At 35.5% G+C, this 72,089-nt stretch overlaps 1 protein-coding gene across 1 annotated transcript; it reads right to left on the minus strand.

Annotated features, from left to right (window-relative positions):
• Nucleotides 1-706: 706 nt before the first annotated feature.
• Nucleotides 707-59,851, minus strand: Dcdc1 (doublecortin domain containing 1). The gene is made up of 14 exons (XM_076844297.2): nt 59,746-59,851; nt 55,437-55,592; nt 54,154-54,354; nt 48,281-48,374; nt 45,473-45,643; nt 40,004-40,189; nt 38,350-38,553; nt 36,799-36,991; nt 24,153-24,305; nt 23,340-23,441; nt 12,548-12,684; nt 11,106-11,285; nt 3,038-3,188; nt 707-834 (listed from the first exon to the last, which is right to left on the minus strand). The coding sequence occupies exons 1-14, from the start codon at nt 59,790-59,792 to the stop codon at nt 707-709; spliced, it is 2,103 nt and encodes a 700-aa protein (XP_076700412.2). The 5' UTR covers nt 59,793-59,851.
• Nucleotides 59,852-72,089: the final 12,238 nt, after the last annotated feature.

Below are 72,089 nucleotides of genomic sequence, written 5' to 3' on the forward strand. Positions count from 1 at the left end.
GTGTGTGGGTGTATTCCTTTCTCTACATTTCTATAATGAAGACATAGTATATGACTTTTGATTATTGGCTATACATCAGGAAATAACCAATTTCATTCTCATGAACAACATCTAACTGAGGCCCATAAAGGAACTGTACTGTTACTACAGGCAAAACTAAAGATAAATTGGAGGAGGAATGATCCATTTATGCCACATTTGGTAGCCACCAGCCATTTCAATTTTATTTAATACATGTAAGACTTTAACATGGAAGTTTTGAAAATAGAGTGACTGAGCAAGAAATTGTCAGTTGGGATTGAATTTGGGGTTAAATGGTCAGAGTCTATTTGATTATCAAATATTATAAATATACACATATATACCCATACATCTATGAATATTATGTATAAGTTACCAGATTCTGCTAAATTGTTTTAAAATATCAACTAGTAGTTTCCTGTTTTTTTTCCTCCTGGAGGAAGGTACACCTAAAATAGTTGTTTTACCAGCATTATTCTGTCTAATTTTGTTGCCTTTCCAGGAACAGTTTTGAGGCATGGGCATCAAATGCCAGTTTATGTAAAATGTTGTAGATAATAACTTTTAAAAGAGACTATTTGAAATTAAAAGAGATAAATAACAATCATGTTTAACAAGCATATGAGTATCTATACACAGATATACCAGCAAAATACAACAGAAAATATGATGGCTCTGATAGGAATTAATTATGCAGATGTACCAGTGACAGCAGCTCTGTAGATGGTAACACCACCAGGTCTGTAGCTTGAGGGCCCAGCTGTCTTCGAATTCTGGCATAATTTGCTCTGACCTCCACCACTTGCTTTAACTCTGTTAAAAAATTATTTTGAGAGACAAGTCAATGTATTTGTACAAAATAATTAAAAGTCCAGAATGGTGAAAACCTTGACGATCCCTCAGAAATCCTCGGCTCCTACCTTGGACTCTCTCATTACACACTTGACCTGCTTATCACATCAGATATGTGCTAACATTCTTTGGATTTCTATAGAATGGAAGTTGTTATAGAGGGCTTCCTTCCAAGCTCTTAGTAAAGGCTGAATTGGAAGCTAACATAGGAATGCTCTAAAAATTGAACCCACTGAAAAGATGAAAGCCAAACCAGCGAGAATGATGTTCAGATTGTATAGCAAATGGCATAAAAGCACTCTTTTAATTTCACTGGGGGCTTGTGTGAAAGAAACCATTTTAATAGCATCTGGTTTGTTTTGTCAAATCAAATTCATTTTTCAAAAATCCATTGTGATTTTTTTTGATGACTGACTTCTGAATTCTAAATGTTTTTTGACATTATAGTATATGACATAAGTTATTATACTGTATTTATTTTTGAAACTCCCTGGCTGCTTTATTTTCTTATTACCTAGTACAGCCAGCAGGTCACAGAAAAATCATGTATACGATGATTAATTTTTTAAATATCTCTTACTAAGTATATACATGTAAGAGCATTTCTCTTTTTAAAAACATTCTGAATATTTAGTTTTCTACTGGATGATTATTTCTAACTTTATTTCAGCAAAAACAACAAAGTAAATTCCTAAAGAACAACTGAATTGGAATCTTTGTAATCAATCAAATTTCCTAGAACATATGTGACTCATTGGGAAAAATTCAGACAATTGGGGAAAACCACCAATCCTTTCACTATCAATCAACTATTTTCATAGAAAAGGAATCAACTTTCACATCATAGCATTGCATGTGTTTACTAAATTGAAGATGCAAAAATAAATGTTTGCCTACATAGACTTGTCAAAGGTCCAGAGAATTAACATGGAGTAAAATGATAAGGAGAGTAATATTTGCATTTCCAATTTTCTCAATGCCCTTTATATTTTTTATTGGAGACAGGCTTGTTTCTGGGAAGGCAGCCTAGATCTTTCTTTGTGGTTTAGATACACTTTTGGTTAGCTTGCCTGAAGCATATTTAGCCTTATTTATTCAGGTCCAATGAACACAGTGTGGCAAGAAGGGTAGGGTAGCCCATCCCAAGTATATGAATGCAAAGCATAAGTAATAAAGGGATTGGGAAGTACTGCATTTGCTTACTATTCAATTGGCTGTCATCATTTCATGTCTGTTTATATTCTCAAATAGATTGAAAAATTTTCCAGGAAAGGAAGCCTGATTTATTTTTCTTTTTAGACTATGTTCTTTGGGAATACAAAAACTGTCAAATAATACTTACTAATGATAAGAACCCTGCCATAGGTGTGTTCTCCAAAGTAACCACACAGTGTTGGTCACCAAGGGGTAGGGTGATGGGTAAGATGGGTTACGGGAACAGCAGAACACAAAGAATACAAAGGAGCCTGCTCTGTGAGATAGGCTGGTTCTCAAGGAATATTTGTGACATTCCTCAAAGCAGTCTTAGGCATCCCAATAAATCTTTGTCTCCCTACATTTTGGTCTTCATGTCATGTTTTTGATTCTTCTAGGATAAATGTAAAGGCATTATTCCACTGTTAGAAAAGTTTTTGGCTTACCTACCTTATATAGAACACAGTAATGCTTTTATGGTGCATAAAAAGAAGAAATGCAATATTTTAATTTTAGAGATGTTGAGTAATTCACTTCCTAATTTTAAGTTTCTTTTAAAGTAAAAACAGTATTCCTTGGAATTTCCTGAAAATTATATATTTTCTAATGTATACCTACCTACAGAAAGGGATTTGAAATTCCTCAGGGTAAAAAGGATAAAACAAGAGTTGATTCCAAATAACTATATGTTCTTTCAATTTCTGTCATTTATCAAAGAAAATTATCAAGGAATAGATAATAAACTTAGCATATATTTACTTATTACTAAAGAAAGAAAATCTGCAAACTGTTTAATTCCTAGTTAAAAAACTTAACTCTCATAACATGAAGTAGAACAATGTGGGGAGCATAATTATTAAAAAAAATCATCACAATGGAATGCAAAATTCAAGAAGGAGGGTCTTAGAAGCAAAGATTGGATGCTTTAGTTCTTTAAAATCTTGACAGAAATGAAAAGTGTCTGCCATACCTTTCTGGGTTATAAAGTCATGTCCCATAGACACACAGATGACCATGTCTCGTTCTATGTCATCCCATGACTGAATCAATTCTCCATCCCGGGTGTACAGGGTTCTGGCTGGATGGGCCATTTTGAGACGAGAGGAACAGTTATCTAGCAGCTGAAAGACAAAGGGACACCGTATTTGAATACAGGATGTCACAATATGATCAAGTATTAAAGATTCTGAATATTCACTATATAACCTAAAATTATTAGAAAGAGGAACATAAGGGAGGGGAAGAAGGTTATACAAATGCTCTCTAAAGTGCCTACAAAACAAGGAACTTCAGTACTTGTGAGGATTTCCTTGTAGGTCCATGGAAGGAAAGTATTTTACTATCTAAGAAATCCCCAAATATAACAAACCCTGAATTAAGAATATGGACATCTCAGGCAGGCACAGTGGCATACACCTGTAATCTCAGCAGCTTGGGAGGCTGAGGCAGGTGGAATGCAAGTTCAAAGCCAGCTTCAGCAAAAGTGAGGTGCTAAGCAACTCAACGAGACCCTGTCTCTAAAATAAATACAAAATAAGGCTGGGGATATGGCTCAGTGTTGGAGTGCCTCTGAGTTCAATTCCTGGTACCACTGCCCTGCCAAAAAGGAATATAGACATCTCAAGATGGCTAAAAAGAGAAAAGTATTTTTAATAATCAAGTAACTAAAGTTACAAAAAATGAGGAGACCCAGGCTCTGACCTCTGTGTGACCCTCAACAGGTCAGGTAACTACTACAAAAGAGTCTTCTCCATTATAAAATGAAACATTATAATGTAAAACTTTTCTAGCTCTATGATACTATGATCAGAAAATGTCCTTTAGTTGATAAAGTTTAAAACTAGCTACAATGACCTCACTGAACTTCTCTGTTTTCCTTGGAATACTCATAAAAACTTACATACAGATGCAAAGTGTCAACAGTACTAGAAAGGTTAGCAGAAGCTAATATGTATATGTATATAGTAGTGCATCATACGGTTGCTACCCCATTTCAGTGGCAGGTGGAGATGGGGGAGATCAGTTAGTAAATAGAGTTGAGAGAATAACTGAAAGTCAACAAATAAAGCGGAGGCAGTATTTTCACTTAAATTTAGCACCAGAAAAAAAATTCTCATATGGCTTTTAAAGTAATAGAGAAAAGCACAATTTTTAAAAATTAGAAGAAGAATCGGTGAGTCTTTATATGAACTCAGGATGGTAAAGGGCTATCTGAATATTAAAAACAATGAACAAAGTAAAATTTATCACTTTCTGTACATTAAAATAATTCCACAGATGCAATGGAAAATTGGAAATTTGATACAATGGATTTGATAATGTTATGTTTAATAATTTTACTACTTTAAAAGAAAGTTAGGTTATCAATATGAAGAAAAAAGCATCTGGGAGAAAATAACAAAGGATTTAATAGGGAACTCAGAGAACTTAGAAATATTATAATGTTTTATTGTTTTCCATAATAATAAATGATAACACAAAGCAAATCAAAATCACTTCTACAAGTAATTTAAGACATGTAAGTTAAAACATAACAATAACATTTTTCTCCTGTCCAGACTGCCAACACATGTTTCCAAATCAGTGCACCTAGAATTGTTGACATCTTCATGTATGCCATGGGAGGGAGATGGAAACTGGGAACACAGAACACTGAATCCTCCCTAGAAAATACTCTAGCAATTGGTGTCAAAATTCTCAAGTATTTTTTGTATTATTTGATTTAGCAATCTTTCTAGGAACATATTTGAGGGAAGTAATCAGAAAGGAGATATAGATTTGTATATTAATGTGTATATTGCAGTATACTTCATAATAATGAAAATTTAAAAACAACTAGCAAACAACAGAAAACTGGATGAATAAATGCATCCATTGGATAGACCATTATGATGCCATTGAAAATAATGTTTTTTTTTTAAGAATGTTATATTATATGGAGAAAAAGTCACAATAGTTTGAATACACCAACTTTCAAAACTGATTTACCACATGATTTACTATGATCATAATGGAAAAATTTACATATAAATATATACAAAACATAGAAATATATATACATATATTATATACATACATACATATTAAAATTATAAGAACTGGTTTTTGTGGTGATGAAATATTTAGTTTCTTATTGGCATTTCCATTTTTTTTTCTAATTTTAAGATAATGACTGTCATTTTATAATTATAAAACAGAATAGACGCTATTCAAATAATCATGAAATTCATAGTAATCATTTTCAAAAATAAGATTATAGTAAATTCATAGTTTTCATTTGTGATTTTTCAAAATTCTCCATAACAATATTTACCACTTAGTCTGCTCAGACTGTCAAAAACAAACACCACAGGATGAGTGGCTTAAATAACAAAAGTATTGTATGGCTCTGGAGACTGGGAAGTCCAAGATTATAATGCTGGTTGAATGAGTTTCTGGCTAGCCTTGCTTCCTGACTTGCAGGTGGCCACCTTCTTGCTGTGTCCTCACATGGCATAGAGAAAGAGATGGCATTCCCTCTTCTTCTTCTTATAAGGTCACCAATCCTATTTGATTTGGGACCCACCCTTATAATCACCTTCAACTTAAATTACCTCTTAAAAACCCTATCTCCAAATACAGTCACATTGGGGTATAGAGCTTCAACATATGGATTGGGATTGGTTGGGACATAATTCAGTCCTTAACAGTCACTATCTATCTATCTATCTATCTATCTATCTATCTATCTATCTATCTATCTTCCTTCCTTCCTTTCTTCCTCCTTCCCTATTTCCCTCCCTCCCTTACCCACCCACTCACTCACTCCCTCTTTCTTTCTCTCTTTCTCTCTCTTCAAGGCAACCAAAGGGTGTTATAGCTGGTTTTCATTTGGGCTGGGAGTAGTGGGAAGCTGTCTTAGAAATATGTATAGATAGGTATCTGGAAGAAACTTATGAGGTTGGAAAAGAGCCAATGAAAAATAAATGTAAGAATTATTGGACTGGAGATTATAGCTCATTAGTAGGGCACTTGCCTGGTGTGCATGAAGCCCTGTGTTCAATCTCCAGCACCAAATAAAAAGAAATAGCACCAATGTACCATAAATGCAGTGAAACCTATTAATTTGTACAATTAATACATGGTAAAAGAAAAAGAGTACTTTGCCACTTAAATGTCACTACTCTACAAGATCATGTTGTCTACAGAAATCATGTAAATCAGAAAAATGAGTAAAGTTTAATAAAAAAATGTATAGTATAGGAAAGAGATGAGTTAAATCTAAGTTTATTCCACTTGCTTTTTACTAATGCCCATTTGCATGAGACAAAGCCAGTGAGTTTACAAAAATCTTTTAAAATCAAATTTGAAAATAAGGCATTTTCAGTGTAATTAGGTTCTAAATATCTCATCAGTTAATGACTGTTAGAGACTTTCTTAAATCTCAGTTTTTCAAATTATCTACATGTGTTCAAGTGCTTTTCTTAAGTGGGTGTGTAAATAAAATGTTTGTAAATTTTGCAATAACAAAAGTTCACAGTAAAGGAACAGTGTGCTATGAATAATTTCTCACTCACAATCTATTTTGTGAGTTTAATCTTCATAGAACAGGTCTCCACAGGGTAGGTACAGGGGCCTGTGGAGCCACTGCATGCTCCCTATGGGCGTGATGTACTTGCTGATCTGAATCAAAAGAACCCATTTCTCATTCTTTCAGAACTGTTCCTCAACTGAGAGAAAACACACTGATTTTGAGATTCTGTAGAATCAAAGAGATTTCTCAAGGACAGGAGAAGTCCAGAGGAGCAGGGCCTATATGAGCCTAAATCAGAGAAAGGCGGTCCTGGAGAGAGAGCCACTAACCCTAGATAGAGAGCTGTCTTGGAGCTTCAATGACTGATGAGCCAACACCAGATGGAGATAAGAGTTGCTCTAGTAATGTTCCAAAAGTGTGTGGGCAGAATGCAGTTAAGCCATCCAGAACACCAGTGCAGTGAGAGTAATTGAGAGAAAGTCCACATTGGATGGAATTTGAATATCATCTGGAGCTTTCACTATAGAAGGTAGAGTAAAGCATCAATTTCTCATTCTTCCAGTAAAGAACTAATAATTGAAACTCTGAGCATCTTAGAAATCAGTACTATTGGCCAGGAAAATTCAAACTCTACTCTTCATGCTGCCCACACACACAGTTCATTTTCCAGATGCATTCTTAACAGTGTGATAGCCTGATCTAACTGATCAGCAAGAATCTCATGCAGGCCCCTAAGCAGAAATATACTGCATAGATACAGGAAAGGAAGAAACTAGAAACTATTTTTTAATAAAGCAAAGAATCTGTAACTATCTTTCTACATACCAAGGCTACATAATCTCCCCCAGATTGCTTTCTCCATGAGATTTCTTTATTCAGAGACAAGCAATAATTCGAACACTTCAGTCTGAGACAGTGTTAGGGATTGATTTCGGTTCCCTCAAAATTCATGTAGAAGCATTAATTCCAACTGTGACTGTCTTTGAAGACAGAGACTTTCAAGAGGCAATTAAGGTTAAACAAGGGCATGAGGGTGGACCATTGGTTTCCTCACAAGGACAGCAAAAGACACCAGAGCTCTTTCTCTGTCCCTTCTTTCCCCCACCCACACATAACATGCAAAGGAGAACTCAGCAAGAAAGTGACTCTCAGCAGTCCAGAAAGGAAAACCTCATCAGAAATCAACACTGCTGGCACCTTGATCTTGGCCATCCAGCTTTCAGAACAATGAAAAAATAAATTTCCATTGTTTAAGCTACATGGTCTGTGGTATTTCGTTATGGCAGCCCAAGCAGATACCAATACATATAACATGTAGGTCCACCATATATTTTTAAGCAATCTACTCAATACATCTGTTCCTATTTCTCAGTCTAAGTACCATCTATTTAATATACATCATGAGCTGGGCACAGTGGCCCAGTCTTTACTCCCAGCTGAGGTAGGAGAGTTACAAGTTTGAAACCATCCAGATTACCCTAGGGACACCCTGCCTAAAAATAGTAAGTATATCTCAGTGCCTCTGGGTTCAATAATAATAATAATAATAATAATAATAATAATAAAAATCATGAATTCTAACACCCTATCTTTGTGAATTGTACCTCTCATCCTTATTAATGCAGTTCTGCCTAAGATGCTGAGTCTTACCCACTTCTCAAGTTCTATCAGAAGTCCTAGCAGATTTCTCTGTAGAGCCTTCCTTGTCCTCCCCTCCCTTCCTCTGAATTCCTACCTGCCTCAGACCTCCTTCTCCTGCACTACTAATTTGACTTTCATCACATTCTTTTAGTACCTCTCAGAAAGGACTATCGGCTTTATTATCACATAAGTTTTTCTTACAAAGACAATCTGCATTCATCATTTAAAAAAATAGGGCACATAAAAAAGCATCCAAGAAACAAAAACAAAAGGTCATGATAATATTACTGTCCCCCAAATAAACATTTACAACAACAAAATCTTTCCAGGTTATTTTCAGTTCATGGGCACGTATGAGCATAGAATCTAATTCCACACACTTTACGTCATGCTCCTTTCACTTAGTATATCTGGACTATCTTTATTGTCATTTGTTCTAAAAGGTGATTTTAATTGTTATATTTTAATCATTATATTTTGCTTATGTAAAATATAATATTATATTATTTATATTATATTATAATATTATATTAAATACTATTTATATTATATTATTTAAATTATTAATTATGTAAATACTTCATTTAACCAATTTCCTATTGTTGAGTTTTTAAATTATTTCTACTGCATCTCTCTTGTAAATACTTGTGTGATATACATTCTGAACAAGCCAACCTTATATAAGTTTGTGAAAATGTCCTTTGAGATAAAGTTCCAGAAATGCATTTTCTAATGAGATATGCAAATAAAAGTCATACTTTCATCAAGATGAGAGTGCCCATTTCTTTACACATTCAAACCCTAGATATGTCTTTGAAAGCTTTGTTAATTGAAATAATAGTTTAATGAGCATATAGACGGTATGTTAATTCCATCTACTGTATTAGTACTATTGAGGTCAACCTATCAATTAGACAATACTATTAAGTTTATAAAAACCCTTCTCAAAAATATAAATGAGAAAATCTGGGCATGATGGCACATGCCTATAATTCCAGCATCTTGGGAGTCTGAGGCAGGAGGATAGCAAGTTTGAGGCCAGCCTCAGCAATTTAGTGAGGCTCTAAGCAACTTAGCAAGACCCTGTCTCAAAATAAAAAATGAAAAAGTCTGGGGATACAACTCAGTGGTAACATGCTCCTGGGTGCAAAACCCTAGAAACAACAATAAAAAAATTATATATAATACATATAAACTTTATATAAAGTAAATCTTTCTTGGTCCTGGGGTCTTTAATATATATCAATATTATATACATATTATATAATATTATAATATGTATATGATATATATATATGAACAATATTTCATAGACTCTAGTAGTATAGTGCCATAATATTATAAAGTTCATAAAAATCATATGATTATGAAATAATAGTTATGGAGTACCTATTATATGATACACTAAACAATCACAGAAATAAAAGTAATCCTTGACTGGATAGAAATGTACATAATCTTTGTAAATGTTACTGTAAATTTTTGCTATCAAGAGTCTGATAGGCTGAAGATTTTAGTAAATAGCTATTAAGTTCATTAGCCTCTCCTGTCAGGGGCTCTGGTAAATTCCTTTTGCTTCAATGAACACTAAAGCCATTAAAAATCATTAGAGTAATAATGATCACTCCATGATCCCTACTCCATTCTTTAACTATTCATTAATCATTGCATATTCTCTTACTAATTTATCACTTCTAGTTGCAATGGTTAAATGCATTCTAAGATGTAGAAGCTACAACATTAACTTTGTGATTTCTGCAGAACTAGCAAGGAGGAAAAATTTCAACTTTGTTATAATGCCTTTTCTAGGAAGTTCTCTTCTGAATAAGTTTTAACTTTTAAAAATCATCACTTTCCTTTTATTTCCGCTCCAGGTGTATGAAGTTCCTTTACTTGTATTCCTCATTTTGAGTATTCATTTTCTGCATTTTTATCTCTGATTTCTCTCAAGTGCAGCAAATTGGTTGTCCGCTTCTGAGATAAGACTGCTTTCATGGCTCTTATTCAAGTCCTTATCAAAGAGGAGTGGTCTCCCTTACACTTTGAAAATGGACCAGCCTTCAGAGGCAAAGCTCATCTGATGGGCTTCTGCTACTCTAGGGCCCTCACCCCTCTGAAGTTCTTCTCAAGGTCACCCTAGTGCACCATCTTGCTTTTCTAGCCCCCACCCCACCTAACCTACATCTCATTTTTATGTGAGTTTCTTTTCCCAGAAAGATTTATGAAAATGCTTCACAAAATAAAGACAAACTATTATTTGAAATATCATAGCAAAAGATAAGACTTTTGAAAAATCCATTTATTATGTGCCTAAAGTTTTCACTTAGAGATGATAACAAAAATATCAAACTTTATCATTATCCCCCAAGTTGTAAACAATAAATGAACTGCTACTCATCTTTTCCTATGTCATTGTTCTGGGAAGTAGAAATTCAGCCAGTCTAGGTAGGACTCTGGGTGATAAAAATATGATATGCTTTCTCTAACAAGTACTGATGTTTTCCTTACAACATATTTAGTGAATAATTCATAAAGTATCATTCTTTTGTGAACTGGGTTTACTATGGATGAAAAATATAATTTTAAATTATCTTAAAGTTTGGATTTTACTCAGCTGGAGTATGTTCATTTGGCACTGTTCTCTTCTGGCTATGAGTTGTACTCGGATTAATACCTATGCCAGACAGCATTCGACTTGACATTTTCACATATATAAGTTCATTTAATCATCGGATCACCTCTGCAAGGGAAGTATTGTTCCCATTTTACATATGAGAAAATGAGGTTCAGAGAAGTAAAGTCATTTGCCTGACCAAACATCTAGAAAGGTTAGACTGGAATTTGAATCCAGGCCTATGAAAACACTCTTTCACACTTGATTTACCTCTGTAACAGTCCTACCCCAGGCATAAGTGCCATCTTCAGGTCTTCCTCCATTTAGATAAGCCCAGACTCGTTTTGTGTTGGGTTGCTGGTACAGGCTACTCTGCTGGACTGCTTTATGTTTAATTGCAACTGGGGAATTTTGTTTGGATTGCAGTTCTTGAACTTCCGAAAGTTGTGCCTGTCAAGAGAAGCCCAGAGAATCCCATGTTTGGAGAATCGGTTAGTGTGTGTAATGATTGTGCTGAAAGTCAGAAATACCATGTAATCATAAATTACACCCAAGATTTTAGTAAGTAACTATTAATTCTATATTGCACTTTTAAATGCATTGACCTCTCTTGTCATGGATTCTAGTAAATTCCCTTTGCTTCAATGAAACACTAAATCCATTAACAATCATTAGAGTAATCATAATAAGGTACTCATTTTGGCCAAGTATTTACCTTTCATTTATAATTTGAAGAAATAAAAGGATTCATGTCTCTGGACTTCTGCATAGTGTTTTTCCTACTGAGAGATTTCTTTGCATCTAACAAATGAGTTTTTTATTAGAAAAACACCACTTCCTTTAACCAAGAAATGCTTAAGGGAGTGTAGATGAGTGTTGTTTAAGTCCTTACTTGCTGTCTTTTTAAAAAAAAACAGCAGCTACCCTTCTACTTGCCAGATCCCTGCCAGGCAGCTTTTCATCCTACTTCAAGCATGTCCTAGTTCAGTACTTTGCATTTACTCCCTCATCAATGATTTATCCTTCTTAGCTTGGCAAGAAGTCATATTTCTAGCAATGTCAATTTCTTTTTTCTAGTAACCTTGACTTAGGCACCCACCTAAGATTTAGTTTGAACACATTTCACACATTTGAGAGACCCTATTAAATAGGAACAGCTCATTTTGATGAAAAACTTCACAAAGCAAAAAAGTTTTCCCCAGTCTCTATCCCCAGTCCTCTCTCTCCAAAGCTGACCTTTCTCTTTTCAACTTTTTAATGTGTGGTGATCCTGACTGATTAACCAATTGTACTGAAACCACTTTTTCAATTCCTCATTTTGAATGTCTCCATTGCAATTAGTATTTTGCTCCTTGCTCTTTTTACATATTGAGACATACCCTCAGGAGTGATGAGCAATGAAGCCATAAGGCTCAACTTGACTACACCTATTATAATTACCTTTGGACATATCCACTGGGCCTTTTTCTCTTCTTTGCTAAGGTCATAATTTCTGGTCTTCATTCAAACAAAACAGACTTTCAGATGAGCTGGCTGTCTCTTAGATAGCTACTCTCCAAATGCCAATTCAATGCTTGGCATATACTTATGTGGTCATAAGTGACCAGATGCTAAGAATATATTAATAGTGTAATTTAAAAATTCAATATTGTACTTTTAAATGCTTATAAAAGAGGCAGAGTCTTAAATGTCTGGAATCCTAAATAACATACCTCTGTGTGTCTTATAAGTTCCATGAGTTTAATTTCCTCTTGAGTCTGCTCAGTCCAGCCTCCTTCAACCACCACTGGCTGCACAGGGCTTTTGGTAGGAACCATGGTAGCTGGCTGACATGTTGTTACTCGCCGCCCTGGGGAAAGAAGTCTCTGGAAATGTATCTGATGATGGGCTTTTAGATTTCAAATAAATTGGTTTGGCTTTCTGTGCATAAATTATTCCACTCAGGAGAATAGGCTAAAATACTAACCATATCATAAAAGCAAATATGCCTAAGGTAATAATACCTAACAATACCTCTTCATACAGGAGGCTTGAGGCTTTAAATGGCCAGAATGTGCATGCTCGCTCTACAGATGGAAAAGAAAGATAACATGCTGATTTCCACCCTGGCCCCAGCCTGGCATCCACGATATGATTCAGCAGTAATTTAGTTAAATAGAATTCATGACCTTATATAGTCCCCATCATCTCTTCCAGTCTTGGAACATATGTTTTGTTCTCTTCACTAATAATAAGCCTTTCCCCCACAATTAGCTTAGCAGCCTGGAGATTAAGTATTTCTAAAATAATATTAACCAAAGAGACAGGAGCCTTTTTTTTTTTCTATTTAATAACACCCCATAAGCACGATTAGTTTCTGACACCTCTGCTGTGCCCTTTATGCTGTTAAGAAGCTGTGGTAAGAGAAAATATTTATCAGAATATGTGTTCTGAAGAATCACAGACATAATTTGATAAGTGTGGGAATTCAAATTTGTGCATTCTTTCAACTAGACCACTTAAAATCATTACAAAAGAGATTTAAAAAGTCACACTTACAAAAATTTTTTTCTTTTTTTGTATTGAAGATGCAGCATCACTGAATCTCCACTGATTTCTAAACTTCTTAAATAAGCATAATGTGTTTTTAATTAATTTTTTATTTACATATGACAGCAGAATGCATTACAATTCTTATTACACATATAGAGCACAAATTTTCATATCTCTGATTGTACACCAAGTATATTCACACTAATTAATGTCTTCATACATGTACTATGGATAATAATGTCCATCATATTCCACCATCACTTCTAACCCTATGCCCCCTCCCTCCACTTCCCACCCCTCTGCTCTATCTAGAGTTTGTCTATTCCTCCCATGCTCTCCCTCCCTACCCCTTTATGAATCAGCCTCCTTATATCAGAGAAAACAATTCAGTATTTGTTTTTTGGGGATTGGCTAACTTCATTTAGCATTATCTTCTCCAACTCCATCCATTTACCTGCAAATGCCTTGATTTTATTCTCTTTTATTGCTGAGTAAATATTCCATTGTGTATATATGCCACATTTTTTTTATCCATTTATCTATTCAAGGGCATCTAGGTTAGTTCCACAGTTGAGCTATTGTGAAGTGTGCTGCTATAAACATTGATGTGGCTGTGTCCCTGTAGTATACTGTTTTTAAGTCCTTTGGGAATAGACCAAGGAGAGGAATAGCTGGGTCAAATGGTGGTTCCATTCCCAGATTTCCAAGGAATCTCCATACTGCTTTCCATATTGGCGGCACCAATTTGCAGACCCACCAGCAATGTATAAGTGTACCTTTTTCCCCACATCCTCACCAACACTTATTGTTGTTTGTCTTCATAATAGCTGCCATTCTGACTGGAGTGAGATGAAAGAGTAGTTTTGATTTGCATTTCTCTAATTGCTAGCGATGATGCACATTTTTTTCATATATTATTGTATATAATCTTCTGAGAAATGTCTGTTCAGGTCCTTGGCCCATTTATGGATTGGGTTATTTATTTTTTATTTTTATTTTTATTTTTTGTGCTTAGCTTTTTGAGTTCTTTGTATACCCTAGAGATTAATGCTTTATCTGATGTCTGAGGGGTAAAGATTTGCTCCCAAGACGTAGGCTCTCTATTCACCTCACAGACTGTTTCTTTTGATGAGAAGAAACTTTTTAGCTTAAGACCATCCCATTTATTGATTCTTGATTTTAATTCTTGTGCCACAGGAGTCTTATTATAGCAAGTTGGAGCCTAATCCCACATGATGGAGATTAAGGTCTGTTTTCTTCAATTAGATGCAGGGTCTCTGGTTTTATTCCTAGGTCTTTGATCCATTTTGAGTTAAGTTTTGTGCATGGTAAGAGATAGGAGTTTAATTTCATTTTGTTGCATATGGATTTCCAGTTTTCCCAGCACCATTTATTAAAGAGGCTGTCTTTTCTCCAATGTATGTTTTTGGTGCCTTGTCTAATATATGATAAGTGTAATTTTGTGGGTTACTCTCTGTGTCCTCTATTCTGTACCATTGGTCTACCAGTCTGTTTTGGTGCCAATACCATGATGTTTTTGTTACTATTCCTCTGTAGTATATATAGTTTAAGGTCTGGTATAGTGATGCCACCTGCTTCACTCTTCCTGCTAAGGATTGCTTTAGCTATTATGGGTCTCTTATTTTTTCATGATGAATTTCATGACTGCTTTTTCTATTTATATGAGGAATGTTATTGGGATTTTTATTGGAATTGCATTAAATCTGTATAGTACTTTGGTAGTATGTTCATTTTGATAATATTAATTCTGCCTATCCAAGAGCAAGGTAGATCTTTCCATCTTCTAAGATCTTCTTTGACTTCTTTCTTTAGGGTTCTGTAACTTTCATTATATAGATCCTTCACCTCTTTGGTTGATTCCCAAGGTTTTTTTTTTTTTTTTTTTTTTTTAGGCTATTGTTAATATGATAGTTTTCCTTGTTTCCCTTTTAGAGGATTTGTCACTGATATACAGAAATGCCTTTTATATATGGGTGTTGATTTTATATCCTGCTACTTTTCTGAATTCATTTACTAGTTCTAGAAGTTTTCTGGTGGAACTTTTAAGGTCTTCTAGGTATAGAATCATGTCAGCAGCAAATAGTGCCAATTTGAGTTCTTCTTTTCCTATGTGTATCCCTTTAATTTCTTTTGTCTGTCTGATTGCTCTGGCCAGTGTTTCAAGAACTATGTTAAATAGTAATGGTGAAAGAGGCATCCTGTCTTGTCCCAGTTTTTAGAGGAAATACTTTCAATTTTTCTCCATTTAGAATGATGTTGGCCTGGGGCTTAGCATAGATAGCCTTTATGATGTTGAGACATGTTCCTATTATCCCTATTTTTTCTAGGGTTTTGAACATTAAGGGGTGCTGTCAAAAGCATTTTGTCAAATGATTTTTCTGTGTCTATTGAGATGTTCATATGATTCTTATCATTAAGTTTATCCATATGGTGAATTACATTTATTGATTTCCATATGTTGAACCAACCTTGCATCCCTGGGATGAATCCCACTTGATTGTGATGCACAATTTTTTTGATATGTTTTTGTATTTGATTTGCCAGAATTTTATAGAGAATTTTGCATCTATATTTATTAGAGATATTGGTCTGAAGTTTTCTTTCTTTGATGTGTCTTTGCCTGGTTTTGGAATCAGGGTGATATTAGCCTCATAGAATGAATTTGGAAGTGCTGCCTCTTTTTCTATTTCCTGAAATAAATTGAAGAGTATTGGTATTAGTTCTCCCTTAAAGGTCTTATAGAATTTGACTGTGTATCCATCTGGTCTTGGCTTTTCTTGGTTAGTAGACTTTTGATGGTGTATTCTATTTCATTGCTTGAAATTGATCTGTTTAAATTTTGTATATCATCCTGATTCAATTTGGGCAAATTATATGACTTTAGAAATTTATGGATGCCTTCAATATTTTCTATTTTATTGGAGTACAAGTTTTCAAAATAATTTTTAATTATCTTCTGTATTCCTGTAGTGTCTGTCATGATATTTCCTTTTTCATCATGTATGTTAGTAATTTGAGTTTTCTGTCTCCTTTTTGTTAGCATGGCTAAGGGTTTGTCAATTTTATTTATTTTTTCAAAGAACCAACTTTTTGTTCTGTCAATTTTTTTCAATTGTTTCTTTTGCTTCAATTTCATTGCTTTCAGCTGTGATTTTAATTATTTCCTGTCTTCTACTGCTTTTGGTGTAAATTTGTTCTTTTTCTAGGGCTTTGCAATGTAATGTTAAGTCATTAATTTGTTGACTTTTTCTTCTTTTAAGGAATGAACTTTCCTCTTAGAACTGCTTTCATGGTGTCCCAGAGATTTTGATATGTTGTATCTGGGTTCTCATTCACCTCCCAAATTTTTTAATCTCCTCCTGGTGTCTTCTGCAACCTATTGTTCATTCAGTAGCATATTATTTAGTCTCCAGGTGATGGAGTAGCTTTTATTTTTTTATTTTATCATTGATTTTAATTTCATTCCATTATGATCTGATAAAATGCAGGGTAGCATCTGCATTTGTATTTGCTAAGAGTTGCTTTGTGGCATAATGTATGATCTATTTAAGAGAAGTTTCTTCTGTCAGCTTTTGTTTGAAAGATCTATCTAGTGATAAAAGAGGTTTGTTAAAGTCACCCAAAATTATTGTGGTATGGCCTATTTGACTCTTTAACTTGAGAAGAGTTTGTTTGATGAACATAGATGCTCCATTGTTTGGGGCATATATATATTTATAATTGTTAAGTCTTGGTGTATGGTTTCCTTGAGCAGTATGTAGTGTCCTTCTTTATCCTTTTTGATTGACTTTATCTTGAAGTCAACTTGATTTGATATGAGGATGGGAACCTGTTTGCTTCTGCAGTCCATGTGAGTGGTAAGATTTTTCCCAACCCTTCACTTTCAATCTGAAGATGCCTTTGCCTTTGAGATGAGTCTCCTGGAGGCAGCATATTGTTGGATCTTTTTTTTTATCCAATATATCAGTCTATGTCTTTTTATTGGTGAATTTAGGTCATTAACATTCATGGTTATTATTGAGACAGGATTTTTATTCCCAGCCAGTTTTGTTTACTTTTAGTATTTAATGTAACTTGGTTTTTCCTCTGAATAGATTTTCCTTTAGTGTAATACCTCCCTCTGCTGATTTTCATCATTGTTTTTCATTTCATCTTCAGGGAATATTTTGCTGAGGATGTTCTCTAGTGTAGGCTTTCTAGTTGTAAATTCTTTTAACTTTTGTTTATCATAGAAGGTTTTTATTTCATCATCAAATCTAAAACTTAGTTTTGCTGGATATAAGATTCTTTATTGGCATCCATTTTCTTTCAGAGCTTGGTATATGTTGTTCCATGATTTCCTGGCTTTGAGGGTCTGGGTTGAAAAATCTGCTGAGATATGAACTGGTCTCTCTCTATATGTGATCTGATTCCTCTCTTTTGCAGCCTTTAAGATTTATCCTTATTGTGTATGCTAGGCATTTTCATTATAATGTCCCTTTGTGTAGATCTGTTGTAATTTTGTACATTTGGTGTCCTGTTCTGTTCATGGTTTCTTACTATCTTCACTGTGTAATCAACTTAATTTCCAGATTGTATACTTTGTCTTTGTTATCTGACATTCTTTCTTCCAAGTGATCTAGTCTGTTGGTTATGTTTTCTATTGAGTTTTTTATTTGGTTTATTGTATCCTTTATTTCAAGGACTTCTGTTTTTTGTTTTTTTTTTTTTTTCAGAATCTCTCTCTTGAAGTAATCTTCTGCTGCCTGTATTTGCTCTCTTCTTTGTGGAGTGATCAATTTTTGCTCATTTAGATCATTCTTTAATTCACAGATCATTTTAATTATGAACCTTCTGAACTCCTTCTCTGACATTGCATCAACTTCACTGTCCATGGGTTCTGTTATTATAGTATCCTGATTTGTTTGGGGGCACTTTCCTCTCTTGTCTTTTCATGTATTATGTGTTTTCCTTTCTTGCAGCGTGGATCTGATATATTACAGTTTCTTCCCTATATTCTTATGGTACCTGTGCAGATTGTCTGTACTTCACCTTGATGCTAGGCTTCCAGATCCTGCTCATGTCCCTCAATGTATGCTACTGCAACTAAAGGTGAAATTGGCAATAACTGAGGTAACTTGAGATAATAGTTAAGGTGCCCCAAGATGGAAGCAATGTCTTACAGAGATGGGGCTGAAAGGGTGGGCCTTACACTCTCTTTGGGATGCCTGCTCTGAGATGCAGCTGCTTCTAGGTCCTGTCTACTGTCAAAAGTTATGGGCTACTGCTTGGAGAAGGCTATGGCAATGACTGCAGTGTCCCAAGATAGAAGTGGGTTAGGCTTAGGCTCCCAGGTGTGAGGGGGCAAACTCGGACCTACCCTGGACCTGGGTCCTGCACAAGTTGGTGTGGGTGGATCTGGGCCAGGTCTGGGTTCCCATGATAGTCTGTTGGTCAGAAGAGGCGGTCATGTGCCAGAGGCTGGGCTCTGGTGGGTCTCTGCCCCGCCGGTAAAGGGGTGGACCTGGGTCTTCTGTGAGCCTGGGTCCCACTCAGGCTGGTGTGGGCGGATCTGGGTTAATGTTTTGTTTTGTACACTCCTTCCAGAAGTCTACATTGAGCCATTGAGCGTCAGCTAGGGGTCAGCCATTGTGCAATATGATGCAAATGCAGACAGGTCTGAGAGTGAGCCCATGCCTCAAGTTTGGTAGGGAAGGCAGATCCAAGGAAATGATTAAACCAAAAATCCATTACAATAGCGCTGTACCAGGGATTAAAGAGAGCATGTAACAGCAGCTGCTGACCTAGTCTGAGATATCAGAGAAGGCTTCTTTGAGAAAGCAACAATTACGTTGATAATAAGATGAAGCTGCATCTCAATTTTTTTTGCCAAATTATTTTTTCGGGAGGAGGGTATCAAGGATTGAATTTAGAGGCATTCAACCACAGAGCCACATCCCCAGCCTTATTTTGTATTTTATTTAGAGACGAGGTCTCACTGAGTTGCTTAGCACATTGCTGTTGCTGAGGCTGGCTTTGAACTTGTGATCCTCCTGCCTCAGCCTCTCCAGCTGCTGGGATCACAGGCATATGCCATTGCATCATGCCTAAGTTACTCTTAATGGGCAGATTTTTAGACTATGACAAAATCCTTTGAAAATCATTTGCATTTGCAGAGGATAAAGGATCTGTACGTACAGCTTAAGTTTATGGTACTATATTCAAAAATAAAAATAACTAGCAGCAATGATTTTTCAAATAAACCAGAATCCTATGTGTCTAATATACATTCATATGTAATTTATGAATGTGAAGAAAGCACGATTGAAACAATTAGCCAATGAGTTACAGTGACAATGCACTAAGTAATGTGTTTTGAAAAGAACCAGAGTAGTTCCTCAATACAAATTTATACTAACTTTAGTTTTTACTCAACTTTATTTATACAACAGAGATAACATTAATTTATGACATTTAATTTTTATGGATAATATTCCAACAAATATATTATTTAAAATGTATTTAAAACGTTGCAATTTTTTAAACCAGGAGTTCAACAATAGCTCATCATTACACTGTTGGGAATCAGGGACAGAACATAGGAAACAGAAAAAAATATTATGCATTATTTATTATTTGTCAACTTGCTTCTAATGGTCTTAAGAAAATGCATGCATTTTAACTACAATTTTCATAAAGAGATATAATGTCACCACAAAAGGTTTTAACTGGGGGAAAGGTTTTTATAATAAACTATTATTTATGTAGGTAAGAATAACATATATCAAAGAAAGGCAAAAATATATTGAATAAATTATTTTTATTTTCTTCTTAAATTTTCCAAACACCCTATTTATTTCACATGAGATCAGGGGTCAGTTATGATAATAGCTAATTATTAGCCCTCTTCCCTACTTCTAAAAGTTTCATTTAAAGTGGATGGAACACCATTGATAATGCAGATGATTTCTCTGGTTGGAAATTGGTAAAAATAAGTTGACAATTCTTGACCATTTTTCCCCTCTTTTCTCTTGGAAACTTGAAAACGTAAGTGCTTTGATGTTCTGTCATACTCTAAGCCTAACTGCTTAAGCCAGTTCCCTCATCCCCTCCTTTACTGGAAGGTCCACCCCTGGTTCAGTATCATTTTTTGCCTGGAAAAGACAAGTCTACCCGATTTGGGGTTTCAGTTCACAAAGAGGGGAACTCATTCAAAAGAAATGCTCCTACACTGTCTGTATGTATAACAAAGGTGATACTTTGGCCTGATTTGTATTTCTGAGTTTCATTTACTAGTTTTAAAACCTCAAGTGGAAAAATAGGCTATCTTCTCAGGAATCTTATCCCAATATTGATTATTTGCTGTAACCATATAGAAAATATTTGACATTTTCTAATCATAAAAGCCCTATAAAATAATTACTCATATTATAAATGATAATGTCAATGATCATGCTTACAAATGCAATGTAAAATCAGCTTAGCACAGTTTTTTGTACATGGTATTTGTTGCATTTACCAACAGCTGTAATAATAATAGGAAGTAGTCAATTCAGCAACTATTCATACTTCTTATACTTCCCCTTTAATTCAACCCTCAAGAGGCACACCATCTAATAGGAATGCAGTTACCAGAGATAAGACTTATGGTTTTTTGTTTTTTGTTTTTTTGTTTTTTTAATCCTCATAATTTTAACAGTTAGAAAGGGGCCTTCTTCAGAGTATTTTATAACATGTTTGGAGTTTATATTTAATAGCGGAAAATATACAAGTTTGTAAGTAGATGCAAGATTTATCTTAGCATTAAATTCGAAGAGAAAGTACATCTATGGATCACTCCATAATGGAAATCAACTGACCAAATAAAGACTGTTTTCAACAGTAATATTGTAGATGACTCTAAATTTACTTTAAATGCCTTTTTGATATTTAATTGTAATAAAAGCTAAAGACGTGGCATAAAATCAGAATTCAGTCAGGCAGCTCTGCAAGGGGCACTTTTCAGTATTCTGCTTTTTATTGATTTAACTTGATTTAAGAATAAAGTTTGAATCACTCCCTAGAGCCTAGAATAAATGGTTGAAATTACTTTTATTTATTCATTCATTTATTTATTTTTGGTACTGGATTTTGAACCCAGGGCTGCTTTCCACTGAGCTACATCCCCAGTCCTTTTTATTTTTATTATTTTTTTATTTTGAGATAAGGACATGTAAGTTGTTGGGGGGTCAAATATTTGTTGAGGCTAGTCTCAAACTTGCAACCTTGTCTCAGCCTTCTGAATCCCTGCAATTATGGTAGCAAGTCACCACGGTTAAGCCAATCATTCCACAGTTATTCAAATAACAAATTAGATGGGTCTAGAATTCATGATTTGATAGAAGGAAGATAGTCAAATGAATAGGTTATTAAAATAATTCGATGAGAACTATCAGAGGAGAAATTCAGAGTGTTATCAACACATTATCCCAGGCTTGGAATGTTGGAGGAGGATTCCAGGAAGAAGTAACGAGTTATCTAAAATATATAGAGAATGAGTAGGAGCAATACAAGAGGACAGAAGAAAGAAAATACCAAGGCAGAGGGAACTGAGGGTGTCAAACCTCAGGAAGACAGCATGTGTTATCTGGGGCACTAAAATAAATTTGAGATGTTTGGAGTGTGGTGAGCAGAGAGAGGGGGAACTCACAGAAAATGAGATCAGGAAGACCCATATAAGGAGCTTCAACTACATCCTAAAGATAATAGAACCCTTAAAAGTTTTTATACCTAGAGTATCATGACTCCTTTGCATTTATGAATGATCTCTTTATCTCTAGAATATCATCACTATTCATATAAAGGTAACTGCTGTCATCAGAAGGAGGAAGACCAGTTTGAAAACTGTTTCCGTAATCTAAGGACTGGATATCACATGCTTGATCTTGGATAATAATTGTAGAAGGGTTAAAATCATTTGAGATCAACTTAACAGATTCAGAGTAAGAAGACTTGCTAAATATTTTCTTGGGAAAGATGAGGGAGAAGGAGATGCCAAGAATAACTTCCCGGCTTCTGTGACATAATAGCTGGGTAGATGGTGGTAAAATGTGTTGCTAGAGGAAACAAAGATGCACTGATATAGGAGGGATGTAATAGATTTCGTTTTGGACATGTCCATAGAACTTTAAAATGTCTATAAGTAGGAGCAGAAGAGGCTATGAGTAATAATGGAAATTTTTCACTTATAGCCAACCAATATGGCTTTGGTAAGAAATGGACAGTAGCCATTTCAAATCAGAGATCTGTCTTGTGCTGTAATTTGTGCTACTTATTGAAGCAAGATACTTGAGTTAAAATTCTGCTATTATGAAGCTTGAAATAAATTCTACCTTCCTCATCTAAAGTCTCCAGAACATTGTTTCTTCCAAAAAACCACTTCTATCTCAAGTACTAGAAATAGAATAAGTCTAGGATCCCAAGATTCTATGAAAAAAAAAGAATGGAAGATGACAAATTATGCCAACTGATCACTTTGACCATAAATAGCATGTCTTATGTTGTATAAAAAGGAGTCCTTGTGATATTGACAATGACCATTGAAGATTTTAGTACTTCCTTATTCTGGTTATTAAAAACAACAAAAATAAAACAATACCCAAGGAATCACTGAAAGGTTTTGTTTAAACAAAGACTAATTCCAAAGCCCATAAAATGTTAATTTAGGAATCATTTCAAAAGCAAAAGGGTGATTATCTGGCACAGATATACTCTTCTAATTTTTTAAATGTATGTATACGTTATATGGTATTCCTGTTAATATAAAATTTACAAATATAAAAATATATTATTAGGTTTTGGATTCTGCTCAAATGACTGTGTAACACAATATTTATGTTAAATTCTTGGTATTTAATAGTAGAAAATAACTATCAGCAAATTGAGGTTACATTTAGAATTAAACACAATCATGTTGGTTTAGTTCATACTGACCTTTTAACTGCCTCATTTTGTGTTTCATGGTACCTAGATCAGCCAAAATTTTGTCCTTTTTTAGCCAGTTCTGTTTCTCTAATTTTTCTGCTTTCTGCAATGCTAGAATAATAAAAATACATGATATTTTACCTTACATTCTTTTATCAACAGTAATTTATCATGAACACTAATAATTTATAAAGAACTTTCTGCTTCAAGAAATAGATTCAATTAGAAACAAGTAATTAAAAGGTAAGGGTCATTAAAAGAAACCTCACTTGAAAGATGACAGGGCTTACGGCATTTCTTTATGGAAAAAAAGAAGAACAGTGCTGTTTTATTATACAGATTTACCATATGCAATAGCCATATTTCATTTTCCACTTCCACAAACTATTTGGAGGTGATGAAAGCCTGGCTTGGAACCATTCATTTTTTAAACATTCACCTACTGCCTAAAGGGTGCAATTCTTAAAAATGAAAATGTGCAGACAGGTCGTCCTCAGTGCGAATTAAACTCATTTGTTATTTTCTAATGTATACCATTATTCTCCATCTTATAGACCAAGAATCTCTTTATCAACTAAATTAGACATTTTTTCCATACAGAATACTCCCTTCCAGTAAGAAAAAGCTGGTAATTGTGCAAATATCTAAGTATAGCTATCCTTGTGCACATATTAATTGATGGACCTCCTGTTCTTTGCATAAATGTGATGTTATTATGTTGACATTATACACATTTAATTCGTTTTCTTGTTATGACATAAGATTTACTTCTCTACACCTTCATATAGTTAATTGAAAGAAAGTGAAAATTAAAACACTTACCATTTGGAGGTATAAATGGTTCACCACAAGATACCCAGACAGCAATAGGATTTCTGAGGATGAGGGTGAGCAAAGATTTATCTATACCATCCAAATTATCAGATTTCACAGATCCAGAAAATAATTTGGTTCTCAATTTCATTATAGAGTTTTCTGGAAACAAATAGAACATTTATCATTGTTTGATGAATAATGAACAAATACACTTTCTGAATTCATTTGTCTTTCAAAATATTTTCTCACTATGAGTCAGCATCCTTATATCAAAGAAAACATTCCACATTTGGTTTTGTGGGGATAGGCTAAATTGACTTAGCATTAAGAATTTGAAAGATGTGTGTTTGAAATTATAATCTTATACAACCTGAAGATCAGATGTTCCATATGCCAAATAAAGGCAGAATTATATGTTTTAATAATTAGTTAGGGACTAAATGTTCACATAATTATTTCTTGAACATTAGAGAACAAAACAAATGAGTGTTTGCCCTGCCTTCAGAGTGCACAGTACAAAAAGCTACAGATTGCCTGGATGACTTTGCATTTGACCTTGGCATATTTCAGAATGCAAAGAAATAGAGGAATTCTAACTAGTGTCAGCCAGAGATCACACCTGCCTATAACCTGGTAAGCAACACAATGGAAAGAACTGGGGTTAGAAAAACCCACTCAGTACATGGGGTGCACAGCCTAAGAAGACAGTAAAGTTTTGATTGGCATAGGTTGTGATCATCCACTCTCCTCCCTTTGTTTGAGCATCTTAGAGGGGAAGAAATTTTGGACCTTTAAAAAATTTTATTCTACTCTTTCTAATTTTTTTATCTTCCCTTTTCACTTTATTATCTTCTTTTTTAATTTTATGTTTTAAGAATCTTTTTTATCATACTCTATATTTTCCTCTTTCTTTTCTGTTATGGTGATTGCTGCTATTGTTGTTATCTTATTTTTGTATGGTTTATATAGTTATGTATTTACTTGTTTAGTGGAGATGGGGATCAAGCCTGGGAATTCATATACATAGGGTGATCTGCCACTTAGCTATACACTGAAGTCTACCTGAGTGGAATTGTACCTTGTTCCAGACACAACCAAGTCCTGCTTAAACCTTGGTGGATGCTTCAACTTAAAAGAATGGGGACAAAAGTCTCCAGGTGGTGACTAGTCCCCAAGGGGCACAGCTAGGGGCTTATGACATCCCACTCCTTGATAGTCATCACAGAAATAACCAAGAGAAATAAAACAACTCCTGTGGATACTGCATCTATGAGGGTCCTCAGCATTGGCTGTCATCATACCTGTCATATCACACATTGCTAACAAGATTGGATATGAGTGCCACAGTGGGGGAGCTGTGATCCCAGTCCCTACCTCTGCATATGAAACATCAGAAACTGCACCATTGTCTGAACAGGTAATCTTCAGGCCCTTCACCTCAGTTGGAACATCCTGTATCAGAGATACTTTTCAAATAACAGAGCCATAATCGACAGTGCACATGGCAACACCCTCCACCTGATAGGGCATCCACTTCCATTGCAGGAGTAACCACAGAAAGTGAATTCCACATCATCTGCCATCTACATAAACCACACCTATCTAAATTACCAAAGGGACCCCACTCTTGGAAGACCATTAGAGAAAGTAGGTCCCTTAGGCTCTGATACATTATGTCAAAACCCACTAATCACAGCAAAGAAGCTTCAGGGAGATTAAACTATGAGGTCTAATGGAATTAAATTCAACATTACAAAATAGATACCCTAATATGTATCATCAGAAGGCCTCATATAAAAGTGAAAGAAGTTTCCATTTCAACAGATGTGCAAATCTCAACACAGAAACACAAGAAATATGAAAGCTACAAAGCAAGTATTATCAAATAAAAAAAAAAATTCTAACACCTTATCTATCATAATGGAATGAAACCAGAAATCAACAGCAAGAGAAATTGCAGAAGTTAGACAGAAACATGGAGATTGACCAACATACTATTAGGTGAACTGGGTCACTGAAGAAATCAGAGGGAAATTTTTAAAATCTTGAATCAAATAAAAATTGCAACCGCATATACTGAAATTTATGGAATATAACAAAAGCAGCACTGAAAGGGAAGTTTATAGCAAGGAGTGCTGTCATGAAAATAATAAAGAGATCTCAGATAAATAACCTAATGATGCATCTAAAGGTCTTAGAGAAACAAGAACAAACAAGGCCCCAAACCGGTAGAAGGAAAGAAATAATAAGATTAGAGCATAAATCAATGCAATAAAGATTAAAAACAATACAAAGGATTGAATAAACAAAGTTGGTTCTTAAAAAGATAAGTAAAATTGACAAACCCTAAGCTAAACTAATTAAAAGAGAAGGCCCAAATTAAGTTAGACATTAATAAGGAGACATTAAAATAGGCACCACTGAAATTAAAAAGGATCATTAGGGAATATTTTGAAAAACTACTTGCCAACAAATTGGTAAATCTAGAAGAAATTGACAAATTTCTAGACACATAAGATTTACCAAAATCAAACCAAGGGGACATAAGAAACCTAAATAAATCAATATACAGTAATGAGATTGGAGCAGTAATAAAAAGGCTCCTAACAAAGAAAATCCCTGTCCCAGATGGATTCACTGCTGAATTTCATCAGACTTTTGAAGAAGAACTATGCTCCTCAAGAGATTTCATAAACTATAAAGTGAGTGGGCTCTTCTACACTCATTCAATGAAGTCAATATTATCCTACTACCAAAACCTAAGGACACATAAAATAAAGAAAATTATACACCAATATCCCTGATGGATATACATGCAAAAAGTCTAAATAAAATACTTGCAAGCCAAATTTTACAGCGCATTTCAAAATGTCATACACCATGATCAAGTTGATTTCATTCCAGAGATGCAAGGATAGTTCAACATATACAAATCAATAAATGTAATACAGCACAAAAATAGAATCAAGGATAAAAATACATGATAATTTCAGAAAAAGTCTTTGACCAAATTCAATATCCCTTTGTGATGAAAGTCCTGAATAAACAGGGGATAGAAGAATCATACCTTAACAAAATAAAGACTCTTTATGACAAAACCATAGCCAATAGCATACTGAATGGACAAAACTGACAGTATTTCCTCCAAGATCAGGATCAAGTGTCCACTCTCACTACTCTTATTCAATATAACACTCAAAATTTCAATCAGAGCACACATAGGTAAGAGAAATAAAATAAAAGCCATACTAATAGGAAAGGAGGATGTCAGATTATCTCTGTTGATGATATGATTCTATACAGAGAAAGTTCTAAAGACTCTACCAAAAGACCTTTAGAATTGACAAATTCAGTAAAGTAGCAGGATACAAAAGCAATATACTAAAATCAGTAGCTCTTCTGTTTACCAATGATAAAGTTGCTGAGAAAGAAATCAAGAAATTCACAATATCCACAAAAATATACACAAAATACCTAGGAATAAAACTAAAAGATGGAAGTTATCTACAGTGAAAATTACCAAACACTAAAAAAAAAAAAAAAAAAAAAAAAAAAACTGAGAAAAACAGTAGAAGGTGGAAAGACTTACCATGTTCATGGATTGAAAGGAATAATTGTTTAAATTGCCACACTACCCAAAGCAATCTACAGATTCAATGTAATTCTCATCAAAATACCAATGATATTCTTTCTCAAAACAAGAGAAAAAATCCTAAAATTTATATGGAAGCACAAAAACCCTAAACAGCTAAAGAGATCTTGATCAAAAAGAACAATTTGGAGGCATCACAATACCTAATTTTAAGACATACTACAGAGCCATAATAACAAAACAGCATATTGCCATAAAAGTAGACATGTAAACAAACTAGGACAAAAATGAGGACACAAAAATGAATCTACACATCTTCAGTCAACCAATTCTTGGCAAAGCTATCAAAAACACACATTGTGAAAGGACCATCTCTTCAACAAATGGTGCTGGGAAAGCTGGATATTCACACATAGAAGATTAGAACTAACCCTCATCTCTCAAAATCAACTAAAAATAGATCAAAGAGCTTAATGTTAGAACTATAACTCTGAAACTACTAGAAGAAACCAGGAGAAACATTTCAAGCCATTGGCACAAGCAATGGTTTCCTGGATGGAACTCCAGTAGCTCAGAAAATAAAAACAAGAATTAACACATGGGATTACATCAAGTAAAAAGCTTCTGACAGCAAATGAAACATTCAACAGAGTTAAGACACAATTTCCAAAATGGGAAAAAATTATTTGTCAGCATTTGATGGAGTATTAAAATCGAGAATACATGAAAAACTCAAATAAACAAAAAGTAATACAAACAAAAATGACCTGAATATACATGTCTCAAAAGATATACAAATGGTCAATAAATATATGAAAACTATGCTCAATAACTTTAGACATCAGAGCAATTCAAATCAAAACTGTAGTGAGATCCCATTTCACCATAGTTACCATGGTTATTATCAAAAACGAAACAAGGAGATCTAAGATAGCATACTAGAGGGAGGATGCATTCCTTGTTGCTCTGTGACATGGGATTCAGGCAGAGGAAATACTGGTTCTCTGCAAGAGCTCTCACTGCCCACTCCCCTGCTCTTTGACCTCTGTTTGTCCACTGTGATCACTAGCCCTTTGCCAGTATATCACCGGCCTTTTGCATGCAGATGTCTTGCTGACACTGCCAACTGCCCACTGGCTACATGTTTGCCTGCCTTTAGCCTGCCCATCACCCTCTGCCTGACGTCCATCCACTGAGCACCCGCTGTTTGCCTTCAGACTGCCCACAGACTGCCTGAGGAGTGCCTGCTGCCTGTTGCTGCCTGGAAATCCATTTTCAGGGTACCCACGGGTTTGGTCACATGCAGCTGCTGCCATCGTGGGACACTGGCCAGGGCCTGGGAATCCAGGGCTAAGAGGTCTAAAGGTTTGTTGTTGCCACTGTTGCCATCTCTGGGTGTGGCTACCTTAGCCTGGGGGCACCAACCAGGGCCTAGAGATGTATTGTCAGGGTATGTGCAGGTCTGGTTGCATCTGGGGTCTTCCTGCTGGGTGTGCTAATGGCCTCCATCTGGCTGCCTCTTTATAGGGTCACTCCTTTGAGTGAGTGCATCCATGGTGGTCTCTGTGCAAGTTGGAACAGCATTGATATCTTGGGACTACAGCAAGACAGAGCCTGAGGAATCTGAAGTCCAGGTCCATCAGATTGCAGCTGGGTCTGTGTGGGTCAGTCTTGGCCTGAAAAGCCTGGAAAGTTGGAGACCAGGGACAGTTCCCTGGACAGGGCATGGGGGTGGCAAGTATAGGTTGGAGACCCTGGAGAAAACAGGACTCTCTCTAGCTCAGTGAGTCCTGAAGTGCATGAGGACAGGAGGGACCAGCTATAACAAGTGGGAAAACTGGAAGAGGATGTGAGGACATCTTGCTATCAACTAGCCCAACCATCGAGCAAATACACTTTCTTCTCAGCACCACATGGATTCTCCTCTAAAACAGACTGGATGTTATACCACAAAGCAATACGTAGAAATATAATAATAATAATAATAATAATAATAATAATAATAATAATAATAGAAATACTACCCTGCATTCCATCAGATCATAACAGAATGAAACTAAAATCAATGATAAAATAAAAAATAGAAGCTACTCCAAAACCTGAAGACTAAATAACATGCTATTGAATGACAAATGGATAACAAAAGAAATCATGGAGGAAATGAATAAAACACTTAGAGGTAAGTGAGTACACCAATACAGCATATCAAAATCCCTGGGACATTATGAAGGCAGTGCTAAGAGGAAAGTTCATTGCATTGAGCTCATTCAATAAAAGAGTAAAAAGTCAACAAATAAATGACCAAATATTATATCTCAAAGCCCTAGTAAAAGAACAAATCAACAACAAAAACAGTAGAAGACAGGAAATAATTAAAATCAGAGCTGATATCAATGAAATTGAAACAAAAGAAACAATTCAAAAAATTGACAAAATTAAAAGTTGTTTCTTTGAATAAATAAATAAAATTGATAAACCCTTAGCTACACTAATGAAGACAAAACTCAAATTATTAAAATTCATGATTAAAAAGGTAAATATCACAACATACACTACTGAAATACAGAAGATAAATAGAAACTATTTTGAAAATTTATACTCCAATAACATAGAAAATCTTGAAGACATCAACAAATTTCTAGAGACACATGAACTATCCAAACAGAATCAAGATGACATACATAATTTAAACAGATCAATTTTAAGCAATGAAATAGAAGATGCCATCAAAAGTCTACCAACCAAGAAAAGCCCAGGACCAGACATATTCTCAGCCAAGTTCTACACAATCTTCACAAAGAATTAGCACCAATATTCCTCAAATTATTGCATGAAATAGAAAAGGAGGGAACCCTTTCAAACTCATTCTATGAGGCTAGTAACACCCTGATACCAAAACCAGACAAAGACACATCAAGGGAAGAAAACTTTAGACCAATGTCCCTAATGCAAAAATTCTCAATAGCATTCTGACAAATCGCATACAAAATATATTTTAAAAATAGTGCACTACCATCAAGTGGGGCTCATTCTAGGGATGCAAGGTTGGTTCAACATATGGAAATTTATAAATATAAATATAAATAACAAAAATAGCATGGTATTGGTACCAAAGTAGACATATAGACCATTGATACAGAATAGAAGACGCATCAAGTGACTTAAAGACAAGAACCATATAATCATTTATTTCAATATATGCAGAAAAAGCATTTGACAAAATATAGCACCTCTTCATTTTCAAAACACTAGAAAAACTAGGGATAGTAAGAACATATCTCAACATTGTAAAAGCTATCTATGCTAATCTTAAGGCCAACATCATTCTAAATAGAGAAAAACTGAAAGCATTCCTTCTAAAAACTGAAACAAGACAGGGATGCCTTCTTCCACCACTTCTATTCAACAAAGTCCTGGAAACTCTAGCCAGAGAAATTAGACAAATAAAAGAAATTAAAAGGATACAAATAAGAAATGAAGAACTCAAACTATCATTATATTGAAGCCAGATTTAAAATTAGGTAGTCAGTGTAGTTAGGTAAATCGGGTCTAATATCGAGTGAAATCTAAAATGAAGGCCATGCTGGGAATGACTCAGGGAAAACACAGGACAACTCATGGAATGTTAATGAAGTCCCTTAAAGGCCCTAGGCCAAAGTCCACCTCAAAGAAATGTTAATGGAGCCCAGGAAACAGCCCCAACAGATTTGGAGATAGCCCATCCCAGAGAAGTGATAATCCCATCCCAAAAGGTGATAATTAGGTCCACCTGTGTTCTAACCCTTCCCCCTTGCATTCCATCACCAAACCTATAAAAAGGGAAACACATTTGCCCGCCAACTGGATTCCACCTTTTGGATCCCCTTCTTCCTCTGGGAGAAGTCTTTTCTGCTGTCCTTTAATAAACTTCAATCTCTACTCTGACCTTGCCTCGGCGTGTGCTTTTCTGGTGTTATTCTTCAACATCGGGAAAGCAAAAGGTAACAATATGATGACTACATGATTCTATATTTAGAAGATTCAAAAAATCCCACCAGAAAACACCTAGAGCTAATAAATGAATTCAGCAAAGTGGCAGGATATAAAATCAATACTCATAAATCAAAGGCATTTATATACATCAGGATGAATACTCTGAAACAGAGAAATTAGAAAAACTACCCCATTCCCAGTAGCCAACACACACACACACACACACACACACACACACACACACATACTTGGAGATCAATCTAACAAGAGAGGTGAAAGACCTCTACAATGAAAACTACAGAACACTAAAAAAAGAAATTGAAGACCTTAGAAGATGGAAATATATCCCACGTTCTGGGCAATTACAATTAAAATCCCAATGACATTCTTCATAGAACTAGAAAAAGCAATCGTGAGATTCATTTGGAAAAATAAGAGACCCAGAATAGCCAAAGCAATCCTTAGCAAGAAAAGTGAAGCAGGGGCATCACAATATCAGACCTTAAAGTATACTACAGAGCAATAGTAACAAAAATAGCATGGTATTAGTACCAAAGTAGACATATAGACCAATGGTACAGAATAGAAGACACAGAGACAAACTCACATAAGTAGAGTTATCTCATATTAGACAAAGGCTCCAAAAACATACACTGGAGAAAAGATAACCTCTTCAACAAATGGCGCTGGGAAAACTGGAAATCTATATGGAGAAAAATAAAATTAAACCTCTATCTCTCATCCTGCACAAAAATCAACTCAAAGTGGTTCAAAGTCTTAGGAACTAGAACAGAGAACCTGTGGCTAATAGAAGAAAAAATAGGACCAAATCTTTACCATGTCAGCTTAGGAACTGACTTCCTTAACTAGGACCCTAAAGTATAATAAGTAAAATAAAGAATCAATAAACAGGATGAATTCAAACTAAAAAACTTCTCAGCAAAGGAAAAAATCAATAACATGAAGAGAGAGCCCACAGAATGGGGGAAAATCTTTACTACATGCACCTCAGATAGAGAACTAATCTCCAGGATATATAAAGAAGTTAAAAAACTCAGCACCAACAAACAAATGCCCAATCAGTAGATGGGTTAAGGAGCGGAACAGATACTTTACAGAAAAAGAAATACAGTTGATCAACAAGTATATGGGAAAATGTTCGTCATCTCTAGCAATTAGAGAAATGCGAATCAAAACTACTCTAAAATTTCATCTCATTCCAGTCAGAATGGCAATTATCAAGAATACAAGCAATAATAAGCGTTGACAAGGAAGTGGGGAAAAGGGACACAATATATTGCTGGTGGCACTGCAAATCAGTGCAACCACTATGGAAAGCAGTATGGAAATTCCTTAGAAAACTTAGAATGGAACCACCATTTGACCCAGCTATCTCACTCCTCAGTTATACCCCAAATACTTAAAATCAGCATACTATAGTGATGTAGCCATCTCAGTGTTTATAGCAGCTCAATTCACAATAGTTAAATGATGAAACCAACCTCAATGCCCTTCAACAGATGAATGGATAAAGAAACTATGGTATATATACACTACGGAATATTAGTCAGTCTTGAAGAAGAATGAAATCATGGCATTTGCAGGTAAATGGATGGAGTTGGAGAATATCATGTTAAGTGAAATAAGCCAACCTCCCCCAAAACAAAGGCCGATTATTTTCTCTGATAAGCAGATGTTGATCCATAATGGGGTGGGGCAAAGAATGAAGAAACTTTGGATTGTGCAAAGGGAATGAGGGGAGGGGAGGAGGTGTGGGGACTGGGTGGATGGTGGAATGGACATTATATACATGTATGATTATACTACTGGTGTGACTCTGCACCATGTTCAGCCAGAGGAAGAAGTTGTGCTCTATTTGTGCAGAGTGTCAAAATGTATTCTGCTGTCATGTATAACTAATTAGAACAAATTATGAAATGAAAAAAATGCATTCCAAATGTATCAATGATGTAAGAATAAAAATAAAATAAATAAAATTATTTCTACAAAAAACAAAAGAGAACAACTGCTGGCAAAGATATAAGGAAAAAAGCCTTATATACTGTTTGGGGGATGTAAATTAGTATAGACACTATAAAAAAAAAAAAAACAGTATGGAGGTCTCTTTTTCAAAAAACTAAAAGTAGAACCACCATATGACCAGATTATACCACTCCTGGGTATAAATCTGAGGGAAATAAGGTCAGTATACAAAAGAGACACCTGCATACCCATGTTTATTGTGGCACTATTCACATTAGCCAAAATATAAAATCAGCCTCGGTGCTCCTCAACATCTAACAGATGAATGGATAAAGAAATGATGAGATATATACACAATGAACTCTTATTCATCTATAATGAAGAATAAAATCTGTCATTTGCATGAAAATGGATGGAACTGGAGGACATCATGTCAAGTGAAATTATTCAGACAATATCACATACTTTCTCTTTTATGTGGAAACAATAAAATAAAAATAAAATATAACCTGAAAATAGAGATGAACTTTTAGAGGCTAGTAAAGGGGGAAAGAGGGATGTTGACAGATGTAGAGGGAAGGTGGAAATATCAATGCACAATATATGCCCATATGGAAATATTACAAGAAACTCATTAATTTGTACAATTAACATGTATGAATAAAAAGAAAAATATATAATATTCTATACAAACACAACTGCTGCAAATCTAATTACATATTACATATCAGCAGCAACCACAGCAACAAAAATAAGTAATATTCTATACAGAATAATAATAACTAATATTCATTGAATGCTTGGATAAACATCAACCAGGCATTGTTCTAAGTGAAAAAAATACATACACATATATATGTATCTACATGTGTGTATATGTGTATGTACACTTTTATTAATATATTTATTAATAATTTTATTAATATATTTATGAAGGCCAAATAAATATATTTAATATAGATATTAAATATATATATTCAAGCGAATATGTGTAAGTGTGTATTTCTGTGGTATGGGTGTGTGAATGCTGTGGTATGAACGTGTCCCCTCCAGAAAAATTCTGATATACACGTGCAAGGTGGGTGCTCTATCCCTGAGCCACAAGCCCAGCCCTCATTTCTCCTTTCAAATCGCAGCACCTTACGGGCAGGAGCCTTGTTTTCTGTTCTGTTCTATTTCTATTTGAGTCATTAATAAAGTGCTGCACACAAATAGTATAATCGAGAAATATCAATTTAAAATTCATTTCTTTTGGTTCCATCCTCAGCACCAAGTAAAAATAAATAAGTAAGGGTATTGTGTCCATCTACAACTAAAAAATTAAAAAGTTGAGTAAAAGGAGAAAAGACCTCACGCCCCTTTATTTTAAATGTATATCAAAAAGAATTTCATGATGGCTTTTGCAAACTTAGTAATTTTCATTTGGGGAAGTTGTTGGCCATTTCATCTTTATTCCCAACTCCTTCATTCTTCTGAATCATCCAGTGTCATATCTTCAAATGAAAAAAAATCCACTTTATTTCCAAAATTACTCAGAACCAGGTTCGTCAGCCCAAGACTAAGCAGGATGTGTCGCCATGACTGGGCTCAGAGCCCCTGTCCCAGGTGCTAAGGGAACTGCAGGAGGGTCACAAGTGGAGCTTGGCATCGCTCACACTGCAGGCACCCCACCCCCCTGCAGCCTGCTCACACACGTGTCCTGCCCGAAACTTAACCAGGAGTCCAGCCTTGCAGATGCGAAGGTGGCGAAGGTGGCGATTCACTCCCGGTGAATCTGAATTCTTCAGTGTAGTGGCTAAAGGTCAAGGAACTGGGTCCATCAAGACATGGCCTGGGGGGCAGTGGGACAGGCAGTGCAGAAAACCAAAGGCAGAGGCCTTCTCTGCTCCCCTGCTGGTGAGAAGCCCCGTGCTCCTGTGTTACCTGGCATGTCAGGCCTCAGGCCACACAGCTCTGTGCTCCACTCGGGCGGGCACGTAATCAACTCCTGAGTACCTCACCTAGCTCCTCTGACGGCTACTGGCTTCTAGCACCATCCTTTAACTGTCTTTCTGTAATTGGCACCTCTACAGCTGAAGAAAATGGAAGGAGAAGGAAACTTCCCTCAAGGTGGCCCAACCTCCCCTCTTGGCTGTAGGTTCAGCAGAACAGATTTTTCAAGGAGAAAAGACTAAAAGAATAGAATCCTCACTTTGGGCGAGTTCGGTTTATAAACATGCAGACCGGCAAAACAGCTAGGCAAGATTGCTTCAAAATCGTCTTTGCTTTATTAAGTATTCCACTAAGAAATATGTGTGACAGACAAAAAGTCCTCAGGTTTAAAACATTCTTTAACTTGCCAAAAAGTAATCACGTGTGATGTTTCAAGAATGTACAAATAAAAGCTCATCTAAGTTAAAAAAAAAAAAAAGAAAGAAAAATTCTGATATTGAAACTTAATGGTCAATGTGATGGTCTCTGAGGTGGGACTTTCAAAGGTGGTCATAAGAGTCCCTCTCCTTGTGAATGGGATGACGTCCTTACTAAAGAGGCTTCACACAGTGTTTGGCTCTCCTGCCCGCTATCTTTAGCCTCCTGAGAACATAGAACTTCTCCCCTCTGGAGAATGCAACCCTCATCAGAAAACCAAACCTGCCAGGGCCTTGATTTTAGACTTCCAGCTTCCGAAGCTGTGAGAATACTCATTCTTTATAAATCAACCAGTTACTGGATCTATAGTACTCAGTTATAGTACCATAAAATGAACTAAGATAACATTCAAGAGAAAATTTTATATATGGTTTTTATTTCAAGTCAGTCCTTAAAAACACTCCATGAAGTGACTAGTAGTACCCTTATTTTACAAATGAGAAAACTGAGGTACATAGTGTTAAAAACTTTCCCAAAAGTCACTGAGCAAGTGACAGAGCTAGAACTTGAACCTTAGTATTCTGGCTCCAAAACCCAAGTTCATAACCCAAGTTATGCCTTGGAGAATCTCATTGAGACTCTTAAATCAGTTACAATAATAGCTGGTTGTGATTTTAAAATTCTAGAAGAGGTGATTGAAAGAATCTCATTTAACTTTTTCATGATTGAACATAAGCAGAAGCATTGTCCACGTACTTTTAGCAGTCATCTCTTCTGTTCCAACAGGAGTGGAGCCTGTCCTTTGTTCTTCAGAGTCTCTCTGCATAAAGGATTCATTTAGAGCCCATAAAACCAAATCACGCAAGGTAAAGATTGTGGTTCCATCTCTGGTGTATACTTTGGAAGCTGCTCTGGAAAGCCCAAGCTGTCCTGTGCATTCTGTAAGAAGCTAAACAACACAGTCTGTGAAGGACTGACACGAACTAGTGATAGAATTGGGAATAAAGAAGAGATCACCTTTCAGAAATCTTGAGAAAATACAGATCTGAGTAACTACTAATCTTGATTGTGTGTGTGTGTATGTGTGTGTGTGTGTGATAGCAGTAGTAGGGATTAAAACATGCTAAGCAAGCATTATACTCCTGAGCTACATCACCTTCCCAGATCTTGATTTTTGATTAGTAATGATTTCTAATATTAGATTGTTCTGTACCATTTTATATTAGTCTAATCCCACTGTGAAAATTCCTAGCTCTAAAAATGTAACATAGCAGCTGATGTATGTTAATGCATTTTAGCCTCAGAGTGCTTTTTAAGAAATGTCCAATCGAGAAATCTACTTTCAATTTTGTTGCTTGATAAGGTATAAAATTATTGTAATATTTCATATTGATGAACTGCTCTAAAATAAATGAGTAGTTAACTTTTAAACCAAGACATGACATGTATTATTACCTCCATTTGGTAGATGGGAAAACAGAATGAAAAGGCTAATATTTTTTCCCAAGACCCTAAAAGACAGTATGGATCCCTGAGTGAATCTTCAAGTCACTAATTTCTGTACTTTGTTTAGTTTACTGAACAACAATATTTTAATTAAAAATCCATTTATTTTTCAACCAAAGAGGTGAGTGGATAAATAAGTAGTGTTTGTAAAGAAGTTCTAATGAGAACTTCATATCATATTAAACATCACCTGTAAAATATGTCACTAAAGTATTTGCCTGAATTCACAGACAGGGTAATAGATCATCAAACCTGGAAAAACAAATCTGGGCTTGGGCCTTCTGGACTCTCCTTCATTCCTGTGTCTATGTGTTCTTTAAGACAGACCACACAGTTCCTCTTAACACAATCCCTTCTTCTCCAATTTAAAAACGAAGCACCCTATCAACAAATAAGCATTCTAATGCTCCAGATGATAAACAAGGTGGCATCTCTTAGATCACTCAGATGACATAAAATTGGAAGTTGGCTTTGGAAGGAGGGAAGAAAATGACATTGTTTTTGATAAGAATGAAGAAAATTGGGTAGTTTTATTTTTTCTCCTTTTATATCTTTGCTTTGGAGCCAATCTAAGAAAACACATTCTGATTTTTTAAAAATTTTTCTAAGTCTATCCAAAGAAATACAATAAAAAATAATGCCTTTAAGGAAACACGGATCTCAATCTCATCAGCTTAAATTGGTAAACCTGGCCAGGGACATTTATCACTCAATCTCATTTTTTTTTTTTTTCTTATCAGGAGAATCACCATTATCATTACCTCTGAGAATGTAAGCAGCATTTAAGTGACAGCCACCTACCATGGGGAATGTTCCAGCCACAATTAACTTCCCATTACGATATCCATCCCCGTTTTTGTACGCGATTATTTTCACTGCCTTCTGGTGTGTTGCTGCTATACCACTGTGACACACAGCTTGCATGCAGGTCTTCGTCCGTAAAGATAATAGGAGTTCTTCATAATAACTTAGAGTTTTGTCAGCCTCGTAAGATGATAAGTCAGCCTGATTCATTTAAAAAAAATGTACATTATACAAACCTTTAAATTTTAGTTTTTTATTTGGGCATCATTCAGTCTCAGTTCAATGAGTGTGTGTGTGTGTGTGTGTGTGTGTGTGTGTGTGTGAGAGAGAGAGAGAGAGAGAGAGAGAGAGAGAGAGAGAGACATTTAAATTTTGCTATGGTCACTTCATGTACTATAGATACCAGATGCTATAATGGGAAGGACACTGGACAGAAATCTTAAGTTCTTTTTCCATCCCTGACACTGAGTTACTAGGTGACTTCTGAGCATCTGGTCTGTTTGGGGCCTTCTCTATTTATTTTATTTGAGGGTAATGTTACAGTTTTTGTTTCTTTTGCTTTCACCTGTGACAGGAGATGGCAGCAGGGCCAAAGACAGCCTGGGATCAAAGTAAGAGGACACAATACCACCACCGACATTCCCTCAATTTTTGACTTTAGAATGGTGCCATCCTATGGTGGAAGATGTTGATGAGAGGAGGGGAATGAGAACAGTGTCAAGCACATGGTAATGAAGGAATGAAAGCCACCTCATCTCTAACTAGGATGCTGCCCTGAGGGAAAAGCTGTTTGAGATGCTGTAACTCTGAGGATCTTGGTAATCAGCTCCTCCAAACCAAATGCTCTCCGGCTTCCCAGAGGACTGATTCCTTTTTCCTTTAGATATTGTTTCAGTGGATGTTTAGTGCCACCTGTTACCATCCACAATGTGGCTGGGAATTAGGAGATGAGCGAGATCTGGAGATGGGGCAGGCCAGCCTTGAGAGGACAGGCTGGAGGGTGCCCACCTTTTTGGACTTGCTCCTTTATATTCAGGTGTGCAATTTCCCTCCGCTTTTTTTACTTCTAAACTTGAAGGGAGGATCTCTTAAATAGTACCATTTCAAATTAAGGTCACACAAAAGTAGCAGAGGATTTTGTTTGGTTGGTTTTTGTTTTTATTTTTTCATCTCCAAGAGCTCTAAATAGCATTAGACATGGATGTGTGAATTCAGGCACCCAACTTGAATAGTTAACAACAACATGTCAAATTCCCCCTGAAATGCTCCATGCTCATCAAAGAAGTTTACCCTGTGGATATAGGTAAAAAAGCTGTTCCACTAAGTAAAGATCTGCAGTTATTTCCTCAACTAAAAGTGACACAGAGAATAGGGGAAAGTGTCAGCAAATTAAAGCTGCAGAAGTGCCCAATTAACTTCACAGGGTGAATGGAACTTTTAATAGACAATGTATTTTAAATCACAGTGGGGAAAAGGAAATCAATGCAAGCAGGATGTGTTAAGGGAGGATGAATTGGATGAGTGGAGATGCATCTGAGGAGGATGAATTGGATGAATGGAGATGAACTTGAATGCAAGGCAGATAATAAATACATCAAAGTTTCCAAACTGTTGACATATATACATTAGCAGAATTCAGATCATTACACACCTTGACCACACTGATGACCTTGAAAGGCCCTTGGGATAGGGACTTCTGGGTCTTGGAGCCTGAAACACAGAGGAATGGAACCCCTGGAAGCAACTGTTTCAGTCTCTTCTCTGCTCTCATGCATCGTCCACAAGCCAGGCAGAGCATCATTTTCCTCTTTCCACCAGCTGAGAGATAATAGTATCCCTTAAACAGGAAATAAAGGCACTTTTATATAGGTACATCTGAATTATGATAGCATTCCATAGAACTCTTTAGAATATAAATAGAGCACCTTTATCATCACCAAATACTAAATTTGAAATCACAAATTAATGCATTATTTTCCTCCCTAATAATTACATTTTCAAGAAAATAATTTCCAAATTTGCAATGACAATTCAGCACCAATGAACACAACCTGTGCCCAGAATCAAGATTTCATGAAAAATGGTCAGTTCCAAGTTTGAGTCAGAAAATATACAATGTAAACAAGGGAAAGAAAAAAGTTATCCTAGAGTAAACAAATTATGTCAAAAGACATGGAAGTCAATATGAGGGAGCCCCTACTGCTTAAAAAGCAATAATTTGGGGCTAACATAAAGAACAATAATGGCAACATTTTGCATATTTTTGAATATGCAAAATTCAATGAGTTCACAATGATTCTATTAATAGAAGTAAAACAAACAAAAAACCCAAACAAATAAAAACAAATCTACAACCTATTGGACAACATTGGCAATAAGCTTGCACCTATTTATAAGTCTGAAAACCGGCCATGAAAGAGTATGGCAGATTATTTCCAAAGACTGCCACAATAAAACCATTCCAAACTTGTGTTCATGGTCATTTGATGTATGACTTTACTGTTCCTTCAATAGAGAGGAAGTGTTTCTTTATCCTTATTTCTTTTTGTTGAAGAAGGGAAAGGGCATACTACTGGCTTCACCCATTGTAGCACTAGCAAATGTAAGACAAGCAGATGTGTAAGTAGTACTTGCACATTAGTGCTTATTCTCTTTGGGTTACAGTAGGAACCCTAAGACTACAATGTGAGCAAACTTGAGCTAGTCCTTTTCAAGAAATCCAGAGATTGGAGAATCAATGCCCCTAGCTAAGAGCCTACCATCCACCAGACATGTAAGGAATGCCATCTGTGATCATCCACTCCTCACAGAGCCACCAAACTACTGAAGGAGCACCAGATGACTACAGCCATACTAGTGACCCTGGGCAAGACCAACAGATCTGTTCTTCATAATTTTCCTGAAATCTTTCCCAACTGGAATCACGGAGTTTAAGTTATTTCAATCAAAAGTTAAGTGTTCTTTTGCCTAATTGCTCTGGCTAGAGATTTGAGGACTATTGAGAGTAAAAATGGTAAAAGTGGGTATCCCTGTCTTGTTTCTGTTTTTAGAGGAATGCTTTTAGTTTTTCTCTATTTAGAACAATGTTGGCCTTGGGTTTGTCATACAGCTTTTACAAAGTTAAGGTATGGTCATTTTATTCCTATTTTTTCCTAGTGTTAATCATGAATGGATGCTGTATTTTGTCAAATGCTTTTTCTGTATCCATTGAGATGATCATGTGATTCTTGTCTTTAAGTCTATTGATGTGGTGCATACATTTAGTGATTTCTGTATGTTGAACCAACCGTACATGCCTTGAATGAAACTCACTTGATTATGGTGCACAATCTTTTCAGTGTGTTTTGCCAGCATTTTATTAAGAATTTTTGCATCTATGTTCATCAGGGATATTGGTTTGAAGTCTTCTTTCCTTGTTGTGTCTTTGTCTGGTTTTGGTATAAGGGTGATATTGACTTCATTGAATGAGTTTGGAATGGTTCCCTACTTTTCTATTTCATGGAATAATTGGAGGAGGATTGGTATTAGTTCTTATTTAAAGGTTTGGTAGAACTTGGCTGAGAATCCATCTAGTTCTGAACTTTTATTTTCTGGTAAGTTCTTGATTACTTCTTCAATCTTGTTATTTGAAATTGATCTATTTACATTTTCTATATCCTCCTGGTTCAGTGTAAGTAAGTGTTATGTTTTTAGGAATTTATCAATGTCTTCAGTACTTTCTAACTTAAATAAGTATAGATTTTTCAAAACAGCTTCTGATTATCTTCTGTATTGCAGTAGTGTCTGTGATGATATTTCCATTTTCATCATGGATTTTAGTATTTGCATTTTTAAGGAGTTAAAGTCAGCATACTTCAGTGACACAGCCACATCAATGTTTATTAAAGCTCAATTCACAATAGCTAAATTATGAAAGCAGTCTAGGTGTCCTTCAATAGATGAATGGATAAAGAACATTTGGTATATATACACAATGGAGTATTACTCAGCCATAAAGAAGAATCACTTTATAACATTTGCCAGCAAATGGATGGATCTGAAGACTATCATGCTAAGTTAAGTAAGCAAAAATCAAAGGTAGAATGTTATCTCTGATATTTGGAAGCTAATTCACAATAAAGCAGGTGGTGAGGGGAAGAGTAGATGTGTGGTAAATTAGACAATGGGAATGGAAGATAGGAGCAGGGATAAGTAAAGATAGTAGAATGAATCTGGCATGTACATATATGAAATTTCCCATGTACATATATAAAAACAACACAGAAAATCCCACCACCATGTACATCCATAAGAATGGAACTCTACCATTGGTCTACATGTCTATTTTGGTGCCAATACCATACCATTTTTGTTACTATACTTTGTGGTATAGTTTAAGGTCTGGTATTGTGATGCCTTCTGCTTCACTCTTCTTGCTAAGGATTGCTTTGGCTATTCTGGGTCTCTTGTTTCTCCAAATGAATTTCATGCTTGTTTTTTCTATTTCTATAAGGAATGATGATGGGATTTTAATAGGAATCACATTTAATTTGTATAGTGCTTTGGGTGGTATGGCAATATTTTGACAATATTAATTTTGCCTTTCCAAGAACATGGGAGATCTTTCCATCTTCTAAAATCTTCTTCAATGTCTTTCTTTAGTGTTCTGTAGTTTTCATCATAGAGGTCTTTCACCTCTTTTGTTAAGTTGATTCTCAATTTTTTTTTTTGGAAGCTATTGTGAATGGGGTAGTTTTCAGAGGATTTGTCATTGATGTGTAGACATATATTTGATTTATGGGTATTGATTTTATATCCTGCTACTTTGCTGAATTCATTAATTAATTCTAGTTTTCAGGTGAAGTTTTTTTTGGATTCAGAATCATCTGAATACAGAATCATGTCATTAGCAAATAATGATAGTTTGAATTCTTCTTTTCCTATTTGTATCCCTTTAATTTCTTTTATCTGTTTAATTGCTCTGGCTAGTGTTTCCAGGACTATGTTGAATAGAAGTGGTGAAAGAGGGCATCCCTATCTTGTCCCAGTTTTTAGAGGGAATGTTTCCAATTTTTCGCCATTTAGAATGATGTTGGCTTTGGGTTTAGAGTAGATAGCTTTTACAATGTTGAGGTATGTTCCTATTATCTCCAGTTTTTCTAGTGTTATGAACATGAAAGGGTGCTATATTTTATCAAATTCTTTCTCTGCATCAATTGATATAAGTCTACTGATGTGATGAATTATATTTATTGATTTTCATATATTGAACCAACCTTGCATCCTTGGAATAAACCTCACTTGATTTTGCACTATTTTTTTAATATGATTTTGTATGCGATTTGCCAGAACTTTTTTGAGAAGTTATCTCATACTAGGCAAAGGTACCAAAACCATACATTGGAGAAAAGATAGTCTCTTCAACAAAAGGTGCTGAGAGAACTGGAAATCTATACTCAACAAAATGAAAATAAATCCCTATCTCTAACTATGTGCAAAACTCATAGACCTAGGAATCAAAGACCTAGGAATTAGACCAGAGACCCTGCACCTAATAGAGGAAAAATTAGGCTCAAATCTTCATTATGTTGGATTACGCCCTGATTTCCTAAAGAAGACTCCTAAAACAAAAGAAATAAAATCAATAATTAATAAATGGGGTGGGATAAACTAAAAAGCTTCTTCTCAGTAAAAGAAACAATCAATGAGGTGAAGAGAGAGTCTACATTTTGGGAGCAAATTTTTGTCACACACATATCAGATACAGCAGTAATCTCCAGGATATACACAGAACTCAAAAACCTTACCACACACACACACACAAAAAAAAAAACCCAATTAATAAATGAGCTAAGGAGCTGAATAGACACTTCTCAGAACTTCTAAGATATACATTCAATCAACAAATATATGAAAAAATGTTAAACATCTCAATTAATTACAGAAATGCAAATCAAAACTAAGATTTCATCTCATGCCAGTCAGAATGAGAGTTATCAAGAATACAGACAACAATAAATGTTGATGAGGATATGGAAAAAAAGACACACTCATATATTGCTGGTGGGACTGCAAATTGGTGCAACCAATCTGGAAAGAAGTATGGAGATTCCTTAGGAAACTTGGAATGGAACCACCATTTGACCCAGCTATCCCTCTCTTCGGTCTATACCCAAAGGACTTAAAATCAGCATATTATAGTAACACAGCTACATCAATGTTTATAGCAGCTCAATTCACAATAGCTAAACTGTGGAAGCAACCTAGATGCCCTTCAATAGATGTATGGATAAAGAAACTGTGGTGTATATACACAATGGAATATTACTCAGCATTAAAAGAGAATAAAATTATGCCATTTGCAAGTAAATGGATGGAGTTGGAGAATATCATGCCAAGCAAAGTAAGCCACTACTAAAAAACCAAAGGCCTGATATTCTCTCTGATAATGGATGCTGATCCATAATGGGGTGAGAGGGACATGAGAAAAAATGGAGGAACTTTGATTGGGCAAAGGAGAAGGAGGGGTGACGAAGGGGCATGGGAGCCGGAAAGATGGTAGAATGAGATGGACATCATTACTCTAGGTACATGTCTGACTGCACATATGGTGTGACACTACATTGTGTACAACCCGAGAAATGAAAAGTTGTGCTGAAATTGAATACAATGAATCAAAATACATTCTGCTGTCATATATACCTAATTTAAATGAATAAATTAATTAATAAAAAAGAATGGGATGCTAAATGGATAAGATATATTCCATGCTTGTAGAATTATATCAAAATGGATTCCGATATCATGAATAACTAAAAAGAACCATTTTTTTTTTTTTTAAAGAAAAGTCAGTGTTCAAGGGGCTGGAGAGGTAGATCAGAATTAGAGTGCTTGCCTTGCATATATAAGCCCTGGGTTCAATGCAGTATCAGAAATTGTCTCTAACCAAGATCAGAACTGGTGATGTAGCTCAGGGGTAGAACACTTGCCTAGCACATCAGGCCCTGGGTTCAATTCTCAGTCCTGTGGGAAATTAGTGATCAAATTTTATGAACATAGCTTTTCTAAGGGGAAAAAATCACTTTATTAGATTATCTTATTTTACCATCTTTTTTTCCTTTGGGAAGAAAGAACCACTTACTGGTTGATCAATGTTTTCCCCTTTAATGACAGAAGATGTACAAATACCAGCAAAATTTGCCAATGTGATTTCCTTATCCAAAGTAGTGCTATAAAAGGCCATAAATGTTTTCAAATTTTCCAAGTACTGCCACTTTTGATGGGCAGTTCCATTGTTGTATGGCTTATATTTCTGGAGAAAAAAAGAGAGAAAATATTGTGTCAAATAGACAGGTGAGTTTATGAGATAGCTATAGCAGTCATATTTCATTGCATAAATTCAAAAAGTACAGATAATTATTCATAAATACATTATTCAGTGATAAATATAGCTGATTTTTGGCAATTATATGCATAGATTTTATACTTATAAATATGCATTCTTTGATTTACAAAAATAGAATCACACAATACATACAATTTGAATTGCATTTTTTTCAATTAACAATATTCCATGAACCTTTTTTCAACATTTAAAAAAGATATTATCATTTAATTTCAGGAATATTTTATTTTGCTAATCTCCAATAGTTAAAACATGTATATTGTTTCTTAAAATTTCCCTGCAATGCACAGAGAACAACAAACAGTACTGTAAATAAATCTTTGTATAAATCTATGATAATTTCTTTTTTAAAAAAATATTTTTGTAGTTGTTGATGGACAGAATGCCTTTATTTTAATTGTTTGTTTGTTTATTTATTTATTTATTTAATGTGGTGCTGAGAATTGAACCCAGTGCCTCATGCATGCTAGGAAAGCACTCTACCACTGAGCTCTAGCCCAAGTCTCTATGATAATTTCTTTAGGACAAATTTCTGGAAGAGTTGCTGATAAAAGAAGATTCTATTTTTTGCAGTATTAGGGATTGAATGCACGTCTCACACATGCTAGGTAAGTACTGTACCACTGAGTTGCATCCCAAGTCCAAACTCTGATCATTTTTCAAGATTATGATCTATCACATCGAAATTCTTTCTGGAGAGATCATTTTACTTTATATTTCTAATAGTTGTATATGTATATGAAATAACCCACTTTTCTCATATTCTTGTCCCAAAAGGGTAATATCTTCCCTAAATATGAGCTTAATAAATGAAAAAATAGTACCTTACTGATATTTTACATTTCATTGATATTAAAGGAGACTTTTTCTAAGTACAGTTAAATAATAATAGAAACAAGATATTTACTTTAATTATAAAAGTTGGCTCAAGTATAAGTAAAACATGTTTCAATTTAACAGAATTTTAAAAAGTGGATTAATGCTAATAACTAATCATATCATGACTTCTCAAGGAATTTATAATTTGTAACACTTATATTACCAAGTAGCAGGTTAACAGTAAAGAAGAAAATAAATGAGACTTAAGAACTGATTTTATGGGTCAGAAAACAAAGCCTCTCCCAGAGATCTGGAAAATCAAAGGCTATATTTTCAAGGAACAAGAAAAGATCTAGTAGCATTAATCTAACATGCCTAATTTTTATTACTTTATATGAGCTTGAATATTTTTTTCATAAACTGATTGCTTCAATAAATAAAAATGAAATATTAACAAAGAAAAAAGTCTTGAAAAAGTCTTGAAAGGTGACTCAAATTATCTTGGGATTAAGTTTTTTTTCATATAAAATGAGAACCTCAGGGGAAGACATCCATATCTACAATTTTATGAAACTAAGGAAGGCACTCAATTTGCACCTGCATGAGATTTTATCTTTGATATATACTAAATAGGCATCTGACATAAAATAATGTAAAGTGATGTATACTGTCTCTAAATTTTTAGTCTTTATTTAACATCAGGACAGAAGATTTAATTAAGTTTTGGTATTTGTCCAGATTGCTGTCCCAGTTTTGGATTCAGGGCCTGCAAAACAAGTTGTTTCACTGCTTTTAAACACATGGAATAAAATGTTATTTGGAGACAATACATTCTGCCCAACAAAAAGATGGAAAATACTGTGGAGATGACAGAAAGCAAATGCAGAGCAGGAATACTCCTAAACTCTTTCTCCTCCTAGCATGGAAAACACAGATCCATTTACAAATGTTTTTGGTTATAAGTGGGAATGACAGGAAAATGTGCAAAAAGCACTTCCTAGATCTTTGTCCAAAATTCAAATGAAGCCAGATTTCTCTGGAGTCTCCAAAAATTGTTTGGCTGCTGTAAGCATTTGCAAAACTGTATTAAAAGTATAATGCAAATGGATTGCTTGGTAGACTACCACTATGAGCTCAGGTCCCCAAAAGACCTCCCTATACAGGTTACCTTTCTCCAGTTACCAAGAAAGGGGGCCTTGCATATGTCCTTGATGACTGAATTTGGGTGCATTTAATAGCCATTCACTTGACTGCATCCAGACTACCACTATGAGCTCAGGTCCCCAAAAGACCTCCCTATACAGGTTATCTTTCTCCAGTTACCAAGAAAGGGGGCCTTGCATATGTCCTTGATGACTGAATTTGGGTGCATCTAATAGCCATTCACTTGACTGCATCCACTACTTGACTGCCGTGTTTACTTAACAGTAAATTCTGTGAATTTTGTTGAGACCATTTCTCATGCTTGCCTTTGGATTTGATTTCAGTAACTAGCACAGTTCCTGACATGCGGCAAGCTCACAATCACCATCTGTTGGATTAAACTAAATTAAGAGATACATGAACATGCTCAATTTGAAAACTAGGCAGACTATTACAAATATTTTAACAATGACATTCAAGGTAGCATTCTATGACAGCCATTCTTTAGCTCCACAAAAAGGAGACATTTATTTCAATTTAATTAAAGGGCCATGATTACATGTTAGTATATACATATCTTACCTGAACAATAACTGGATAGCCACAGGCTTCATTTCTAGCCTTGGTCATAGACACTGCCAGCACAAGGTCAGGGTTACTTGCCAGGTGAAAAGTCCTTAAGAAAATAGGATTAGTCACATTATCAAGCAGTGTGACCAGATTAGATTCCTTTCATGCCACTTATCAATGTATTGCCCCTCAGCTCCAAACATGCTCCCTGATAACAGATAATGCTTTATTTCTCCCTTATGGTTGGCAGGATGTTGAACTTTGTTGGTAAAGAATGCTAGAAGAACACAGCAAGAAGAAGGGGCTCTCTTGCTCTTTATGTCTGCTGCGTGAGGTCAGCTCATGGAAGTGAAGGAATCCAGCAATGCTGTGCTCCAACCAGGTGCCCCTATCACAGTCTGCCCACACTCTGAGGACCCTGGCCTGCTTGGTGGCAACCTGGTTATTGCCCTCCCAACATGGATGCCACATGCTTCAGGGCCTCTTGTTAACCACCATCCTTATCCCGTTTGCATGCCAGTGTGCCCAGCAACTAGTCACACTCCCACATATGTTTCAGAGGATTGCTTCCTGTTTGCCTAGCAACCACACACCAACTATAGCCAGGCACACAGTACAATTTCTCTGCCATCCATGGAAGGGTGCTATACTACATGCCTCTTACAATGAAGTCTAAACCCCAACCTTAGAGGAGGTCCCCATCCCAAATTTATTCTTTCTTGTGTATTCTCCCTCAGCCTAGGGTAATGTGTATATTATATAATATAGACATCTATATCTAAAATTTTGTTAAACCAATTAAGGTATTACATTTATATCTGTATTAGGTTTCATTCATTGTGATCTGTGTTAACGAGACACCTTGCTGGGTGCTGTGGTGTATGTCTGTAATCCCAGTAACTTGGAAGGCTGAAGCAGGAGGATCACGAGTTCAAAGCTAGCCTCAGCAAAAGTGCATGCTAAGCAACTCAGTGAGACTCTTTCTCTAAATAAAATACAAAATAGGGCTGGGGATGTGGCTCCATGACCGAGTGCCTCTGAGTTCAATCCCCAGTACCAAAAAAAAAAAGGGGGAGGGAGGTGGAGAGCCATGAGAGCCAACCTCTTGGTAGCTGTATGGGTTTAACAATTATTTGATTCATTTTTTTCATCTGTAATATGGGATAATGGCGCATAAGGTGGAAATTAAATGAGTTGATGCAAATAAAAATGCATAGAATACTACAAGGTATTTAACATCTAAATATTAGATATTATTATTAATGGTTGTGGCTCCTTTATATTTTTCCTTTAAGTTCTTTTGTCCAAAGGCACTTTTCCTAAAAGTCCAAAATACATGTTGAATTTTAAAAGTGATCTTAATTGGAGCTAACATAAAATCTCTTTAATGGTAAAGCAAAATGAAAATTATTGAATTAAATTTTTGAATTCACTTCCTCGTAACACTTAAAACCCAAATAAACGAAACATTCAAGGCTTTTATGTATATAGAAAGCCAATTCTTTATTGCTGCCAACATGGTTACATTAGAGACCAATGGTCATTCCTATTGTGGAAATTATAACTCATGCTGAATACAAAATGTAATGATGTGGGAATAAAGGGAATAAGGTACAAAAGGATCCATTAAAAAAGTAACCCACTTGAATCTAAAGTATGAAATATGATATGTCAAGAGCTATGTAATGTTTTGAACAACCAATAAAAAATCTAATATAGTCTTCCTTTAAAGACTTAAAGAATTCCAAAATAAAATTTAAGTTTATTAACATAAAACAATACATTTTCATCACAAAGAATTTATAAAGTACTGGAAAATACAGTAAAACCCATAATAGAGCTTTAAAATTCACTCATAGTCCTAAATGACAACCACTATTAATCAAATAGTATATTTGTTCCTCCATTGTTGGTTGATGAGTTATCATTTTAAATCCAAAATGGATATTCAATTTTATAAAAACCTTTTCAGCATCTGTGAAGACTGAACACTGTTAGAGAGCTAGAATTTCACACTGTTCATCTCTGGGGCCTCAAAAGGTTGCGCAGTTTGCATCTTGCATTTTTATTGGCACTCAGTAGAATTATTCAAATAAATGTGTGATTGTTTATTTCCTTTAATGACCTACTGAGGTGTCAAGACTAATGAGCTCACTCTTGATATTTTTGCTTCCTAGAGTAAATGCCACTGTCTCTCTCATGCTTTGATGCCAGGCTCAGCTGTTATAATTTAGGTTTTCTTTTCCTTTTTGAATAGTACGGTTGACAGGCACTTGTCCATTGCAGAGGAGTACTATTTTGCAGGAAGCCGAGCTTATAGATTTCCACATAAAGCCTCCTGTGTGCTAGACAGCAAGGAGGAAACGCTCTATAGCTCAGCAATATCAAGCATGATTCGAAGGCCTCTTTCATTAACCCATGGTACGAGTGCAGACAGGTCACTTAATCTCTTTGTCCATCAGTTAGTTTATCTTGTTTTGTAATCAAGACTCAAAGATCTCTTTCAGCTCCAAATTCCACAGCACTGCATTTTCTCTTATGTAATTTTAAGTCCCACTGAGGGGACTTTTGTCCCTGAGGATTTTCTCATATTTCCCTTAAGAGACTAAATGATTGATTTAGATTTTGTGACAGTTGAAAATAAAGGAAAGATGCCATATTATCTGCAAAGCTGACCAGACCATTCTTCTGTGTGGCTGGAAACAAAACAAGTGTGTCTCAACACTCCCCTGTTACCTTCCAGGGTCTCCTCACTGGTTTCTGGCACTGCCAGCCTAGATTGTGTGTTATGCCCTCAAGGCTTGGTTCTCAGTCATAGTCTCACATAAGAGGTTTTATTGATAATTGCATAAGATAGCAGACTTCCTACATATTTTCTCTTTGAAATAAGTGGCCAAAATAAAAAAGTAATTCAAGACCTGAAAGACTGAATGGAAAGTCTAAAGGTACAAAATTCTTGGCACAGTGATAGTCACTGGTACCTTCCATTATGCTGGCACTGAGTTACTTTACCTTCTTTTTATACAAATTCTGGATGGGCAGTTTCCTCCCCAGATGCTGGCTTATTATTTGGGCAAAATATGGAGGAGAAAAAAATTATTAATTTAAATGTATTTTCTACATGTTTCTATCTTGTAGTATACATAAGCAAAGATATTATAGTCCTCACTAGCTTATCAGAAAAAAATGGATTTCCATGCTCAATTACATGAAAGGAAAAAACGCAATAAAACAAGAGAAAAATGTATATGAAAGCTCAGAATTAGTGTCACTATGCAGACAGGCTTCTACCACAAGACACATATTACCCTAAATCATTCCCACACTCATCATGCAAAACCTCCTCTGCCCTGTGTGTCTCTTGAAGGTGATTCATGCACTCATGAGCAAATCCTATTCCAATGGCCAACACCCTACAGCTCCATGTCCTCTCTCTAGACCCAAAATTTCTGATGAGGGATCCATCAATATTAATATCTCCCTCCCACCAACTACCTCTCTCTTTTGTGGCTTGACATGGGAAGACCTAAAGATGAAATGTCGTACAATGTTCTGGAAAGTGAAAGCAACTGGAAAGGACTTTTGTCTAACCCCTGGTTAGTTTTTCCAAAGTAGTGCTGCTCATGAACCAACAATTCAGTCTTAGACAAAGTTTTCTTTCTGTTTTTTCTTCCACTGCTTTCTCTACATCACTCAAAAATGAACAGAATTTGGAACTAGAGCTCTCTTCCAATGAACAATTATTTCTGGGCCAAAATTCACTGTGTTTGACTCTCTCTTGTCTTAGAGTCAGTTGCTTATTCCCCATGTATGTCCACCAGCAATGCTCAAATTTCAATTTAGGATAGGCAGCAATCAACTCTATCTCTACTGTAATACAGAAAGATGAGGCAGTAAGATGTATTGCAAAATAAAGACTTGGGATAGCACCAGGACATCAACTCCATAAGGCCAAGAATTTTTATCTCTTTTATTCTTTGCTGAAGCACCAGCCCCTAAGGCACTGCCCTTAATATTCCTTTGCAAATGAAAGAATGAGTGCTGCTCCTGTATAGCAAACCACTCCTAGGAAAAATACTGCTATTCTAGCTCCTCACTGCAAAACCATTTAACCCAGGCATATGGGGCAAAGGAACACAGGCACAAGATCTGACCACACAGTTGACATCCCAGTCTTCTCTAAGATAAGGCAAGACTATGGAGGGTTCAGTTGACATCCCAGTCTTCTCTAAGATAAGGCAAGACTATGGAGGGTTCCTTGCTAGGGTTTTAGTTCATCTCAGAAGGTGAAAAGGCTCCTTCCCTGCCTGAGCCAAGCTGGAGGCTGCCTCCTGCTGAATGAGGTTTGTGCAACTTCTCTCAAAGTGCTGATTTATAAGCCTTGAAGATTGCAGATCTTTCAAGAATCCAGTGAAAGTCACAGCTCTCCCAGAAAGAAAAAGTGTGCACAGATGACCAATACTGTTTGAAATAGAAAGTTTAGTGGTCTGTTTTCAGAATATAGTATTTAGCCTTAATTGGGATGAAGATTCAATGGTAGCCATTTTAATTATAGCTCTTCCCTTTGCCTGCCCCAAATTCAAAATTAGTTAATCACACAGATTATAATCTCAGGTTTCTCCCATCAGGGAGAAAAGCAGGTGGACTGCCCACCCAAGTGCACTTACTAGCCAGGGCACACCCTTCTGGCAGAAGTAAAGTTTGCTTTGCTCATCCACTTCCAAGCATGTGTTTGATTTTGGGCAGCAGCTTGGTATTTCTAACAATATACTTTGTACAGTATTTCAAGTGATTTGAAGAGACCCCTGAAGCCCCACAATTTAACACTAATGGTAAAATTTGAAACAAAACTCCCTCAAAACAGGGAGTTAATTTCTTTCTTATTAAAGAAATGTTCAAATATGCACAAAAACAAAGAGAAATGTTTAATGGTCTCATGGACCCAGAAACTAACAACACCCTACTATGCTGGTTTCATCATTCATCTCGACTTTCAAATTTAAATTTTGACTAGAATATTTAAAATAAACCTGAAATAACTTGCAATTTTATCTCTAAATACTACAATAGCTAACCAACTGACCAAGACTTTTCTTTACTTTTTTTAGCATAAGCATTAAACCATTATTATATCAAAAAATGATTAACAATTTCTTTTTTGTTGTTGTTATAGTTGAACACAATACCGTTATTTATTTATTTTTATGTGGTGCTGAGGATAGAACCCAGTGCCTCACATGGGTGAGGTGAGCACTCTACCACTGAGCCTCAGCCCCAGCCCAACACTTTTTGAATATCATGAGATAGCCGGGTTTAGATTTTTCCTAACTGCCTCAGAAATATGTTTTTTTTTCAGTTTTTTGAATCTGGATCTAAGGCCAGACATTTAATTAGACTAATGTATTTTCTAAGATAAGAATTATTTTTTACTGTGTGATTATAAGCCACATCAGTTGGTTATTTTATGAAGGAAAATATAGATGAAGTAAGGAAGACATATGTCTGGGCAAAGACAGGGATTGAGTTAAAACACCAAAAAATTTTAAAATTTGGGCCTTTCTAAAAGAATTCTCATTTGATTGCATTATATCATAAAGATAAATTAGATAAGAGTCTAATCTTAAGTCCAATGGCCAGGTAAAATTATGTACCCAGTAGATCAGATTGAGCATTTCTTATCAGAATCTAATGTCAGATAAATTATATGTAGCTTACCTAGCATTTATATTTCTCTCTCTTCTTTAGCTAGGATAAGAAAATATCAAATTAAATAGAAAATCCAAAGCCCTCAATAATATCCTTGCTTGCTCTGTGGGGACCATGCCTGACCTCTTAGGCTCCCATTCACCTTTTGATATATCAACCCTTGAATATAATGTGTTTACCTGCTGTCCTCTTTGTATATCCAGCGTTGATGATTATCATCAGATTTCTTCTCCACCAAAACCACTTCGGTACCCGAATGGAGGTCAGAGCTTTGTAACCCCAAAACAAGCTGAGGAGCAGCATGGCTTATAATTTGCCCATCTCTGTATTCAAACTGCTGACGGGAAACCTTCTGCAATTTGGCCTGCTTTGGAGAATGGCTGAGATAAAGAAAACTCCCATCAGTGTAGGAAAATGTCCCAAGCATTTGATGCACCAGAGATGGTAAGTTGCACTGGTGAGAACCCCACTATGAGTCGTGTTAACTGTACCATGGTGCACATCCCACAGAACAAAAGCAACGTTAGCACTGCACTTCTAAACAGACGCAAAAAAACAGAATTCTGAGTTTATTTTGTAACAGAAATAAATATTTGTCCAAGGAAACTCATAAGAAATTCATCAACAAAGAGAAAAAAGTTCAGTTGAAGAAGCAATTTAGTTAAAGAGGAAAAAGTGAAAATCAGATAAAAAGTAGGAGAAGAAGGAGCATGTAGAATAAAAACAGTGAAACAAAGGAGTTCTGTTCAAATTATGATCCTTTCCATTCACTATCTATAGTCTCCATGCCTTTCAGTTTTCCCTGACAATTCACAGGATATCATAACGTAAAATAATGATATATTAATAAATCAGTCTAAAGGGGTCTCTTAAGGATCTCAAAGCATTAAGCAGACTTGTTAAACATGTTAAATATCAAAATGCTGGCAATTAAATTAATCTAAAGAAATCTATGAAGCCTCTACTATGTGCATGGTTAAGTACTGTTAAAAGTGCCCAAGCTGTTGCATATTCCAGTAACTGCTTACAATGTTAAAAAGCAAATGTCTAAGGATTATGAAATAATAAAAAGTACTATTGTTTTCTGTAATTTCATTGAGTGGTAACCAGAAAAAAAAATTTAAAAAGAAGAAACTGCATTTTACTACACACTTATTCACAAACTCACCCACTCATTCAACAAATATATAGGCCCTATGTTGGAGGAAAAGTTGGATGTTTAGTAGAAAAGACACCATGATGACCAAGAAATATACTACACTGCACAAAATGAATTTAAGGGGAAAGAAACTTCCCACAAGCACTCATGAGTAGTGTCATAAAAAATGTAAGACAAAAATGTGCATGTTGGTAGAAAGAGAGGCTAACAGCAGTGAAAACACTCAGGAATGTGCTTGTCTCAAAGTGAGAGAACCCAAGACTGGGAAGAATCCTCTAACAAGAATCCTTTGCAACTTTTTACCTGTGTTTCTTTTGTGGTTCCACATTTTCAAAGAGTTCTTTCATTTTCTTTGGAAGACTGACATCCTTATCAAAGTCCTGCGAAGTATTCTGCCAGGCATACCTGAGAAGCGTGTGACAAGCTTCCATTCGGAGGTGGGCTCTTGCATGTGAATCTCTATCAAGGTTCAAAAGTAAAAGCAAGTCTAAGAATTCTGATTTGTGATCAGAGAATTTTCTCTGAGGAGTAGTTAATCATAGCCTGATCCACTATAGTTGATCAACCATAGGATACTGGGGGAATCTATAAATCACATTTCCATCTTAATGCTAGAAATTTGCATGTTACTAATTTATAATTTAAATCTTTTAATATAAGGCAATAAATAAAATCCTTCATTCACATAATAAACAACATTCATCTTTGTTATATTTATGAAGAAAACGTGGGGCCATGTGTATATTTCAAAATGTAGGAAGATAAGACTACTCAGCAGTTTGAGAAATTCATAACGGGACATCTCCTGCCTGCCCTGTAAGTGGGTCATAATTCTGTCTGGAACAGTGGAGTCTAGATTTCTGGGTTCTATGAAGTTTATTCAATAGACTGTGTTAAGAAATTTTAATTAAATTTTTCTCCCAAAAGAAAAAATATAGAAAGACTCAAATTGCATCTGTACATATGTGCCAGCTTTTAGTAGAGACTAATACACTGAAACATTAGAATAAACAGTCAGACTTTGAATAATTGAGCCAAACTTCCAACTTAAGACAACCATATGAATGGGAGCAGTAGCCACTGTACAGATCCATATATATTAAGTTCCAGGCTGCTGTTGAGAGCACATTTGCTCTGAGCAGGATCATAGCAATATGAGGGCTACTCAGCTGAAAGCAGGGAAAACACACAGGCAAAGCAGCAAACATATTTCATCCGTCTAAATATGCACATGTGTAAATAAAGTTCTCTGGGGCAGACTGTGATCACCAAGGTGCTGGTGATAATTTGATGTAACTACAAGCATTATCAAGTTACCAAAATCTTTAGGGACAATTCCTGTGCTAGCAGAGCTGACTGTACACTTTTCGAATGTAACAGCAACATTGCATGTAAATATGAAACTGGAGGGTAATAATGACTGCCCGCCTCATTCAGAACTGCAGTGCAAGCTTCCCAAAGCAAAATCTTCCTAACAGTTGAACAACAACAGTGCCATCTTGCGTTAGAAAGGGAAAACACAGCTTTCCCATCAACTCCATTTCTTGGAGCAAGGAAAAAAAGTCATTCTTAGTTTTAACAAAGTTAGCAAGGTGTAGACAAGATTCTTCCTCTACATCCAGGTATTGAATTTTCTTATTTGGAAATTATATACAAGATCTTGAGCTTCTGAAAGTGAAGTATAGTCAAATCAATTTAGGAACAGTCATTTTTAAATTCATCTTTTTAAAATTAATTAATTTTTTCATTTGTTCATTCATTCATAAAGCTAGCCATTTATTCTTCATTCCTTTAACCAATATTTGTTGAATATTTATAATATTCAAGCACATAATTCTAAGAGTTGGAGATATAGTGATGAACAAAATAGCCAAGTTCTTGAGTTCATGGTGCTTCTATTCAAGTGGAAAAAAGAGAGACAATAGATAAATGCTTAAGTAAACAAAGTATGTGCCATAAGTGGATAAAATGAAATATTGCAAAGGAAATTCCCTGTTGTTTTAAGTTGAGACCTATACAATGGAAAGTCTCCGGCTATGTATTAATCTAGAGAAAAAGCACTGTAGGCAGAGAAAAGAACAAATGGAAAGGTTTTGAATCAAGAATGAGTCTGTCCATTTGTGTAACGAAAGACAAAAGATGTTACAGACAGGAAGTAAGTGATTGGAAAGGTAGTACCAGATGAGGAGGGCAAGGCCTATTCCTGTAATTTGGTGAAGAATTGAGACTATTCCCCCAAGCTCTGTTCCAAAAGATTTTTTCCCCCACCCCACAAAGCATCAATGCAGAGGTTAGTGTTCCCAGAGTTTCTTTTCCATTGCGCTTCTTGTTATTTTTACCAGACATTGTACACACACAAACCAACAATAAAAAGGTTCCTTGTAGAATCATGTTCTCTCCTCTCACCTAATAGATAGACCTCCTTAAATCATCCCAATTTTCAAATATGCAAAAAATCTCCAAACAAACATATTTAAGGAATTCTGGAGGAAATCTCACAATGACTTACTAAAGTAAGTTAAAAGAACTAGTGAAAGTTAGCCTGGAAGAAAGATAATCCAGTGAATTGATGAATAAGAACATAAAGGCTGTCAAACAGAAGATGAAAGAGCATAGACCATGAAAGAGATGAAGCCATGGGATGGAGGTGACCTAAATAGTTGATTATTTAAACATTAGACTAGTGAGTTTCCTGCTGCTGTGTGTGTTCAAGAAGAGGCTGTAGCAAAACAGTCTGCTTGGAATGATCAGGAGAGGCCAGCAATGTGTTCTGAATGGACTCAATCACTTTTCACCGCAAAGACTCCATATCCTGATGAAATCTTGATTCTGAACATTGAAAATCTTTTAGTCAAAGATGTTTCTTTGTTTTTTCTTTATTTTTTTTCTAGTGCAGACTAATAACTCAGAGGCTAGATAAAACGTTTTTTTTTTTTTCTTTTGTACTTGCCACAGGGAACTTAAATTGTTATATGTTATCTGCACAAAGAGAGCACCCCAGTGGTTCACTGTGATCTCTAGAATCTAAATGGCATTGCCCAGTAGGGCCAGTCTAGAAGGAACTAAGCAACCTGCCTCCCAGGTTGAACAGTTCTGACAATGGTAGCCACAAAAATGGTTCCAGTCACCCTCTCAGCTGAGAGGAGTGTTTTTTAGGAGTACTGAGGATTTAGGGCACTGAGAAGGATGAATGCCAAGACACACTGGTATGTCAGCCATGATCCCAGTCTTCCCCATTGGATATAATTTTTATGTACCAGTTTGCATTGTTAAGGGCCTTTGCAATGGTTAATAACAGGTCTTCCACCTCATTTTCTATTCAGAGGGTGCATTCTTTAGAAGAAAAATGAAAGGGAATGTTAGGGAAGTCTGTGGTCAATTCCCTAACTATTGTGGAAGATGCTCTATAGGACAAATTATTCTTTGAAAAATGCCTTCTGGTGCTTTTGTTAATGTCATGATAGGAACAAATGAATCACTCATCAAAATCAGGAAATGTTGTTCCTAAAATGGAAGTGATACTCTTACAATTCATAGGAATAGTCTTTTAAAAACAGTTTGTAACAGTGATAATTAATTTTCACAATTACTGCAATGGTAATTGATGAAGTATTTTTGGTTTTATAATTTGGACTCAGACATTCCTTTGTTCATTTGTTAAATGATGATTAAAGTCTATTAATATGCTCTTCACAGAGCACATGTGACAGAATCCTTTCCTTCAATGAATTCCCTAGTTGGCGGGGAAGGGTGACCAACAGGGTAGGAACTGATAAGCCCATTGCTACAGATAATCATTGCTGTGATTGATCTCATTGATGAAGGGTCATTCTACAGATGAATACAAGGCAAGTAAATGCACTTTGGGTGAAAAGAAATTAACACATGACTCAGAGACCTGCAACAGAACATAAATGGAATGTGCCACATTCGGGCGACACCTTTTTGCTATGCAGCTAGAGCTTGGCATTCATGTGGCAGGAAAAAAAGCCAAGAAAGTATGCATGGGTCGCAAAAGATGGTCAATAACAGGCATGGGCGAGGGTAGGAAGAGCTTAGAATTCCAGAACAATTTTTTTTTTTTTTTTTTTGTCTATCTGCAATAGGTAGCCATTGAAAAACTATGAAAAATATTATATATTAGAAAGATAATTGACCACAGATTGCATGTAAGGGTGAGCTGGAAGGAGACATTATGGAGATAGAGGTCAATCAGAAAGATGTTTCACTCTGAGTCCAATGATAAATGTATATTAACATGAATCTAACTTGAACATATGTTAGGGAAGAAATTTAATTGTTCCTAAAGTCAATGTTGATGGATATGAAACAAGAATTCCTTAAATAAATGTGCATAATGCTAAAATTCTAGTCCTTAAAATATAGTAACATTGTAACAATATTACTGAGAGTAGATCATTCTGATGGTTGAACAATGAAATTCTCATTCCATGCTTTTGTCAGAAAACTAATTACATTCAAGCTCTTCACCAGATCTCACTTTCACTAACTTGGCATGGGTTTCCTGCATGGGCGCTGTGCTTTTATCAGGCTAATGAACTGAGTTCAAAACAGCAGCCTGGTAGTTTTTCTGGCTACAATGATTACTTACAAGATTTCTCTGGAAGCATCAGCTCTTGTTGAAGCATCAGTTTGCATTTGCTTTTCCTCTGTTTCTTCAACTTGCTTCTCTTCTCCAAAAATTGCTATGGGTTTTTGCACAGCAAGCTTGCCTCCAGCCACAATGTCGCTTTGGACTTCTAAAACAAGAGCTGAGCAGAAATGCACAAATTGCAAGGACACATTAGTTATGACCACAGAGCACCAGGAATTTGAAAACACATACTAACATGCAAATACAAAAAAAATCCAGCCATTTGTTCTAATCAGAGGTTGCTTTTAAACTATGAATTTGAATTTCATTTAATTTAATGTTAGCAGATTTTTCCCTCTCAAGATATTATTATTCAAAACTACCTAAAATAGGTCTTTCAAAAATGTGTTAATTATTCTATATTCTAATTCCGAAAATGGGCTACAGTATTTAGATACATGTCTCTAGATCATTCTCTGCGTTTCAAACTCATCAGTGAAAATCCCAGTGCCTTGAGAGACACATGCAAAGCTTTACCGCACAGTTTTTGATACATGTGATAGGGCTAATGTCTTCAATTACATTATTTTATTATCCTTTTTTCTTTCTGTATATAAAGTAAGGATCGCAGGGAAATTAGAGATGCTACAATGGGGAAGCAAAAGTCCAAAGATAGTTTTGGACATTCAAACACCTGACAATAGCCATGTAAGTCAGGATGATACAACCGTGATTTGTGATTTTTTCCAAAAGCCTTTTGCTCCTATTTAGTATGTAAAGGATTTAACCTGGAGGAAAACACACACACACACACACACACACACACACACACACACACACACACCATTTATGGGCCTGAGAGAATTAGAGGCAGAAGACAGAAAAACCATAAAATCACAGGGAATCCTGCCTCTCCCTATAGGCTTCACTTTGAGTACCTTAGTTGTCTGTGCAAACATTGAGGACACTGCCCATTGTTCAGAACACTGTGACAGGGTCACCTCTTGAGCTATTCTTACCACTCCAATCTGAGGCACAGTCATGTGAACCTGGATCTATTTTCTGGGAGGTGTACCTAAGACATACTATTTGCTGAGAGTCATCCTGGGGAACTTTCCAGAAGGAGTCACCAAACAGGAATGAGATGTCTCTGTAACAGTTTGTAGACATGACTACTGAGTCACTGCAAGGCTTTAGAGGGCCAAAATGAACAAAGGGGAACCTACATCAGGAAGGAGGTACCACTCACCCAAAGCATCTCTGGACCAAAACAATGGAACCAAGTTGCCCCAGCCATAGACTTCAGCAGGGAGCAAGACAATCTACATGCCAAGTTCTTTCCTGTCATCCTAGAGAGGAACTAAAGTGAGGATATGGAGACTGAGAAACCTGAAAGCCCTCCCTAAAGACACTAATTAAATCAATTGATGGATCAACATTTACACCGGAGTGAACATTTAATTTTTTCTTGATGGAAATGTATGAGGCTCAGATCTGTTAAAGACATATAAAGAGATTATGTGCTTTTTTGAAATACAAATTGTAGTAGGAAAAAATATGCAACCTTGTTAAATATAAAAATTAGTATAAAGAGCTAAATAGCAAGATGAACAGGTGAAATATAATCTGTGCAAAATTTTTATTTTAATATAAAACAATATCAAACATTTTATTTTGGCAGAATATGAAAAGATAAAATAATTTCATAGTTTAGGGGTGTACTTGCCTAGGATGTACAAGGTCATGGATTTGATCCTCAGCTCCAACAAAAGAAAATAACAATAAGAGAAAGAAGAAGAATTCCAATGCTTACTTTCTTCCTTACGTGTGCTGCAGAAGGTTTGAATTTTGGAAATGTCAGATGCTAGGTTCCTGAGGAAGATTTGCTTCTTTTGCTGAGCAACAGACAGGTCAGGATTGATCCAATGTTCTCCACATGAAACATATACCTGTCAAAGAAAAGAATCGCTGATTCTGTACATAATGGTTCATAGTACCAGTACTTGTAATAGCCCAAACTGGAAACAATCACAGAAATCAAAATACCATATAATAGTTGAATGGTCAGAAAAATGGTGGTATCATGGAATACTATTTAGTATTTAAAAAGTATAAACTGTCAACAAAAACAATTTTGATAGGTTTCGAGAATTTTATATGGGGTGAGAAAAGTACTTCACACTATCTCTGCAACTTCTGTAGGTCTACAATAATTTAAATATTAAAATGTTTTACATACAATTTCTTAATAACAGAGGAAAAGTAAAAAGTGAAAGGTGGGCACCATTAAGGGTTGGCACCCTGGGGCTACAGCATAAATCTGGCCTGCTGCTTGTTGTTGTAAATAGAGTTTTATTGGAATCCTGCTATACCCATTCATTATAGGTTGTCCATGGCTGCTTTCATGCTACAGCAGCAGAAGTGATATTTCCGTAGAGACCACATGGCCCACAAAGTCTAAGATTTTTACTTTCTGGCCCTTGGCAGAAAATTTCTTACAACTTCTGGTATAAGTGAATTTATAATATAAACACCAAAATGTTAATATGGATATTTCTGGATAGAGAGATTATGGATGAGACTTTTTCCTCTTTATTTTTATTGTATATATTTCTTAAATGTCCTTAAATGAATATATATATTTCTTTAAAAATGAAAAAAGATTATGATATATTGAAAAGACTCGGTATGAAGTAAGGGAAACCCAGTGCTGCCTTTTCTGATCATTACACACTCATCAGTACAAAGACTTTTTGTGTGAGGACCTAAGGAAACTTTCTTTAAAAATTCCTCTTCTTGAACATCACATTTCTTGATAATATTATGAATGCACTAAATCATACAACCACTCATGTTTCAATCTTTATGTTGATTACTCAGAGAGTGGCAGGTTAATATACAATCATCCTGGCTCCATTTTATCCTCCTTACACCCATACACGATTTGCCCTGGTAACCTCATCTACACTTACCTTTAGACTAAATTTATCTTTTGTTACAGTATGTTTTAATACAAGTTGCCTAAATTCTGTCTCAAAAAAAAAAAAAAAAAAAAAACACAGTAAATAATCATGGCAGAACACACACACATACAAACATTAAAAACAAACTCTTTGAAGTGGTGGCATTCGCGTTTAAATTAAGATCTACTAAATTCCAAGAACACCCTATATGCTTCCTATGATATCAGTCATTGGTGCCTGGGTTTAAGAGTCTCTCAAGGTTGCTTTCTTCAGAGTCTGAGGCAAGTTCTGACAATATTATGCAATCTTTGTTCTCAGTGTAAAGAATTTCAGGCATTAGTTAGGGCAGATTTTTGTTTTTGTTTTTGTTTTATTCTGAGCTGATACCTTGAATTCAAAAATGGGAGAAAAGACTAGGCTGCTAAAGTCCTTCCATTTCTCAATTTTCTCTAACCTCCCAAATAAAGTGTATGAAAAACTGGATATAATATTTTCTCTGAAAAATTGACATTATTATTAAGAAATCATTAAACAACTATATTACATATGCCTCAAAAAGAGTAGAGGATCTATTTCCTTAAAAGTCAGAGAGATAAACCACAGTGGTTGATAATATGGCCTTCTCTGTTTTCTTCAGTTTTTAGTGGGGATAACAGAAGCCTCCATCTCAAAGAGTAGAAATGAACACTAAATGAACACACAGGAAGTTTTCAACAATGCTAGTTATTAGTATAACTTTATGATGATTTCTGAGTTAGGATAATTCTAAGAGAAAATAACAATGCTAAGCATCTGAAGTCTTCCAAGGAAGGATACTTTTCCTTTGGTGGCATTCATATAGTAACACTTTGTTTCAAATCCACTTGTTTACCAGTTCATCTCTTTGCAGGTCCTTTAGGGAAAAGATTTCCATGCCCTTTTCATTGAATAATCTCCGAGCTGCAGAAGGTAATTTTAAAATTTCAGTGCACCTGTAATAAAAAATATAAAAACTGACCTTGAACACAGAATGCTTCCAGCAATAGAGAGAGAAAATAAAAGAAATCAAGGTCTGGGTTGTGTTGACAACTCTGTCTGCAGGGCTGAGCTAGTTTAGAACTAGGTTCTAGAGTCGTCATATCCTTTTGAGTCTTCATTTCCCCTATCCAAGTTGTGATGCTTGGGGAAAAGTCTTTAACCTTTCTCAGACTAAATTTCTTATCTTCAGGATTGTTGTGAGGATTAAAAGTTGATTTGAAAAGTGCTCAGCACAGTGGCAGGCATGACCAACAAATAGGTAGACATATCCTTACTGACTTCATTCCTCAGTGGGCCCTACATCTTTTCATCTACGCCTCTGGTTCATGCTATTCCTCTAAAACACCTTCTCTCTAAAACACCTTCCTGGACTTTTACTGTTGAAACTTTGATCTTTCTCCAAGATTGCAAAAGGCACCATCAGTCACCAGGCAATCCCTTAGCTTTCTTCACTAGAAATGATCTCTTCTGCCGAAGTCTGGCTGGGCACAAATCACGAGCCACTGAAGCAGGAACACACTTTATTTCTGAACTCCACCAGCACACTCCACACACGCTCCCGGGAAAAATGCCGAACGCCATGCCACAGGGCTCCTCCCTGGACACACTATTCCAACGGCAAATCCCTCCTCCGGAAATCCCTCCTACCGCACTTCCCCAACCAATGGGAACTCTCTGGGAGTCCCTCCAGAGCTCCAAAGTAGCTGGGTGAAGCAGACAGCAGGGGTCTAATATCCAATTGAATGCAGATCTTAACATAATCATTATCATCTCAATAGCTTGCTGGTGTCACCTTTCAACCAAAAATGCCATGCGTCATTCCTACTTGGCTCTGGCTCTCAGACTCTTCAAAATAGAAATTTTTGACTTGGCTAAACACTAAATATTGATTTCTTTCCCTCAAACAAGAGCTGGGTATGCCCTCTGGGTATTGAAATAAATGGCACAAGATCCCTGAAGAGCTGCCTACCTAGTTAGCAACAGACTTATAGTGTGACATTGTAGCTGCCAGTGTACTGAAAGAACACAGAGGGAAAACAATGAATCTATGGAAGTGACATTTGAGTAGGACTTCAAAGGGTGAATAGGAGTTCATAAGGGGCCAAGCTACAGCTGAGTGTATGGACTGGAGGAGGGGCCAGATGAAACTGAAAAAGAAAACAGGAATTAATTTAAAACACTCAGGATCCTGGATAGAACCTGGCTTCTATCTCAAATAGGAGGCCACTAGAGATATTAGAGAAAATGAATGTTATTATAGATTTGCCTTTTAGAAGGTTAACTGCCAGAAAGTTAGAAAATGGACGGGTAGTGGGAGAGGCTGGACCCTAGGTAGCCAGTTTATATTAGGGATAAAGAGGTAGGAATTATGGGGAAGGAGTAGAGTTAAGGAGAGTGATTCTGCATTTCCTAAGGATATTCCCATGGTGACCCTATCTTTAGAAGGAGGAAAGTGAAAGGTTCTTGCTAAATATATTTGATGTTAGAATGTACTGTTTATAGCAAGTGAGTTAGCAGTATCTTCATGCTCATCAGTAAGACTCAGCTGAATAAAGAACATGTTTAAATTTTATTACCTTCATTGAGATGAAGCAATTAAGTACATAATTGGGCCCTTTTTAAAAAATTTGTTTTAATAAGTTATACATGACAGTAGAATGCATTTATGCACTTTGATATATCATACATAGATGGGATATAATCTCTCATTTTTCTGAGTGTACATGTTGCAGAGTCATATTGGTCATACAGTCATATATATATATACAGTAATAATGTCTCTTTCATTCTGCTATTCTTCCTATCCCCATATCCCCTCCCCTCCCCTCTCTTTACTTCCCTCTACCTAATCTAAGGTAATGCTATTCTTCCCTAGTGTCCCCTTATTGTGAATAGCATCCGCATATTAGAGAAAACATTCTAGGCCCTCTATTTTTTGAGACTGCCTCAGAAGGAAATAAACCTGTGAGAATTAAGTCTTTATGTCCTGTGCCCTAATTCTGAAAGGTGATAGACCAGTGGAGACTGGGCTGTGTTCCTCATCCATAAGAGTTGGTGAGGTAGAAGGAGCAGAAGGGGACCACAATAGCATCAAGTCACGGTCACAAATCTCCATGCTTCTGTTTGGATGACAGCCAGAGACTCAATCCAATTCCTTCTAACTTCCTCCACATCAACATCTTTGCAGGTTCAAGAAGTTACAATATGGCCTAAGAAGAGCTACCAACATCTCTTCTGCTCCCACTCATATTTTCCTAGGAGAACTGTTTAGAGTCTGGGATATCTTGTTTTAGGACAATGTTTGAGAGAATAGAAGGAATGGGTGGTTAGTGGATGTTTTCTTCTCTCTGTTGTGTAACCCTAGTTTTAATGTTGAGTTTGGCATATGTGGGTGGGTTAAAGAGGATTGGGACAAAGAATTTCACACTGTATTTAACTCTTCTGTGTACTTCACATGCTAGCCAATATGAGTGGGAAAAGTAAAAGAAAATAACTGGATTTTAAGTTCCTGAAAAGGAATGTGGGCTCTGAAATCAGATTGTCTGCGCTCAAATTCTATCCCTCTCACATTCTGGCTGGGTAACTTTAAAAAATTACTTAATTTCTTAGAGCTTCATTTGCTTCATTTGTAGTAAATGAAGGGCAAGACTTTGCTGAAGGCTTCCAGCTAGTTAATAGCAAAGTAGGGCTTAATATTAAACCCCTTGTCCTTTGACCCAGTGGATTTTCTAATACTAGGTTGCCTGCAAGAAGCAGAAGGCATCAAGAAAAAGTTCTACATCTGTTACTCTGAGACATTTTACACTACAGATGGATACTGTAGTACCTATCTCCTGAGGCTGTTTTACAGATAAATATGCTAACACTATAAAGCACCTGGCATGTGAAAAGTAATGCAGTGAGGAAGATGGCATACCCCATAATCCCAGCCACTGGGGTGACTGAGGTGGGAGGATCCCAAGTTCAATACCAGTACAGGCAGCTTAGCAAGACCTTTATAATTAACAATTTGTTTTTTATGTAGATACAAATGTACTTTTTGTTAATGTTGTACACAATAATTCAGGCATTTGAGTGGAAAATGCCTTTACATTTAGCATATTAAATATTTACCTCTCCAAAAGATGATGAAATTCAGTCTCATTTATTTCTGTCACAGAATTCTTAGTAACACAGACTTTCTCTTTCCTTTCAGGATTAACATTTCTGAAACAAATTATTCAAGATTTGATTGTATTAGCATTAAATTATTAATTATCTCTCATATGAAAAATTAGGAGGTCTTAATTTACCATGATTTACCCTAAAACAGTCTTATCTTTCTTTCAAAGAATTTCCACTAATACAATTAAATAATAAACTTTATACTACATATTAAATAATAACATGTTGTTTTATAAACAAGTATACTATGAGTATTATACATAAGAAAATTAATTTGCAATATTCTAGTCCTCTTTGACCATTTGACCCAGCTATCAAAGGACTTAAAATCAGCATACTATAGTGACACAGCCACAATAATGTTTATAGTAGCTCAATTCACAATAGCTAGACTATGGAACAACCTAGGTGTCCCTCAACGGATGAATGGATAAAGAAAATGTGGTATATATACTCAATGGAATATTACTCAGCTTTAAAGAAGAGTGAAATTATGGCATTTGCCAGTAAATGGTTGGAGTTAGAGAACATCATGCTAAGCAAAATAAGCCAATCCCACAAAACCAAAGGTCAAATGTTTCCTCTAATATGCAAATGCTAATTCACAATAAGGCAGGGGGTACTAGGGAAGAATAGTGTCACCTTAGATTAGGTAGAGGGAAATGATGGGAGGAGATAGAAGGGGATGTGGGATAGGAAAGATAGTAGGATGAAACAGACATTATTACTGTATTTATATATGTGACTGCATGACCAATATAATTATGCAACATGCACACTCAGAAAAATGAGAAATTTTATCCTATCTATGAATAGTATATCAAAGTGCATAAATGCATTCTACTGTCAAGTATAACTACTTAAAACAAATAAAAAAATTTTTAAATCCAATAAAATTGAACACTGTGAGATGTAAATTTGTCACCTTTGAAAAAAACACAGAGATTACATTAATTTTGTCTGTTTTATTCACATATGGTTCTATTATTAATCCAACCCTAAACTTTTGTGTGTTTTTTGCACTATTGTGGATTGAACTCAGAGTCTTATACATGCTAGACAAGTGCTCTACCTTTGAGCTATGCTCCCCAGTCCCAAACCGAAACATTTTTTTAAAAGAAAAATAATCATGATCACAAACGGTATTATTCGAATTTTCAAGTTAGAAAAACATTCTTTGCACTTTTAGAATCTCTTTATTAAATGAAATAATAGTGATCAAATGTAATGATTCATTCATTCAATCAATAAGCACTGACTTGAGGCTTACTGTAGCTCCCCACCCCCCTCTTTCTTTTTTTTTTTTTTTTTTTGGTTTAGGGATTGAACTCAAGGGCACTCAACTACTGAACCACATCCCCATTTCTATTTTTGTATTTTATTTAGAGATAGAGTCTGTACTGTAGGCCTTTGATAATGCAATTAAAGTGACTCTGTAATACCTCAATTAGCTAGAACACACTGTTCCATAGCAGACAGCACATATACCGATGAATAACATACCATTCCTATTTCCATCTCATAGATTGAGGCATTGCAGGTAAGTATGAAACAGAATGGTAGTCATGAGGCTGGGAGGAGGCCAGGACAACTGGTGTAACAGAGTGTACAGCAGCTACAAAAATCTCAGTGGAAAGCAATGCAATGTGGAGTTCAGGGTTAACATCTAGAAATGTCCAAACTTATCGTCAGAATATGCTTCTTATTATGGAGATGGGAGGTGTTGGGCAGTGTGGGGTTTTGAAGTGGGACTGGGGGAAGTGTTGGTAAGAATTATAACTAGAGAAATATAGAGGGATTGTTTATAAAAGACCTTAAAAGCTATAGTAAGGAGCTTGAGTAAGTCCAGAGGTCACAACTTATTAACAATTATTATGTGTACGTTGAAATGATTTTAAATATAAAGTTTACTATAGAGCTTTATATTGAGTCTTTCTTCTTATTATTCCTTAAAGTATCACTTATAAAATTTTCTTTGTTTAAAATACAATTCTAAAAAATGAAATTTGCCCCTGACAAAAAAATATCAGTTTTTAAGTTATATATTCTTGGCAGCCACTATCAAGACTAATTGAGAAGATTGTGTCACTAAGAATAATATCAATTAAGTGAAAAATGATACCATTTGATCTTCATTTGGTTTTGCAGATGGAGGAAACAATAACAAAGAGAAACCCTCAAAACTGTCTACAGGGAGTTATTAAATAACCGAAGGATAGCAGAACCAGAGCTGGGTTTAATTAAACTAGATTTCTATTTCATCTTTCTCTCATGATTTTACTTGTAAAGGCACTAACCAATGGAACCTCTTTCTTTTTATAACTAAGTTTCAGGTTAATTCAAGGAATGTATCCATGTATATCAACAGAATTTATTTCTTCTGCAAGATATGTAGCTTTTATTTGTTAAAAGCAGCATTGCTGGGCTTCTATCTTGGATGACACTGGGATACGATTCACACAATGTAAACAGACCCTTCAGCAGGTGGACGACATGGCCGTTCTGCAGTATTAGCCAAGACTCTTTCCATGTAAACCTTTTGTTAACCAGTGTTTACATACAGCAGAGGTCGGGGGAGGGATGCTATTGATGATCCTGTAGAATACTTTTGAGCCAACAAAGAAAGATTACATAATATTTAGTACAATTTTAGTGTCAAGTGCATGCCAATGTATTTTAATTCTCGGGAATATATAATTCATGAAAAAGTAAATAATGTCCGAATATTTGATGAACCAGGACACACTTTTCCATAAAAATAAATGTCAGACAATGGACAGTTTCATATACTCTTTGCCAGAATAATTGCCCAAATTTGCCAGTCTCTCAAAATGTTTGGATTCCCTGACTGAATCTGCATTTTAAAACATTAATGTGATCTTACCTGTATATTATTTTGAGCCACAATTAAAGATTATAATAAAAATAAATAAATAAGAAATCATGTATTAACTTTGGGCTTTTAGGAAAAAGGTCAGACACTTTTTTAAAGGCATTAACCTCACATTTTACATGTAGCAGAATGAGCTAATTATGAAATATATGCGTCAAAGATTTCAATTTCAGGCTTGACTTTACTTTGAAGATTAATTTTTTACTTTATCATCTTTACAGGCAGTTCAGTGGACAGCCAATCTGAATGTTACTCATTGTTCAGCGATGTATGAAGTATATTTAATCAATGTGAAGAAAGTAATATTAAACCATTATCGGCAGTTTCAAATATCTTAAATGTTTCAAAAGAAAGGTCAAGAGGTAATATTGTTGGTAATTATATGAGAAACAATGTGTTTAACTCATTCTTTACATCAAAGCTTCTCAATGACCTATGATTACTTTTTCATAAAATGTAATAAAAATATAACAGGTGATTTTTCACCAATGTTAGAAAAACACTGACTGTTCAGAAAGATTTTATTTCAATCATAAGGTAAAATCAATGCTTTTCTAGGAAGATAAACTTTTAAAATATCCAGAGGAAAGAATATGTTCAATAAAGCTATACTTTTGAGAACTGTATTTGTTCATTATGTATTTCAAAGGTATAAATATGAATAATTGTGTATAATAGTAACTTAAATGAAGAATTACAAAGTTATATTTAAGAAGCAATTTTTGAGTTCAGTTATATTAACATATGTTAATAAAACTCAAGCAAAAGTGCTAATTCCAAACAGACATTTCTCATAGAACCTTTTTTAAATCAAAGATACTAATTCTAATTCATTTTTTTCTCCTGTGCCTAGCCTATATCAGCAGAGATCTAATTAAATGAATTTTTGTATCTGTTTTCACCTTTAAATATCAACTAGGGGTACTCTTTCTAAATAAATACATAATTACCCCCAGAAAATCACTCATAAAAAGGAGATAAAAATCTATAGAAACTAGAAAGTATATTTAATGATAATGATGAGCTAGTCATTCTTACTGTGTTTTAGATGAGATGTCTGGACAAATTGTAACAAGGGATCTGCTTTTATTCTTATCTCCGTTCCTCAAAACTCTGAGTCTCATAGGGACATACTGCTCTGCTGTCTTCTGGATGGGTTTCTTCATGGGAGGGCTGTTGGGAATAAGCAGTCCTTCTATTGGCCAATCAAAGTCCTTTAGAAAGAAATTATAAAAATGTGATAATAAATAAAAGAGTCACTTCTAGAATTATATATTTAAACTTTCATTTATTCAGCAAATATTTATTGGGCCCCTTGGCTATTCCAGATAATTCTAATTAACATTTTATTTGCATAGAGATGAAAATTAATGATTTTAAAATTTATGTAAGATTTGTGGATGATTTATTCCATTTGACAGAAACACCATTCTAGAAAAGTAGAACTTGGAGTTTTTTCCTCATCATGAAGTATCTTTAATCAATGTAAAGAAAAGAAAAATATGCAAAAAGTGGTATTATGATAGCCTGGAATAATATCATCTTAAACACGATTTGGCAAAAAGATTATAAAGAAAGAATTTTTTATAAAGCAGAATAATATGATGAAATACCTTAAATACATTTTAGATGAATTGTTCTGGAATTCACTTACTTTCTATCTCTTCATTCATATATCCATTTATTTATGAATCAGTATATTATCAAATGTTTATTAACTATATTCCAGGGATAGTACTAGGCCCTGACAATAAAACTGCAAAGCAGGTAGGATACTCTCCCTTAAGGGATTTACTTAAAATTATTCTTTCAGAACTTTGGGGAATTATAGAAACTTACATAGAAATAAACTGGCAATTACAATTGTGTAAGCATAATAGTGACAGAGTTCCATACTCTGTGCTATAGAACTACATAAGACCCTAACTAAGTATTGCTTTTGAACAGTCCTAAAGCCTTAGTATGAGCTAGTTCAGTAAAGGATGGGGAAAAAAGTGTATCTATCAAATTTAAAATTAATAGAACATGATGCTTGGGCAATAAAAGAAAGCAAGGATGGCTCCCAGAGCATAGTTTAAGCAACTGTAGATAATATTGCTGTTCACAGACACTCCCACAAGAAGAGTAAATGAGGGAAACGGTGATCAGAGATGATGCTAGGCATGGGTAGTCCAAGTTAATTCATTCAGAGCTTCCTTCCACCTGCATAGAAAATTATCTGTAGCATCTCCTGTTAATGCAATATGGGGAATGGTAGAGAAATACCATGACTTCCTATAAGAGAGTATGTCTGTTTCTGTGTTCCAATCTCTTTAGTATGTCTA

Source organism: Callospermophilus lateralis, chromosome 2 (assembly GCF_048772815.1).
Source record: "Callospermophilus lateralis isolate mCalLat2 chromosome 2, mCalLat2.hap1, whole genome shotgun sequence".
NCBI classification, from domain to species: domain Eukaryota; kingdom Metazoa; phylum Chordata; class Mammalia; order Rodentia; family Sciuridae; genus Callospermophilus; species Callospermophilus lateralis.

What these genes read in the sequence shown, in the direction of transcription:
- Dcdc1 (XM_076844297.2), bottom strand. Translation starts at nt 59,792, where the DNA reads ATGCAAACTGATGCTTCAACAAGAGCTGATGCTTCCAGAGAAATCTT. An exon ending in ATATACAAAGAGGACAGCAG is followed by an intron (nt 48,375 to 54,153) that starts GTAAACACATTA and finishes TATTTTCTTAAG; the next exon opens with GACTTTTCACCTGGCAAGTA. An exon ending in GGGAAAACATTGATCAACCA is followed by an intron (nt 40,190 to 45,472) that starts GTAAGTGGTTCT and finishes TTCCTGTTTAAG; the next exon opens with GGATACTATTATCTCTCAGC.